Source organism: Lolium rigidum, chromosome 7 (assembly GCF_022539505.1).
Source record: "Lolium rigidum isolate FL_2022 chromosome 7, APGP_CSIRO_Lrig_0.1, whole genome shotgun sequence".
In the NCBI taxonomy this organism is placed as follows: domain Eukaryota; kingdom Viridiplantae; phylum Streptophyta; class Magnoliopsida; order Poales; family Poaceae; genus Lolium; species Lolium rigidum.
Window position 1 is genome coordinate 199205826 of NC_061514.1, and position 72089 is coordinate 199277914.

Here is a 72089-nt window from a genome sequence, read left to right on the forward strand (position 1 = left end):
GTGCTCATATAGATCATTTTTAAGCTCTTGCATGATGTACCTTGCACCCATTAATGAAGAACTACATAGAGCTTGTTAAAATTTTGTTTGCATGATTAGTTTCTCTAGAGTCTAGATATTTTCTGGTTAAGGTGTTTGAACAACAAGGGAGATGATGTAAAGTCTTATAATGTTTACAATATGTTCATATGTGAGTCTTGTTGCACCGTTTTATACTTGAGTTTGCTTCAAACAACCTTGCTAGCCTAGCCTTGTATTGAGAGGAATTCTTCTCGTGCATCCAAATCCTTGAGCCAAATACTATGCCATTTGTGTCCACCATACCTACCTACCACATGGTATTTCTCTGCCATTCCAAAGTAAATTACTTCATGTGCTACCTTAAACAATTCAAAACTTTATTACTCCTTATTTGTGTCAATGTTTTATAGCTCATGAGGAAGTATGTGGTGTTTTATCTTTCAATCTTGTTGGGCAGCTTTCACCAATGGACTAGTGGCTTCATCCGCTTATCCAATAATTTTGCAAAAAGAGTCGGCGCAGGGTTCCCAGCCCCCAATTAATCAACCTTCATTAATAATTCTCTTCACATGTTTTGCTCCGATTCATCGGTAAGCAACTTAATTTTGCAAATAGACACTCCTTCATGGTATGTGAATGTTGGAAGGCACCCGAGGATTCGGTTAGCCATGGCTTGTGTAAGCAAAAGGTTGGGAGGAGTGTCAACCATAAATAAAACTAAAATACATGTGTAAACAAAAGAGAAGAGGGATGATCTACCTTGCTGGTAGAGATAACGTCCTTTATGGGAGCCGCTCTTTGAAAGTCTGTTTGGCAAGGGGGTTAGAGTGCCCACTACCATTCGTTGACAACAACAAAAATCTCTCAAAACTTTACTTTTATGCTCTCTATATGATTTCAGAACTTAAAAATCTCTAGCACATGATTTAATCCCTGCTTCCCTCTGCGTAGGGCCATTCTTCTACTTTATTGTTGAGTCAGTTCACCTATTCTTTCTATCTTAGAGGCAAACACTTGTGTGAACTGTGTGCATTGATTCTTACATGTTTACCTATTGCACTTGTTATATTGCTTTATGTTGACAACTATCCATGAGATATACATGTTACAAGTTGAAAGCAATTGCTGAAACTTAATCATCCTTTGTGTTGCTTCAATGCCTTTACTTTGAATCTATTGCCTTATGAGTAACTCTTATGCAAGTCTTATTGATGCTTGTCTTGAAAGTATTATTCATGAAAAGTCTTTGCTATATGATTCATTTGTTTACTCATTGTCTTTACCATTGCTTTGAATCGCTGCATTCATCTCATATGCTTTACAATAGTATGATCAAGATTATGTAAGTAGCATGTCACTTAAGAAATTATTCTTGTTATCGTTTACCTACTCGAGGGCGAGTAGGAACTAAGCTTGGGGATGCTTGATACATCTCAAACGTATCTATAATTTCTTATGTTCCATGCTACTTTTATGATGATACTCACATGTTTTATACACATTATATGTCATTATTATGCGTTTTCCGGAACTAACCTATTAACGAGATGCCGAAGGGCCAGTTGTTGTTTTCTGCTGTTTTTGGTTTCAGAAATCCTAGTAAGGAAATATTCTCAGAATCGGACGAAATCAACGCCCAGCATCTTAGAAATCCACGAAGCTTCCAGAACACCCGGGAGGGACCAGAGGAGAGCCACAGGGGGCCCACACATGGGGCTGGAGCGGCCCAAGGGGGCGCGCCCCCCTATTGTGTGGCGGCTCCGTAGCCCCTCCGACTCCGCCTCTTCGCCTATTTAAAGCTCCCTGACCTAAAACATCAACACGGAAAAGCCACGGTACGAGAAACCTTCCAGAGCCGCCGCCATCGCGAAGCCAAGATCTGGGGGACAGACGTCTCTGTTCCGGCACGCCGCCGGGACGGGGAAGTGCCCCCGGAAGGCATCTCCATCGACACCACCGCCATCTCCATCGATGCTGCTGTCTCCCATGAGGAGGGAGTAGTTCTCCATCGAGGCTGAGGGCTCTGCTGTAGCTATGTGGTTCATCTCTCTCTTTGTGATCTAGTTGAATATCATCTATGTGCTACTCTAGTGATGTTATTAAAGTAGACTATTCCTCCTCCATGATGTAATGGTGACAGTGTGTGCATCATGTAGTACTTGGCCTAGTTTATGATTGTGATCTCTTGTAGATTATGAAGTTAACTATTACTATGATAGTATTGATGTGATCTATTCCCCCTTTCATAGTCTGTCGGTGACAGTGTGCATGCTATGTTAGTACTCGGTGTAATTGTGTTGGTCTATCATGCACTCTAAGGTTATTTAAATATGAATATCGAATATTGTGGGGCTTGTTAACTCCGGCATTGAGGTGCTCTTGTAGCCCTACACAATTAGTGGTGTTCATCATCCAACAAGAGAGTGTAGAGTGGTTTTATTATGTGATCAATGTTGAGAGTGTCCACTAGTGAAAGTAGGATCCCTAGGCCTTGTTTCCAAACATCGAATCTCCATTTGTTTACTGTTCCGTTGCATGTTTACTCGCTGCCATAATTTATTCAGATTGCTATTGCCACTCATATTCATCCATATCATTTGCATCTCACTATCTCTTCGCCGAACTAGTGCACCTATACATCTGACAAGTGTATTAGGTGTGTTGGGGACACAAGAGACTTCTTGTATCGTGATTGCGGGGTTGCTTGAGAGGGATATCTTTGACCTCTTCATCCCTGAGTTCGATAAACCTTGGGTGATCCACTTAAGGGAAACTTGCTGCTGTTCTACAAACCTCTGCTCTTGGAGGCCCAACACTGTCTACAAGAATAGAAGCACCCGTAGACATCAGTTTGCTGTAGTAACAATTTTATTATCATTATCCTCAGGTTTAGCAGCCATTTTATTAATTAAAGAAGATTGTGACTCAAACATGTATGAGATTCGGTTTTTAGCATTTGAAAGCTTAGTTTGCAAACCAGAAATTTCCATATTCAAATTTTCAAGTTGATTCCCTATATTTTTCAACAAGGCAGATTGTTCATTCATAGTTTTAGTAAACAATTAATTTTGCTCATATTGTGATTGCATAAAGCTCTTAGTAGCTCTTTCAATTTCTAGCATCTTTTCCTCATTAGGCAAAACAAATCTACCATAAGAATTACCATTATTAGAAGGATATGGCCTATAGTTGTTACCAAAATTATTCCTATAAGCATTGTTGTTGAAATTATTATTTTTAATAAAGTTCACATCAACATGCTCTTCTTGAGCAACCAATGAAGCTAAAGGAACATTATTAGGATCAACATTATATCTACCATTCACAAGCATAGACATAATAGCATCAATCTTATCACTCAAGGAGGAGGTTTCTTCAACACAATTTACCTTCTTACCTTGTGGAGCCCTTTCAGTGTGCCATTCAGAGTAATTTATCATCATATCATCAAGGAGCTTTGTTGCGGCGCCTAAGGTGATGGACATAAAAGTGCCTCCAGCAGCTGAATCCAATAGGTTCCGCGAAGAAAAATGCAATCCTGCATAAAAGATTTGGATGATCATCCAAGTAGTTAGTCCATGGGTAGGGCAATTCTTTACCAAAGATTTCATTCTTTCCCATGCTTGGGCAACATGCTCATTATCCAATTGCTTAAAATTCATTATGCTACTTCTCAAAGATATAATTTTAGCGGGAGGATAATATCTACCAATGAAAGCATCCTTACATTTAGTCCATGAATCAATACTATTCTTAGGCAAAGATAGCAACCAATCTTTAGCTCTTCCTCTTAAGGAGAAAGGAAACAATTTCAATTTTATAATGTCACCATCTACATCCTTATACTTTTGCGTTTCACAAAGTTCAACAAAATTATTAAGATGGGCAGCAGCATCATCAGAACTAACACCAGAAAATTGCTCTCTCATAACAAGATTTAGTAAAGCAGGTTTAATTTCATAAAATTCTGCGGTAGTAGCAGGTGGGGCAATGGGTGTGCATAAGAAATCATTATTATTTGTGCTAGTGAAGTCACACAACTTAGTATTCTCAGGAGTACCCATTTTAGCGGTAGTAAATAAAGCAAACTAAATAAAGTAAACGCAAGTAATTAATTTTTTTGTATTTTTGATATAGATAACAAACAAAGCAGTAAATAAAATAAAGTAAAGCAAGACAAAAACAAAGTAAAGATATTGGATGTGGGAGACTCCCCTTGCAGTGTGTCTTGATCTCCCCGGCAACAGCGCCAGAAATTTAGCTTGATGACGCGTAGAGCACACACCCGTTGGGAACCCCAAGTGGAAGGTGTGATGCGTACAGCAGCAAGTTTCCCTCAGTAAGAAACCAAGGTTTATCGAACCAGTAGGAGTCAAGGGCCACGTGAAGGTTGTTGGTGTGTAGTGCGGCGCAACACTAGGGATTCCGGCGCCAACGTGGAACCTGCACAACACAATCAAAATACTTTGCCCCAACGTAACAGTGAGGTTGTCAATCTCACCGGCTTTCTGTAAACAAAGGATTAAATGTATGGTGTGGAAAATGATGTTTGTTTGCGAAGAACAGTAGAGATCAATGATTGCAGTAGATTGTATTTCAGATGTAAAAGAATGGACCGGGGTCCACAGTTCACTAGTGGTGTCTCTCCAATAAGATAAATAGCATGTTGGGTGAACAAATTACAGTTGGGCAATTGACAAATAGAGAGGGCATAACAATACTATGAGATTTAATTAGGGCATTACGACAAAGTACATAGACCGCTATCCAGCATGCATCTATGCCTAAAAAGTCCACCTTCGGGTTAGCATCCGCACCCCTTTCAGTATTAAGTTGCAAACAACAAACAATTGCATTAAATATGGTGTGTAATGTAATCAACACAAATATCCTTAGACAAAGCATTGATGTTTTATCCCTAGTGGCAACAGCACATCCACAACCTTAGAACTTTCTGTCACTGTCCCAGATTCAACGGAGGCATGAACCCACTATCGAGCATAAATACTCCCTCTTGGAGTCACAAGTATCAACTTGGCCAGAGTCTTTGCTAGCAACGGAGAGCATGCAAGATCATAAACAACACATATATGATAGTTTGATAATCAACTTGACATAGTATTCCATATTCATCGGATCCCAACAAACACAACATGTAGCATTACAAATAGATGATCTTGATCATGATAGACAGCTCACAAGATCTAACATGATAGCACAATGAGGAGAAGACAACCATCTAGCTACCGCTATGGACCCATAGTCCAAGGATGAACTACTCACACATCAGTCCGGAGGCGATCATGGTGATGTAGAGTCCTCCGGGAGATGATTCCCCTCTCCGGCGGGGTGCCGGAGGCGATCTCCTGAATCCCCCGAGATGGGATTGGCGGCGGCGGCGTCTCTGGAACTTTTTCCGTATCGTGGCTCTCGGTAATAGGGTTTTCGCGGCGGAGAGTTTAAGTAGGCGGAAGGGCAGAGTCGGAGGGCTGACGAGGGGCCCACACCACAGGCCGGTGCGGGCCCCTCCTTGGCCGCGCCGCCCTGTGGTATGGCCGCCTCGTGGCCCCACTTCGTATGCTCTTCGGTCTTCTGGAAGCTCCGTGGAAAAATAAGACCCTGGGCGTTGATTTCGTCCAATTCCGAGAATATTTCCTTTGTAGGATTTCTGAAACCAAAAACAGCAGAAAACAGAAACTGGCGCTTCGGCATCTTGTCAATAGGTTAGTGCCGGAAAATGCATATAAATGATGTAAAGTGTGTATAAAACATGTGAGTATTGTCATAAAAGTAGCATGGAACATAATAAATTATAGATACGTTTGAGACGTATCATATGTACAAAACTATAGCCAAATTAACTGAGCCAATTCTTATTTTATGTCGAATATATAATTATGTGGAAGGGACGATGAAGACTCTGAACGTAGCGATCCCCGCACCTACGCATATCCATCCCGGGCACAAGGATTTAATCTCCTCCTTTCTACGAGAATTGAACGGATGCTTACTCTATCGGTATCCATGTGTGTGTTTCAACAATCTAACGGAGCTCCATCGTCCAGGGTATAGTCTTGTTGGTGAGAGTACTGCAGCCTTTTGACGTAAGCTCATGAAAAGACCCCGAATATAGGAGAGAGAGAATCATGTGGCCAATTGTGTGTCTCAGAGAGAAAGGGGTTGGGTTTATATAGAAGTCCTGGGAGAATACCATCTTGGGGAAGGCCTAGGGTATCCCCCCCCCCCCCTTTGGCCACCGCCTGGCCGCGCGCCGCCTAGGATGGATTGGCTGAGTGGCCTCCCCAAAACCCTAGTTGCCGCCCCCTCCCACCCATCCACCCCTTGTGGGTTACCTAGTTGTGGCCCTTTGGGGGGCTTAGGGATATGGCTTGGTTGGCAGATATGCACCCCTAAGGGCCCTTGCTACCAAACTTGAGGGTCTCTGGCCTTATCCCTATCTTCCTCGACTTTGTTTCAACGCCCCTCTCGATGCATGGAACTCTAAATTTCTCTTAAACAAATTTTAAGAACAATTCCGAAAAGTCACCAAAACTATTTCAATCCCTCCTAAACATTTATGTATACTCCAGAGCATTTCCGTGTGTTTTTCCCAGTCATAATAAATCTCACATCAATTCCAGTGTACTTCCGGAGCTGTTTTGATGACACCGGAATGACTTTTGATACTTCACCATAATTCTTTCGATATCTCCAAAACTATTCCAGACGATCACTCAACCACTTACCATAAACTACTTTCACCTTTACATTGATTTGCCTTAAGTGTGTGACTCGTAATACGTAGACATGGTTTCAAAACTCTTTCAGACAAATAACAAACAACGGGGCCTGGATCACTATTAGCCTCACGATACTGTATAATGACCCGAGGCGAGACTTTGGTATCCTCATGATGCAAAGCCTATGACTATTGTACCCATCATCCGTGGTGTGGTATCGTACTCTTTACTCGTTTATGTATCCCAGTATACATGTGATCCCTATCGTAAAGTGTCTTTGCAGATGATATGGTGATATCGTAATACCGAGAGGGTCCGGAGTGTTTGTCTCCATCGCCGAGAGGAGAAATACCACAATCTTGAAGTATCCAAGTATTCATACATACTTTAATATGTACTCGAACAAAGCTTTTATTGTCCCCATTTACGAGTTGCATATGACAATGATCAAGGCACACCCTTCAATATGAGGATGCTTGATATTCATGGTTGAAGGACTTATACAATATAATATAAGTGTTGAACGGTATTGTTGTTACATTAACAATACTCATGATCTGGAAAGCATGATCATCGATTAACTTGTAAGTTGTTCCTAGAGGCGGGACTTGAAATAACTTATTGTTTAGTTCTATACATGTGTTTGTGTGTTTTACTACCAAATCACGTATTCAATAATCACAACAATTATAGCATACAGAAATAAACATTAAATAACAACTTGGGAATAGATAATAACAATTATTATTGCGTCTAGGACATAATCCATTCAGCATGCAATACACCCAAAAGAAGTCATGTTTTGAAAATTTGATAAACGATTGTCAAAGATGCTTAGATGCACATAGAATGATTTGATTGGTTGTTGACATTTGTGTCAAGATGCACATACACGGAGTTGCTTGGCTGATGGCCTTTGTGCCACAGATGCACATGGAAAGAATTTTTTTGCTAGTTATAAACTTGATCTTCTTACTTAAAACATGTTGTATTGTATCTTCCATTTATATATGTTCTCCCAAATATCGAAGAAGAAACGGCTTTCAAAGCGTAGCACGGTTCAGTGCTACGTTGTATGCAATCTTCCTTTTAACAGCGAAAGGTCTCGAATGACCTAGTAACCACATTCATTCCAATAAGGCCTAGAAGGAAATCGAATTTGCTACTAGGATCTACATGTTTACATAAAGGACCATGAAACATGAAGAATAAAAGCAATCGGAACTTTTCTCCACTGCAATGATGAGCTCTGCTCGACTTGCTAGCCCAAATCATCGTCGCGGGGCGACGCACCACTTGGGAAGATGACTTCGTTGGACGCTAGGTGGAAGCAGCTAGATTCACTCCTCATTGGCATCGCCCATGTAGGTTGACAAACAACAAGCAACAAGCGGCTTAGGAGGCCCACCCTTCGACCATGAAGAGCGGGGGCACAACAGTTATGGCTGTCACGAGTCCCTAGCTGATGAACTCAAAGGAACTCCTGCAACACCTTCATCCATTGGCATAGATTAAAGACTATGCCAAATCCCCACCTCTCTGATGCCACCATCACTCACATCAAAGCCTGAATGACCCAATCTTGCAGATCTAGAAGGCACCCAAGCCTTATTGAAGAGGATGCATAGGTTTTGCCATCGTTTTTCTTTGGCTCCTTCCACTGAAGCACCACCACCAACCACCACACCACCACCCACTACTAGAAGTTGCTCGAACAATCCAGCAATGAACTCCCAGACAACATCTCACCCAACACCACATGGGGCAAACCTAGACATAAACCTGACCTACACCCTAGTGTTGTATAGATGAGCTCGGCCTCCTCTCCTCAGTCATCTCCGTCCAGCTAGGCCGTCAAAGAGGGGGGACAGGAGCCAGGGCGATGGTGGAGTTCTCTGAAACGGTGGCGGCAAGAGGAAGGAAGGGATAAGAATAAGATCCCCCATGTTTTATGTAGTCGATGGCATCATTTCTTTATTCGACACACTTCTTCATTAATTACTTTAGAATTGATTTCATTTGGCCTCTGAAAACAATTATGCATGGATTATTATGTTCAGGGATTTTCACACGTACCGATTTTTATGATCAACTATAGCATGTTCGGTGTAACTCATTCTCACTCGACTGAAAATTAAGTTAATTTATATTTTCGGTGATGATCGAATGTTAGTTGTAACCCACGTTGCAACTCGTGGCTAGCTCCATCGGTTAGTGTCATTTTGCTCAGCTGCAATTCACGACTAGCACGAATCACGAATCAATTCAACAGTTTAGGAGTATGTTTTTTAGTTGCAACTCCACATGTAACTAGAAAAATCTCAGTTGCAACACATGTCGTAACTCATGCTAGCACTAATCACAATGTAATCATGTTGTCTAGGAGTTGGACTGAATATTATTTCTTAGTCCATTAAGAATTATCAAAACTCTTGTTTTTCCTTGATTTTTTGGCTAGAGAAATAGGGGAAAACAAAGTGGTTTGTTCTGCCGTGGTCAAATATCACACAAACATCTTTCAAAAGATAAAATGACATAAACACATTGTCTTACATCCATAAAATAGAAAATCAGGTTAAAGAATATCTTACATTTCCTAGCTAGTAGGTAAAAGTTGTGTTATCCGGTCGACAACGAACTAGTTTTACACGTTAATGAAGGGCGCGCCCGTGATGATCTCGGTGGCGGCGAGCGCGACGAGGCCGAGCATGGCTAAGCGGCCGTTCCAGAGCTCTGCGTTGGCGTTCATGATGGCCCCGGCCCTGCCCTCAGCGCTCTCGCCCTGGAGCAGCGGCACCAGCGACGCCACGGACAGCACTGCCACGGTGTACGCGAACCACGCCTGGCCGGTGCCGCTGCCCAGCTGCGACAGGAGCCCGTCGCCGCGCCCCGCCTCGACGGCCAGCGCCGTCACGAAACCCACCATAGCAAGGCGCCCGTTGATGCGCTCCGGCGCAGGGCCGCTGAACGCCAGCGCGTCCCAGATCGAGGTGCTCGCCTTGGGCTTGTTGGGTGGTGGCGTCCTCGGCTCGTCGGCCTGGGCCCTGACAGCGACGGTGCGTCGGCGCAGCGCCATAGGCGGAGAGCGGGCGGCGAAGCGGCCACCTGCTCCCTGAAGCCCGACGGCGACACCGGCGAACGAGGTGATGGCCATCATGGTCGCCATTAATGAGCAGCTCGAAAGTGCAGGATGCTAACTAGGAATCCGTCGGCACAGTAAAGTTGCAGGGGTCTGATGATCACTTCTCTGTGTTGTCGGGATGATGTTGGTGCTGTGTTGCTTTAGTTCAGTGAGCGGGCGCAGTTTATATAGGCTGTTGCTTGGGTAGTTGTTGAGATCTCTGGGAGTGACCAGTGAGCTAGCCCGTGACCATGGGAGGGGTGCCGGTGATCCCCAGCCGCGAATCGAACTACCACTCGAGGTGGAGCAAGGCAGGTCCTGATACGGCCAGCAAACGTGGACGTGAGGGGTGCCGTGCGTGCAGAAGGCTCCGGCAAGGGCATGATACGTCCGGCGAACGCTCCGGTCCACGTGCCAGACACCACATGGAAGCAAAATGAGAGGGACCAGAGTGGGTGCTATACGTATGATCTGTGTTTTGGTTTATCTGACTTGGTTTCTAGCTTTGATTCGCCACTTGTTTCTAGCGTTAGCAAAGGAGAAGCGCCCGGAGGTACACGTAGGTAGAGGTACCGGGATTGAAGTGTGTATCAGGTGCATGCACGCACGCAAATTCAGCAGCTGGTGCTGTGCTGACAATGCCGTTGCAAGATCGAGAGAACCGGTAACTACCGGTCATCATCCCACCGGTAGTGGCCTCGGCGCCTCGCCGATTCGTGTTATTTTTCCTTCCATTTGTTGTCTATTTTACTACGATATGATATGTCTATGATAGATTGTTAGATAAAAATATTTTTTTGTTATTTCAACCACGTTATACATATATTTCGCGCATATTTGAATTGACATATTTATTTTTTTGGTTAAAGTATCACGAATCACGTTTTATATAAAGAAAATATGAAATTTTACCAAACTTTCTTTTCAATTTTGTAGATATATATCATATGAAGATGATACACACTAGATATAGAAAGAGAATCTAGCACGAATCACGAAGGGGTGACCGGTGGATTGTATCCGGTAGTTACCGGCTCCGTTAGAATGGACTTTCTGTTGCAGATCGAATTGTCATCTGTAAACAGTTCACGGAACAGGTTCTCTCGAGAAATCGATAATCTGCAATTGTACATATCTTTGTTTGATATTCTTTTTCGTGGAATTTTTCCAACCGGGCTCTTTTCATGGATGCTCGCAATTTATATGGGTGAAAGCATTCTAGAATGTCCTTTTAATGGGAGATGATAGATCTGAAAACTTAGTCTCTCCTCTGATCCTCTCTCGGATATATATGCGCATAGTACAAGGTGTGTTAATTTATATGGGTGAATGTCTTATCGTTTGTAATGTGTTTATCAAAACAAAACTGCTAGATAAGACAAATGGATGTAAGTTGTATTTCACTCTTCTCTTTGCACCTTCCATTCACCGGTGATTGTGCCATCCACGGATATACGTTGCATGGGATGCAGGATATCACCGCAAAGGTGCCGGACATTGCCCACCGGATGAGCAAGCCAGAGGAGATTCCGGATGTGCCCGACGGCAGATGGATCCGACCACATCCGGCAGGATTTGCTCTTCGATCTATACTTCTGGGCCAATTCCTACAAGGTGTGACCAGATCTGGCGTTGGAGTATAGGAGGACGAGCAGCCAATGTATCTAGACATGGCGGATGCGCTCTCTCTCGCAACGGACAATGAGCGAGAGACCACTAGGTCACCTAGAGCGCTGCCGTCCCGTATCGTTCAGATGCAGGGAGAGAGTGAGGATGGGGTTTCCGTTAGGATTAAGTGTTGAGGGAATGGATTTATCGAAAAGGAGGTCTTTGCAGCACCGTGTTCATTGGGACATATATTTCAAACGGAGTTCCAAAAGGAGGCTTGTTAGTGATATTTCGTACATATAAATTTCATTGTCACCTCCTACGTTGTCTCCGCGGGTCCGGCCCATCTCGTGTAGGCCTCCTTTGCCACGCGTAAAATTATTCAACCGTGGCTCGTATCGTTGTCGTTTCCTTAGAGGGATGTCCTTAGTGACAATTGCATAGTTATGTATTAGTTTCCCTTATTCTTTCGCTAGAGAAAAAAGGAGAATAAAGTGGTTCGTTTTTTACTTGGTCAAATATCACACAAACACATTGCCCTTGACATTGATATTCATAAAATAGAAAATTAAGTTAAACAATATATGCATAAATAGACGATATTCATGGGTATTAACTATTAAGCTACTAGGATAGTTGTGCAAGCACATGTTAGGAAATGTGCATTTTTAACTTGTACTAGCACACGTAAGAAGGCTAACAAGAAAGAAGACTTATGAATATAGTTTGTTCCGTTAAGATATGAATGTCCATCTTTAAAAAAATGTAAATATAATACTCACTCCGATTCATATTAATTGACTTCAATATGAATATATCTAGAACTAAAATGTGTCTAGATACATCTATATTAGAGTCAATTAATATGAACCTAGCATCGTAGAGAAATGAATGTGTCAAACATATGTAGAGATACGAGAAAGAAGACTTACGACTACAGCATAAACCGAGAAACCGTTGAAAAAGACATAAAGAAAATTCATACGACTATAGAAAGCGTCGAGTGAGAAACAAAGCCACATCAATCTCGAAAAAAGAAAAACAAAGCCACATCCGATAGTACGAACTGTTTTTGATTAGTGTATATGAGGATCAGTAGTAGCGACTGTTACATGTCCTAGCTAGATACAAGTTGTGTTATCCGGTCGACAACAAAATAGGTTTACACGTTAATGAAGGGCGCGCCCGTGACGATCTCGGTGGCGGCGAGCGCAACGAGGCCGAGCATGGCAAAACGGCCATTCCAAAGCTCGGCATTGGCATTCATGATGGCCCCGGCCCTGCCCTCGGCGCTCTCGCCCTGGAGCAGCGGCACCAGCGACGCCACGGACAGCACCGCCACAGTGTACGCGAACCACGCCTGGCCGGTGCCGCTGCCCAGCTGCGACAGGAGCCCGTCGCCGCGCCCCGCCTCGACGGCCAGCGCCGTCACGAAACCCACCATAGCAAGTCGCCCGTTGATGCGCTCCGGCGCAGGGCCGCTGAACGCCAGCGCGTCCCAGATCGAGGTGCTCGCCTTGGGCTTGTTGGGTGGTGGCGTGCTCGGCTCGTCGGCCTGGGCCCTGACAGCGACGGTGCGTCGGCGCAGCGCCATAGGCGGAGAGCCGGCAGCGAAGCGGCCACCTGCTCCCTGAAGCCCGACGGCGGCACCGGCGAACGAGGTGATGGCCATCATGGTCGCCATTAATCAGCAGCTCTGAAAATCAAGCTGGGAAGTGCAGCCGTGCAGGATGCTAACTAGGAATCCGGCAGCACAGTTAAGTTGCAGGGGAATGTCTGATGATCAGCTCTCTGTGTCGTCGGGATGATGTTTGTGGTGTGTTGCTTTTAGTTCAGTGAGCAGGTGCAGTTTATATAGGCTGGTGCTTGGGTAGTCGCTGAGATCGGGGAGTGAGTGACCAGTGAGCTAGCCCGTGACCATGGAGGTGCCGGCGATCCCCAGCCGCGAATCGAACCACCACTCGACGTGGAGCAAGGCGGGTCCTGATACGGCCAGCGAACGTGGACGTCATGGGCGCCGTGCGTGCAAAGGGCTCCGGCAAGGGGGAGCGGCATGATACGTACGTCCGGCAAACGCACCGGTCCACGTGCCAGACACCACATGGAAGCGCGATGAGAGGGACCAGAGAGTGGGTGCTAGTGCTATACGTACGATCTATGTTTTGGTTTATCTGACTTGGTTTCTAGCTTGATTCGCCACTTGTTCCTAGCGTTAGCAAAGGAGAAGCACCCGGAGGTACACGTAGGTAGGTACCGTGATTGAAGTGTGTATCAGGTGCATGCACGATTGCACGCACGCAAACTCAGCAGCTGGTGCTGACAATGCCGTTGCAAGATCGACATTGTCATCTGTAAACAGTTCACGGAACAGGTTCTCGATCACTCGAGAAATCGATAATCGGTAATAGTAGTATATATCTTCGTTTGATATTGTTTTTCGTGGAATTCTTCCAACACGGCGCTTTTCATGGATGCTCGCAATTTATATGGGTAAATGAATTCTAAAAATGTTTTTTCATGGGAGATGATAGATCCCCTGGCCTTGTATTTTCATTTGCATAGAGTCTGGAAAGTCGGAGAAAGGGCATACATTCGCCCCCGCGTCTGACCCCCGCGTCGCCCTCCCAGGGTGGCTCGGGCGGACGCCCAGATCCACCGCCACCGGCTCTCCTCCTCCAAGCCCTACTCTCCGCCGCCGAAGGAGGCCTTCGGGCGAAGCCTAGCTGGCGGACGGCGGACGGCGGCGGCGGGCCCCCCTTTTCTTCCTCGCAGTGATGCTATCGGTGGGGGAGGCCCGGCCTCCTGCTGTGATGTGGCTGCTCGGGGGCACTCCCCATGGCGGCTGGCGGCGTCCTCGCTCGGGTCCCGAGGCCCCAGCCTCAGGCAGTGACGGCTTGAGCCTCAACGGCGGGACTCCTCCTGCCGGCTGGCTGCGGCAGCGCCAGGAAGTGCAGGTCCGTCTTGCGACTTGGCTCTGACGAGATGGGCGCGGTGGCGTCCCCCTCAAAGCTCTGGCAACGGCAGCTGCTTCACGGGGTGCTCTGCAGTTCGCGTTCCAACGGGTGGTGCTCGTCGGATCTCGCTGGATCTGGCATGTCACGCTTGGCTGACCCGGTGGCGGCTAGTTGATGCTTGGGGATTGATACGTCTCCGACGTATCGATAATTTCTTATGTTCTATGCCATATTATTGATGATACCTACATGTTTTATGCACACTTTATGTCATATTCGTGCATTTTCTGGAACTAACCTATTAACAAGATGCCGAAGTGCCGATTCTTTGTTTTACTGCTGTTTTTGGTTTCGAAATCCTAGTAAAGAAATATTTTCGGAATCGGACGAAATCAAGACCGAGGGCCTTATAATTCTCGGAACCTTCCGAGCACCGAGAGAAGAGTCGGAGGGGTGCCGGGGGGCCCACACCACCGGCCGCGCGGCCCAAGGGGCGCGCCCCCTATGGTGGCACCACCCCGTGGCCCCTCCGACTCCGATTCTTCGCCTATTTAAGCCGTCGTGACCTAAAACTTCGAGAACTTTTGACGGAACTCCGAGAAAGACTCCGGGCGCCGCCACATCGCGAAACTCCAATTCGGGGGACGAAGTCTGCGTTCGGCACCCTGCGGGACGGGGAATTGCCCCGGAGCCGTCTCCACCGCCGTCTTCACCACCATCTTCACCGCCATCGCTGCCTCCATGATGAGGAGGGAGTAATCCACCCCGAGGCTGAGGGCTCCGCCGTAGCTATGTGGTTCATCTCTCTCCCATGTACCTCAATACAATAATCTCATGAGCTGCTTTACATGATTGAGATTCATATGAGTTTTGTATCACAATTCATCTATGTGCTACTCTAGCAAAGTTATTAAAGTAGTTCTATTCCTCCCGCACGTGTGTAAAGACGACGAGTGTGTGCACCGTGTTAGTACTTGGTTTATGCTATGATCATGATCTCTTGTAGATTGCGAAGTTAACTATTGCTATGATAATATTGATGCGATCTATTCCTCCTACATATGCATGAAGGTTACGAGTGCATGCTATGCTAGTACTTGGTTTAGTCTGTTGATCTATCTTACACTAAAGGTTACTAAAATATGAGCATTATTGTGGAGCTTGTTAACTCCGGCATTGAGGGTTCGTGTAATCCTACGCAATGTGTTCATCATCCAACAAAAGTGTAGAGTATGCATTTATCTATTCTGTTCTGTGATCAATGTTGGGAGTGTCCACTAGTGAAAGTGTAATCCCTAGGCCTTATTCCTAAATACTGCTATCGCTACTTGCTTACTGTTTTACTGCGTTACTACTACTGCGTTACTACTGCTTGTTTACTGTCCTGGGCAAAGCACTTTTCTGGTGCCGTTGCTACTACTTATTCATACCACCTGTATTTCACTATCTCTTCGCCGAACTAGTACACCTATTAGGTGTGTTGGGGACACAAGAGACTTCTTGCTTTGTGGTTGCGGGGTTGCATGAGAGGGATATCTTTGACCTCTTCCTCCTCGAGATCGATAAACCTTGGGTGATCCACTTAAGGGAAACTTGCTGCTGTTCTACAAACCTCTCGCTCTTGGAGGCCCAACACCTGTCTACAAGAATAGAAGCTCCCGTAGACATCAAGCACTTTTCAAGGCGCCGTTGCCGAGGAGGAAAGGTAAAAAGGCACTAATACTCCGGTTCCGGGTAACAGTACTTTTACGGCGCCATTGTGTTTGTGCTCGAAGCTATTTCCTTTAGATCCTGCAATTGCATCTTTTTGTTTCTTGTTTTTATTTTCACTAGTTAGGCATAATGGAAAACAACAAAAAAATTAGTGAGCTTTTTAATCTTTTTCCTGATTTAGAATTGTTTGGTGTGAACATTAAAAAAACCAATGGAACCTTATTTGCATGCTAGTAGCGATGTTATTAGTATGAATGCAATTACTGCTAATGCTATGGAGAAGTCTAAGCTTGGGGAAGCTGGTTTTCATGATCTTTTTAGCTTCCCATCTTCAGGTGAGAAAATTTGCTCTGATAATACTTTATCTCCCATATGCGATAACTCTAATGATGCTTGTGATATTTTAAATGCACCTACTGAAAGTACTCCATATAAAATACCTATGAAAATTATTGAACGTGTTATGGATAACCGCTATGAAGGGGATGGAACTGTGCATCCTGGAGATCATTTACTATTTTTGCATGAATTATGCGGGTTATTCAAGTGTGCGAGGCATCTCTATGGATGAAGTGAAGAAGAAATTATTCTCTATGTCGTTGTCACGGTAAAGCGGCGCATTGGCATAAACTGCTAAAGGATGAGCATTCTCTTGATTGGAAGGATATTGTGCCTCTATTTTATTCTAAATTCTATCCTCCAAGTGAAATTCACAAAGACCGAAACCGGATATATAATTTCTGGCCTCATGATGGAGAGAGTATTTCCCAAGCATGGGAGAGATTGAAGTCTTTAATGCTCAAATGCCCCAATCATGAGCTTCCAGGTAATATCATCATTGATAATTTCTATGCAAGACTTTCTTTTCAAGATAAGACCTTGTTGGATGCTACTTGTTACTGGATCATTCACGCGCAACAAAGAAGAGTTTAAAAGGGACCTTCTTGATCGGATTAAGGAGAACGCTGAAGATTGGGAGAACGACAAAGGTAAAGAGTCAGGTATAAATTATGATTATGAATGCATTGAAGCTTTTATGGATACCGATAAATTTCAAAATATGAGTGCTACTTATGGTCTTGACTCTCAAGTTGCTGCAAGTCTTTATAAAGCCTTTGCTTCTCATTTTGAATTGCCCAAAAAGAATTTTGATAAGTATCATGAACCTTTTAAAGAGGTTTGCATGAATAATGAAATTGTTGATAATTATTGCAATAAGCATGCTCAAACTCCTAAGAATGCTATTTCCTATAAGCATGTTAATTTTTGTGGAATACATAGACCTTGTGGAATTAATCAAATCAAAGATGAATATTGTATCCATCATGCTAATGAAAAAACTAGAAAGTGGTTTAGGGCTCTAGATGATCTTGGTAAAGAAGTTTGTTCCCTCTATCCTTTTATTTGTGAAGTTTGCCATGAAGTGGGTCATTTTAATTTTCAATGCTCCTCCAATGATAATTTGAATCCAATGAGTGCTGCAAATTTGTATTGTGATGATGAAATTACTCCTAATCGGCATGATGAACTTACTTTATTTTTGGGTGTGAAGAGCGTCGAGAAAAATCTCTTTGTTACATATGAGTGATCTTGATATTGATGATGTCCTTCATGGGTGTTTTTCTTATTGCATTGATAATAGCCATACAAATACTTACATACAAAATATTTTAGAAGATGACACCTTGCCAAAATATGATAGGACCATTGTGTGTTTTCAACTAATTAATGAAAAGGAGGGATCCTCCCAAGTTTCTTCTATTGTTTCTGAAAGTAAATCAGGTTATGCGGACAAGCCACCCTTCAAACCTCTTCCTCCTAAAGAAGGGAACGAGGAGAAGGAAGAGAAGAAGAAGAAGAAGAAGAAGAAGGGAACGAAGAAGAAGAAGAAGAAGAAGAAGAAGGAGAATAAAAAGAAAGAGGTAACGGCGTATCCCCGCGTGAATGAGATAACGCTAGGTAACCGTAAGTATGTTGCTCCTAATGATTATTGTGATAATGAATCTGAATACGATGATCTTCCTATGCCCTTTACATACATTAGCAATCATGATTTGAATGAGCACACTACTTTTGATATTACAAATCTCTGGGAAACTAATTCTGAAAATGATGATAATAACTGCCATAGTGTCAGTGCTATCCATGCTTCCTCCCATAATGATATAGAAAACTCTAAGCTTGGGGAAGAGGTGTTTGAAAATCCTTTAGCTACTGGTCATTATGTTCTTGATACATCTCCTTCTAATAAAAATGATGGTGTGGACACGGAGTAAACCAAGCTGTGGAAGATAACTATTCTATTTCCTATGATGACAACTGTGCTCCCGATCTCTGATGATTATTATAAAGAATGCTATGATATAAGTTCTAACTATCCTTATGAAACTTTTCATAGTCATGATTGGATTACTAAAAACAATTCCCTTAATATGCAATTTGTTTACCATGTTCAAATTCTTGATAATAATCTTACTCCAATTACTATTAATGAGAATAACTCTTCTTATGCCAAATTTAATGATACTTCTATGCATATGAACCATGATAAGAATGTTTTAAGTGATGGGTATATTGTGGATTTCATCAATGATGCTACTGAAAGTTATTATGAGAGAGGGAAATATGGTTATATGCATTTCAATAATATTAAGTTTCCCCTCTTTATGTTGAGAATCTTGAAGTTACTCGTGTTTTATCCTCTTATGCTTGTCACTTTGTTCTTCATGAATTCATTTGTGTACAAGACTCCTCTTCATAGGAAGCATGTTAGACTTAAATGTGTTTTGAATTTGCCTCTTAATGCTCTCTTTTGCTTCACATACTATTTCTTGCGAGTGCATCATTAAAGCTGCTTGAGTCCATCTTAATGGCTATAAAGAAAGAACTTCTTGGGAGATAACCCATGTGTTATTTTGCTACAGTATTTTGTTTTATATTTGTGTCTTGGAAGTTGTTTACTACTGTAGCAACCTCTCCTTATCTTAGTTTTATGTTTTGTTGTGCCAAGTAAAGTCTTTGATAGTAAAGTAAATACTAGATTTGGATTACTGCGCAGTTCCAGATTTCATTGCTGTCACGAATCTGGGTCTAATTCTCTGTAGGTAACTCAGAAAATTATGCCAATTTACGTGAGTGATCCTCAGATATGTACGCAACTTTCATTCAATTTGGGCATTTTCATTTGAGCAGGTATGGTGCCCTTTTAAAATTCGTCTTTACGGACTGTTTTGTTTTGACAGATTCTGCCTTTTATTTCGCATTGCTTCTTTCGCTGTGTTGGGTGGATTTCTTTGTTCCATTACCTTCCAGTAGCTTTGAGCAATGTCCAGAAGTGTTAAGAATGATTGTGTCACCTCTGAACATGTGAGTTTTTGATTATGCACTAACCCTCTAATGAGTTTGTTTCGAGTTTGGTGTGGAGGAAGTTTTCAAGGGTCAAGAGAGGAGGATGATATACTATGATCAAGGAGAGTGAAAGCTCTAAGCTTGGGGATGCCCCGGTGGTTCACCCCTGCATATTCTAAGAAGACTCAAGCGTCTAAGCTTGGAAATGCCCAAGGCATCCCCTTCTTCATCGACAAATTATCAGGTTCCTTCTCTTGAAACTATATTTTTATTCGGCCACATCTTATGTACTTTACTTGGAGCGTCTGTGTGCTTTTGTTTTTGTTTTTGTTTGAATAAATGCTTGTGTGGGAGAGAGACACGCTCCGCTGTTGCATATGGACAAATATGTCCTTAGGCTCTACTCATAGTATTCATGACGAAGTTTCTTCTTCGTTAAATTGTTATATGGTTGGAATTGGAAAATACTACGTGTAGTAAATTGGTAAAATATCTTGGATAATGTGATACTTGGCAATTGTTGTGCTCATGTTTAAGCTCTTGCATCATATACTTTGCACCCATTAATGAAGAAACACTTAGAGCTTGCTAATTTGGTTTGCATATTTGGTTTCTCTAGAGTCTAGATAATATCTAGTATTGAGTTTTGAACAACAAGGAAGACGGTGTAGAATCTTATAATGTTTACAATATGTCTTTTATGTGAGTTTTGCTGCACCGTTCATCCTTGTGTTTGTTTCAAATAACCTTGCTAGTCTAAACCTTGTATCGAGAGGGAATACTTCTCATGCATCCAAAATACTTGAGCCAACCACTATGCCATTTGTGTCCACCATATCTACCTACTACATGGTATTTCTCCGCCATTCCAAAGTAAATTGCTTGAGTGCTACCTTTAAAATTCCATCATTCACCTTTGCAATATATAGCTCATGGGACAAATAGCTTAAAAACTATTGTGGTATTGAATATGTACTTATGCACTTTATCTCTTATTAAGTTGCTTGTTGTGCGATAACCATGTTTTACGGGGACGCCATCAACTATTCTTTGTTGGATATCATGTGAGTTGCTATGCATGTCCGTCTTGTACGAAGCAAGAGAGATCTACCACCTTCATGGTTGGAGCATGCATATTGTTAGAGAAGAACTTTGGGCCGCTAACTAAAGCCATGATTCATGGTGGAAGTTTCAGTTTGGACATATATCCTCAATCTCATATGAGAATAATAATTGTTGCCACATGCTTATGCATTAAAGAGGAGTCCATTATCTGTTGTCCATGTTGTCCCGGTATGGATGTCTAAGTTGAGAATAATCAAAAGCGAGAAATCCAAAATGCGAGCTTTCTCCTTAGACCTTTGTACAGGCGGCATGGAGGTACCCCATTGTGACACTTGGTCAAAACATGTGCATTGCAAAGATCCGGTAGTCCAAGGTAATTAGGACAAGGTGCGGGCACTATTAGTATACTATGCATGAGACTTGCAACTTGTAAGATATAACTTTCATAACTCATATGCTTTATTACTACCGTTGACAAAATTGTTTCATGTTTTCAAAATAAAAGCTCTAGCACAAATATAGCAATCAATGCTTTCCTCTTTGAAGGACCATTCTCTTTACTTTTATGTTGAGTCGAGTTCACCTATTTCTCTCCACCTCAAGAAGCAAACACTTGTGTGAAGCTGTGCATTGATTCCTACATACTTGCATATTGTACTTGTTATATTACTCTATGTTGACAATTATCCATGAGATATACATGTTACAAGTTGAAAGCAACCGCTGAAACTTAATCTTCCTTTGTGTTGCTTCAATACCTTTACTTTGATTTATTGCTTTATGAGTTAACTCTTATGCAAGACTTATTAATACTTGTCTTGAAGTACTATTCATGAAAAGTCTTTGCTATATGATTCACTTGTTTACTCATATCATTACCATTGTTTTGATCGCTGCATCCACTACATATGTTTACAATATGATCAAGTTTATGATGGCATGTCACTTCAGAAATTATCTTTGTTATCGTTTTACCTGCTCGGGACAAGCAGAACTAAGCTTGGGGATGCTTGATACGTCTCCGGACGTATCGATAATTTCTTATGTTCTATGCCATATTATTGATGATACCTACATGTTTTATGCACACTTTATGTCATATTCGTGCATTTTACGGAACTAACCTATTAACAAGATGCCGAAGTGCCGATTCATTGTTTTACGCTGTTTTTGGTTTCAGAAATCCTAGTAAAGAAATATTTTCGGAATCGGACGAAATCAAGACCGAGGGCCTTATAATTCCCGGAACCTTCCGGAGCACCGAGAGAAGAGTCGGAGGGGTGCCGGGGGCCCACACCACCTGGCCGCGCGGCCCAAGGGGGGGCGCGCCCCCCTATGGTGGCACCACCCCGTGGCCCCTCCGACTCCGATTCTTCGCCTATTTAAGTCGTCGTGACCTAAAACTTCGAGAACTTTTGACGGAACTCCAGAAAGACTCCAGGGGCGCCGCCACATCGCGAAACTCCAATTCGGGGGACAGAAGTCTCTGTTCCGGCACCCTGCCGGGACGGGGAATTGCCCCGGAGCCGTCTCCACCGCCGTCTTCACCGCCATCTTCACCGCCATCGTTGCCTCCATGATGAGGAGGGAGTAATCCACCCCTGAGGCTGAGGGCTCCGCTGTAGCTATGTGGTTCATCTCTCTCCCATGTACCTCAATACAATAATCTCATGAGCTGCTTTACATGATTGAGATTCATATGAGTTTTGTATCACAATTCATCTATGTGCTACTCTAGCAAAGTTATTAAAGTAGTTCTATTCCTCCACGCACGTGTGTAAAGACGACAGTGTGTGCACCGTGTTAGTACTTGGTTTATGCTATGATCATGATCTCTTGTAGATTGCGAAGTTAACTATTGCTATGATAATATTGATGTGATCTATTCCTCCTACATATGCATGAAGGTTACGAGTGCATGCTATGCTAGTACTTGGTTTAGTCTCGTTGATCTATCTTACACTAAAGGTTACTAAAATATGAGCATTATTGTGGAGCTTGTTAACTCCGGCATTGAGGGTTCGTGTAATCCTACGCAATGTGTTCATCATCCAACAAAAGTGTAGAGTATGCATTTATCTATTACTGTTACTGTGATCAATGTTGAGAGTGTCCACTAGTGAAAGTGTAATCCCTAGGCCTTATTCCTAAATACGCTATCGCTACTTGCTTACTTGTTTCTTTGCGTTACTACTGTGCGTTACCTCTGCTGCGTTACTACTGCTTGTTTATCGTCCGGGCAAAGCACTTTTACGGTGCCGTTGCTACTACTTATTCATACCACCTGTATTTCACTATCTCTTCGCCGAACTAGTGCACCTATTAGGTGTGTTGGGGACACAAGAGACTTCTTGCTTTGTGGTTGCGGGGTTGCATGAGAGGGATATCTTTGACCTCTTCCTCCCTGAGATCGATAAACCTTGGGTGATCCACTTAAGGGAAACTTGCTGCTGTTCTACAAACCTCTGCTCTTGGAGGCCCAACACTGTCTACAAGAATAGAAGCTCCCGTAGACATCAGGGATGCGGCTGGCGGCGGGGGTGACCCTGACGGCCGTGGATCCGGCGTCTTCGGCGACATGGTCGTGCCTGGTGGTGGCCGGTGAATCCTCTGCGCCTCTCCTTCCCGGTGGCTCACGGTGGCGGCCTTCTTCGGGTTTGGGGAAGGCGACGGACGTTTCGTCGCCGGGTCTATGGTCGGTGGTGGCCTCCTCTTCTGCCGATGAGGTCAGCCGGCGGGCGGCGTCGAGGGGGCTGTCGTTCTACCTAATAAAGGTGGTTGTCCTAGGGTTTCTCTCGCGCCAAGTGAAGATCGATCGGAAGCTTTCTCCCACCGGGCTGGCTGGATTGTAGAGTTCCGGAAGGTCCTGCCGGCGAAATTCATTGTGCGGTCAATGCCTGAATATTGCTGGATTTGGTGTTTTCGGTCGTGCACACCCATGTTTTTATCTGACCGTTTGGTTTCAGAGGGAGCGCTTCGAAGCTCTGCTGGCTGTTAATATCATGGAGTTCGTTTTCTTTCCATGGTGCTGGCGGAGAAGGTCATGAAAGCCGAGATTGGTGGAAGAGCAATGGTGGTCAGATCTTGGTGGTGAGGTGGAACTGGCTTGGAGCTTCGTGACTTCAAACTGGGACTTGTATGTGAGGGTGACTGCACAGGAGAAGTTCAGAGTTCTATCTTTCAGGGTGAAAATCCAAGATCTGGCCTTAATTGGTTGTGCCTGGTAATGTTCTTGTTGAAGGCATTGTTTTGAGAGGGAGGATTTCTTCAGGGTGAAAACCTAAGATCTGTGATCGGGCAATGACAGTGTTTGTGCACTGTTTCCGTCTTGGAGGCGTCGCTCATGGAGAAGTTGATCTTCTGGTGTTGTCTTGGTGGTGTCAGTGTTGTTGTTTCAAGTTTTCGATCTCTGTAGCGGGATTTTTCTTTATTTTTTCTATATTTTTTTTGCTGTGTGCATCCTTTATGCCATTAGGGCATGATGTTGTTGCAGAGACTGGGTGTAATTGGTATCTCCACGATATTAATATATGCTTTTTATCAAAAAAAAGGGAGATGATAGATCTGATAACTTAGTCTCTCCTCTCTCGGATATGCTCATAGTGAACAATAATCCTACACCTAAGGAATGAATCATACGGGCTCCTGTTACGGACTGACGTGGAGCAATGCAGTTGGTGGTGAATTTTATCTTTCCTTGAATTGTGGAACTCACTCTTGTTTTTTCCAGTCTCATGTACAAAGTGGTTGCCCGTAGATGTAGCATTGCTCCATAGTGCATGGTGTGTGCATTTATATGGGTGAATGTCTCTTCGTTTGTAATGAGTTCAGCGAAATAAAAAATGTTAGATAAGACGAATAGATGTAAGTAGTATTTCACTCGTCCTTTTGCATCTTTCATTCACCATTGATTGCGTCAACCATGGATATACGCTGCATGGGATGCAGGATATCACCGCAAAGGTCGGACATTTCCCACCGGACGAGCAAGCCAGAGGAGATTATGGATGTGCCTGACGGCGGATGGATCCGACCACACCCGGCGGGATTTGCTCTTCGATCTATACTCCTGGGCAAATTCCTACAAGGTGTGACCAGATCTCGCGTCGGAGGATAGGAGGACGAGTAACCATCGTATCTAGACATGACGAATGCTCTCTCTCTCTCTCTCTCTCTCTCTCTCAACGGGACAACGAGTGAGAGACCACTAGGTCACCTTGAGCGCCGATGTCGCGTATCGTTTTGATGCAGGGAGAGAGTGGGGATGGGGTTCCCGTCAGGATTAAGTGTTGTATATAGAGGAAATGGATTTATCGAAAAGGAGGTCTTTGTAGCACCGTTTTCATTCGGACATATATTTCAAATGGAGTTCCAAAAAGAGGCTTGTTAATTAGTGATATTTCACTAACGTACATATAAATTTCACCGTCGCTGTGTCTCCCCAGCCGTGAATCGAACTACCACTCGACGTGGAGCAAGGCAGGTCCTTATACAGCCAGCAAACGTGGACGCGAGGGGCGTCGTGCGTGCAGACAGCTCCGGCAAGGGCATGATACGTCCGGCGAACGCTCCGGTCCACGTGCCAAACACCACATGGAAGCGAGATGAGAGGGACCAGAGTGGGTGCTATACGTATGCAGGCCCGGTCCTGAGATTTCGGGGGCCCGGGACGAAATTAGATTATGGGCCCCTTAGTGTGAACACCATATTAGGAATTGGTTTTGTATAAAAATTGAAAACAATATCAATATTATAAAATTTATAAACATTATATTAACGTTTCTAACACACATGTATGCAAACTCGTTGGTGATGGTGTACAAAGATTTTATTATGATCAACTGGAATCATGTCGTCACAATGGCGTGTGGAAGCAGTACGTGACATCTTTTCTAGGCGATCGGACCGCTGGCCTCTTGGCCTAGATGCATAGGACTAGCGACTCGTGAATGGTTGAGGCGTGTCATATGGCACGCAACGAATGAAGAATCAGACTTGTATATAATTACGACCTTGCAAATTTATTTTTCTCCAAACTACTATGTGGCGTGGTTTTTTTGGTGGGTTTAGAATAGACATTGTTGTAATTGTCACGCTATGTTTTCTCCGCCGTCTATAATTTTCCTTGCACACCGCCCTAGCCATCGCTATGTTTTGGTTACCGCAATAGTGTTGAGCGTGTTCCGGCAACAATTACAAAAAATGGCACAAGATGAAATTAGATTATCTATAATATCTATAAAGTTCATCCCCACTAAGATGCATTTAATGTTTGCAAGCTGAAATATGGTGATGCCACATCACCCCAATTATCCATATCCATCAGATTCTAAATCTATGGTCATTCTATCTCCTTTTCCTAAATAGAGTCACCCACCAGCGAATGTTCTTGCCAGAGACAAAGTTACTGGTTTTCTTCAGCTTTGGTGCTGCGTCCAATCATCTTCTCCGCAAAGGCCAAAGGGTATCTCTTTTCTCACTCTTTCCTCTTCATCTTCCTCACTAGATCATTATGCACAACAAACTGATGCATTTTCTTCTCCCTTCTCATCTTCTTTATCAATAAATGCAATAGAAACGATAGATTGGCACTCCCCTTTAAGTGGTGCATAAGTTCCATGGCTCCATTCCCGTAGTCTGAGCCAAAGCTTTGTGTCCACGCCTCTGCTCCAGATTCAGCAGTTTTTGTTGTTGGAAGTCAACATGATTTGAAGCCATGTCATCGACGAACATCGCCTGCCGGTATCATGCATGTTGGACGAGACAAATCTGGAATACTCGTCGTCGCCGCTGAATCATAGTAGCCCCCTGCTCGGCGAAACAGCATCACCTGACGGGTACAACTTCCTATCCTCTTAGCTACTCTCACTACCCTTGCTTGATGATGCTTTCATTAATCCTTGATATTATCATGGTTTCTTGCTCTGGCCGTTCTATTTTTAGATGTACCGGACTAGATTCAAGGTGTTTGGATTTAATAAGAGAAACCCATCCAAGGTTTCTCTGCACCTATTGAGCTATTTGCCTGCAACAACAAAGAATACTGATTTCTTTTGTAACAAGCTCCAGGATACGCTGCTGTTCATGTTCATGTTCATGCAAAACCTAAACTGGACGGTGGATGATGATCAGACGTTCTGGAATTGTGCCTAAGCCTGTCCTCTTAACTACATCTTGATCAAATCCATTTCTCAATCAAGTTTGATGTATATCCGTGGAATTATGTTGGTACCCATGTGTTATTTGCAGACAAGCCATCGCTACAGATCCAACAACTAAGATGCATTACCAAGTATGTCGCTTGGTGTAGCAATACTGATTTCCTTCTGTCTGATCATATGAATGGTATGACAGAGATTGAGTTGTTTGTAAACAGGCATCACTTACAAGTATGGCTAATTGAATGAACTTATCAGCTATGTTATCTACATTTGTCGATTGTGTCCTACAAAGGTGCTAGCCTGAGCCAGCTTATATGGCATCAATCATCGATGTCTTTTTATTTACAGTCTATTTGGCATATTTACATGCAATTTAATCACGATAATGGGTCTTTCTAGATTGATTTCAGTGATACCTTTGCAGGATGTGCTCTTTCAGTCCAACCAGATATATTAGACAAGAACTGGTATTTTTCGGGAGGCGAGGTTTTTGTTTATATTTAATATTTTGTTGTATTTTCTATTAGGTTTTAAATGAAAGCAATATTTAGCAGTTCTCTTTTGAAGAGCCATTGTACTTTCTCGGAAAAAAGAACCACTATATATACTTGGTAGATATATATATACTTGATAGATATGGATAGATGCAAACTGGCATCCATAAGATGTGATTCCTTTAATTAACCTTTGATATCCATAGGGGCTACATATGCTAGCACGTTCGACCAATTTCCAGCTGATATTTCGCTCATGGGTAATTTGTTGATCGATTCAGAACAAATCACCGCTTCCTTCCATTGGTATTTTGAAACTTATCAAACCGACAAAATAGCCGTTAATTAAATCAAAATTGCAGGTCTCATGTAGCCTCTAGAAGAAAAAGCAACTGGAATACATCATTCTTAGTTTCTACTGAGAGAATGATCCATGTACAGTGCAATGTTAGATAATAAAAAAAATTAGATGATCAAGATATACTCTTGGTAATCCAGCAGGCTTGACGATTGATATATTATCTGCCCATTGGTTAAAAACCTACTCTACTACCATTTCTTAAATTACTCTTAGGCATTTTCAAAGCATATTTTTTCCATTACATTATATTAAATTTTCTTAATGTCAGTTAAGAATCCCGCAGCAACGCGCGGGGTATCACCTAGTTTTTAGGATAAAACAAAACATGAAAGCCTTGTTCATGTCGTATTCTGCAGTCCTGGAGTCCATTGTGAATTCTGAAGGCCTCGCCCCGACTTTCCTTTCTAGAGCAGAACGGCCAGATCCATTTAATCACCACGTAAAAAAAAAGAGGAGAAAAAGGCATATGTTAGCTAAAGAAAAAAAAAAGCCCAAGAACAATCCCACCAAAAAGATGTACGCTTCGGCTGTTCCTCCTTCATGTCTATGAAACGGCCGCGAGAAAAAGCTTCAGAACTGCCTCTAATGGCACTCTTCTCTCCCAACGCCGCATATGCCATCCCTAGATAGGGCATTCTTTGTCTCGGGGGCCAGGGCGGCCGCCCCTCCCACCCCCCTCAGGGCCGGGCCTGTACGTATGATCTGTGTTTTGGTTTATCTGACTTGGTTTCTAGCTTTGATTCGCCACTTGTTTCTAGCGTTAGCAAAGAAGAAGCGCCCGGAGGTACACGTAGGTAGAGGTACCGGGATTGAAGTGTGTATCAGGTGCATGCACGCACGCAAATTCAGCAGCTGGTGCTGACAATGCCGTTGCAAGATCGAGAGAACCGGTAACTACCGGTCATCATCCCACCGGTAGTGGCCTCGGCGCCTCGCCGATTCGTTTTATATAAAGATAATATGAAATTTTACCAGGCGGCGGCGCGGTGGCCTGGACGCGTGCAGAGCAAGCACAGCCCTTGGAAATCATCATAGGCGCCGGCGACACGCCCACTATGCGCCGCCCTCGCTGCCACCTTCCTCCCGCCGCGGCGACCCCTGGCGCGCTTGCGGGTGACATGGGAGGGCTCCTCCCATGGCGCATCGTCGTCTTCCTCCTCGAGCGGATCATCGGCGTCGTCCAGCTCGTCAAAGGCCAAGCTTTCCTCTTCGCGGCAGACCATGGACCGCATCTCCCTCGCCCTGGACGACTCCGGCACCTCCGCGCGCGCGCGCTGCACGCTCGCCGGCGAGCGCATCCCAGTAGGACCTTGGGGTATCCTCCGAATCGGAGCCGCGCCCCCCGCGCCACCGGTCGCTGCGGCCACGCGGGCTGGCCTCCGGGGAAGGAGAAGGGGATAGGGGGTGGGTGGGGGTGGGGGAGACGGCGGTGATGCCATGGCCGTCGTGGAGGTTGGCGGGCTGGCCGGACGCCGACGCCGGCGCGGCGGCGGCGGGATTGGGTTTCTCACCTCGAGCTCTCCGCGGGGCTCCGTCCGCTCTCTCTCTCTCTCTCTCTCTCTCTCTCGCTCCGTCCGCGGGTGAGAGGCTGGCGCGGCGGGGCCTGCCGCATGCGCCTAGATGCCCGCTGTGCGACCAGGCTGTGGAGACCATGACACACCTGCTCACTGGGTGCTCGTTCTCCAGGGTGGTCTGGTACGAGGTCCTCTCGTGGATCCGATCGACCTCAGGACCTCCCACGGCAGAGGGCGACTTCGCGGAGTGGTGGTCGCTGGTGGTGCGGACTGCCCCTCGCCAGCTGCGCAAGGGCACTTCGTCGATAATCATGCTTACGGCGTGGTGGATATGGAAACACCGGAATGCTGCGGTCTTCGACAATGCACTTCCCTCGGTGACGTCCCTATTCAACGACATTAGGTCCGAGGCGCGTCAATGGGCGGACGCGGGAGCCCGGGGTGTTCGCCAGCTCCTCCCCTAGATTAGTTTCTTCTCTTGGGTTGAGTTGTAAGGCGTGGTGTGTGCCCTCTCGGGGGTTTGTACATATAACTTTGTTTCTATCAATGCATCGAAACGCAAGGCTTTTGCATTTTCGCGAAAAAAATTTACCACACTTTCTTTTCAATTTTGTAGATATATATCATATGAAGATGATACGCACTAGATATAGAAAGAGAATCTGGCACGAATCACGAAGGGGTGACCGGTGGATGTGTATCCGGTAGTTAGCGGCTCCGTTAGAATGGACTTTCTGTTGCAGATCGACATTGTCATCTGTAAACAGTTCACGGAACAGGTTCTCTCGAGAAATCGATAATCTGCAATTGTACATATCTTTGTTTGATATTCTTTTTCGTGGAATTTTTCCAACCGGGCTTTTTTCATGGATGCTCGCAATTTATATGGGTGAAAGCATTCTAGAATGTCCTTTTAATGGGAGATGATAGATCTCCTCTCTCGGATATATATGCGCATAGTACAAGGTGTGTGCATTTATATGGGTGAATGTCTTATCATTTGTAATGTGTTTATCAAAACAAAACTGCTAGATAAGACAAATGGATGTAAGTTGTACTTCACTCTTCCCTTTGCACCTTCCATTCACCAGTGATTGTGCCATCCACGGATATACATCCACGAATATACGTTGCATGGGATGCAGGATATCACCGCAAAGGTGCCGGACATTGCCCACCGGACGAGCAGGCCAGAGGAGATTCCGGATGTGCCCGACGGCGGATGGATCCGACCACATCCGGCAGGATTTACTCTTCGATCTATACTTCTGGGCCAATTCCTACAAGGTGTGACCAGATCTGGCGTTGGAGTATAGGAGGACGAGCAGCCAACGTATCTAGACATGGCGGATGCGCTCTCTCTCGCAACGGGACAATGAGCGAGAGACCACTAGGTCACCTAGAGCGTTGCCATCCCGTATCGTTCAGATGCAGGGAGAGAGTGAGGATGGGGTTTCCGTCAGGATTAAGTGTTGAGGGAATGAATTTATCGAAAAGGAGGTCTTTGCAGCACCGTGTTCATTGGGACATATATTTCAAACGGAGTTCCAAAAGGAGGCTTGTTAGTGATATTTCGTACATATAAATTTCATTGTCGCCTCCTATGTTGTCTCCGCGGGTCTGGCCCATCTCGCGTAGGCCTCCTTTGCCACGCGTAAAATTATTCAACCGTGGCACGTATCGTTGTCGTTTCCTTAGAGGGATGTCCTTAGTGACAATTGCATAGTTATGTATTAGTTTCCCTTATTCTTTCGCTAGAGAAAAAAGGAGAATAAAGTGGTTCGTTTTTACTTGGTCAAATATCACACAAACACATTGCCCTTGACATTGATATTCATAAAATAGAAAATTAAGTTAAACAATATATGCATAAATAGACGATATTCATGGGTATTAACTATTAAGCTACTAGGATAGTTGTGCAAGCACATGTTAGGAAATGTGTATTTTTAACTTGTACTAGCACACGTAAGAAGGCTTACAAGAAAGAAGACTTATGAATATAGTTTGTTCCGTAAGATATGAATGTCCATCTTTAAAAAAAATGTAAATATAATACTCACTCCGATTCATATTAATTGACTTCAATATGAATATATCTAGAACTAAAATGTGTCTAGATACATCTATATTAGAGTCAATTAATATGAACCTAGCATCGTAGAGAAATGAATGTGTCAAACATATGTAGAGATACGAGAAAGAAGACTTACGACTACAGCATAAACCGAGAAACCGTTGAAAAAGACATAAAGAAAATTCATACGACTATAGAAAGCGTCGAGTGAGAAACAAAGCCACATCAATCTCGAAAAAAGAAAAACAAAGCCACATCCGATAGTACGAACTGTTTTTGATTAGTGTATATGAGGATCAGTAGTAGCGACTGTTACATGTCCTAGCTAGATACAAGTTGTGTTATCCGGTCGACAACAAAATAGGTTTACACGTTAATGAAGGGCGCGCCCGTGACGATCTCGGTGGCGGCGAGCGCAACGAGGCCGAGCATGGCAAAACGGCCATTCCAAAGCTCGGCATTGGCATTCATGATGGCCCCGGCCCTGCCCTCGGCGCTCTCGCCCTGGAGCAGCGGCACCAGCGACGCCACGGACAGCACCGCCACAGTGTACGCGAACCACGCCTGGCCGGTGCCGCTGCCCAACTGCGACAGGAGCCCGTCGCCGCGCCCCGCCTCGACGGCCAGCGCCGTCACGAAGCCCACCATGGCGAGCCGCCCGTTGATGCGCTCTGGCGCGGGGCCACTGAACGCCAGCGCGTCCCAGATCGAGGTCCCCGCCTTGGGCTTGTTGGTTGGTGGAGCGCTCGGCTCGTCGGCCTGGGCCCTGACGACAGCGGCGCGTCGGCGCAGCGCAAGAACCGGGGAGCAGGCAGCGAAGCGGCCGCCTGCTCCCTGAAGCCCAACCGCGGCACCGGCGAACGAGGTCATGGCCATCGTCATGGTCGCCATTAATCAGCAGCTCTAAAAATCAAGCTCGAAAGTGCAGTTAAGTTGCAGGAGGGTGATGAGCAGCTCCCTGTGTTGTCGAGATGATGTTGCGCGCTGCTGTGTTGCTTTTAGTTCAAATGAGCGGGTGCAGTTTATATAGGCAGCTGCTGGGTAGTGGAGAACTGGAGATTGAGGAGTGAGCAGTGAGCTAGCCCGCGACCATGGAGGTGGCCGGTGATCCCCATCCGTGAATCGATCAAACCCGACGTGGAGCGAGGCAGGCCCTGTCGCCCTGATACGGCTAGCGAACGTGGACGTCAGGGGCACCGTGCGTGCAGATTGCAGAGGGCTCCGGCAAGGGCCGGGGAGCGGCATCATGATACGTCCGACGAACGGCTGGTACGTCTGGGCCCACGTGGCAGACACCACATGGAAGCGCGAGGAGAGTGGGCGCTAGACATACATATGATCTGCGTTTTGGTTTATCTGACTTGGTTTCTAGCTTGATTCGCTGATTCGTCACTTGTTTCTAGCGGCAGCAAAAGAGAAGCACCCGGGGTTACACGTAGATAGGGCTACCGTGATCGAATTGTGTATTAGGTGCATGCACGCACGCCAACTCAGCAGCTGGTGCTCACAATTCCGTTGTAAGATCGACATTGTTGACTGCTCTATAAATAGTTTACGGGAACAGGGTTCTCGATATGTCGAGAAAAAACTAGGTGCATCAACGTTGATAGTCTACATGTCTATATAAAATTATATATGCATATATTTCTTTCGGATATTTTGATAACGGTTTTGCTATGTCTCAGTCAACTGAGATTTTCTTAAATCTAAGTCACTTACAAAAATGTGCATTGAGTTGCATTTTTCTGTTAAAAAAGTGTAATTGCACTTTTCTGAGAGAAATGTGTAACTGAATCGAGTTGCACTTTTTTTTAAATTGTAGTTGCACTTTTCTGAGTTGACTGAGACTTAAAAAAATCTCAGTCAACTGAGATATAGGCACACCCTTTTGATAATGCAGAATGTAACTTGTATCTTCACGAAAATATGTATTCATGATGAATATAACGATGCTCATTTAGATCATTGATATGCTAGCTCCCTACAAATATTGTCAACAATAAAATAAAGTTTGACTTCTTATAAAACACAAAGATACTTTAAAACCCCGAGGAGATACGCATATGTACATAATCTTTCTTCTTTTTCTTCTATCACTACACTTCTACTTAATCTTTAATAGACTATGAGATTTTTATTTATACTAATACTAATATAATGTTTGTTTGAGTTTTAGGTTTATGTCCTAGATTTGACATGGATGCTTCCATTTTTTAGATTTATTTGAGACGTTCCTGACTTCCTGCAATGGTCTTTTAGACTATACATAGATCTGCTAACTCAATCTCTCGGATATGCCCACAAATGGTAAGGTGATACGATCATAAAGGTGAGTGTGCATACTTGTATGTGAATATCGGTATTTGTATTGTGTTTCTTGGAACAAAAATACATGGGAAAATGATTGGAAGCAAGTTATATTTCATTCTTCCTTTTTGTAGTTTTCATATATATATTTTTTTGCATAAAAGAATGAAGAAGAGGTGACTCTCAGGACATATCACGGGTGTTGTGGGCACCTCATCATTCGAAACGTTTAAGCATAGGTATTTTGGCCTTCTCTCTGAAAAAAGATAACTATTCCCTTTGATTTTAAATTAGTTGGCGTGACTTTAGTTAGATTTAGATTTATTATAGACATGTTTCAGTGTGTAGGTTTATTTGAGTGTGTAACTTCCAGCATCTATTCCAAGAACCTTAGATCCGCAGTTCAATGTAGAGGAAACAAAATTCATTCAGCCACTATTTCTAGATTCCGAAAAATCTTACAAACACATCCATGACCGTACCATAAAAAAAATAAGCTAAGCATACGAGTTTACAACTTGCCTCAGCATGACCATCAATATGTACATGCACGTACGGGGTTCGTAACACTACTCTAGCTTAATTAATCTAGACGTTGACAAAGGGCGTGCCGGTGATGAACTCGGTGACGGCGAGCGCGACGAGTCCGAGCATGGCGAAGCGGCCGTTCCAGAGCTCGGCGTCGGCGCTCCAGACGCCGCTGGACTTGCTCTCGACGCTCTGGCCCTGGAGGAGCGGCACCAGTGACGCCACGGAGAACACCGCCGCGGTTGTCAGGAACCAGCCCAGGCCGGCGCCGCTGCCGGCCTGGTCGAGGAGGCCGCCACCGCGCGCCGCCTCCACGGAGAGCGCCGCCACGAAGCCCACCATGGCGAGCCGGCCGTTGATGCGCTCGGGCGCCGGGCCGCTGAAGGCGAGCGCGTCCCAGACCGAGGGGTTAGCCTTGGCCTTGGGCTTGGGTGCCGCTGGGATTGGGGTCGGGGTCGGGGTGGAGCTCGGGGTGGAGGTCTCAGCGGTCGTCTCCTTGGTCGGATCCATGTCCGGCTGCAGGGCACCGTGAGTCAGCACAGTAACACGCATAATTAAGAGAACAAGTTCTGATGGCAGAGTCTGGTAACGAGAAGGCTTACCTCGGTCTGGGCCCTGACGACGAGGGCGCGCCGGCGCAGCACCACCGGAGAGCGGACGGCCGAGCGGCCGACGACTGAGGCACCGGCGAAGGAGCTCAAGGCCACCATGGTTGCCATTACTCGTAGCGGTGAAGAGTGCACGGGAAGAGAAAGAAAAGCTAACAGGAGGAAGTAAAGAAGCAGGTAGCAAGAATCGACTAGATCACACTTCGTTGTTGTATGCTGTGTTGCTGGGAGTGGTGAGTGAGCGGTTTTATAGGACAAGGGGAGGAGCGATCCCGTCCGTGAGGAGGTGGCCGGTGGCCGCGGCGGTGGCCACGTCGGCGGGCACTCCCCAGCCGTGAACGGGTCGAACTTGTACTGCAGTGAGAGCCAGGTTAGGACGTGGATGTCGAGACCACCATGCAGAGAGGCTCCGGAGCTCGCCAAAAAGTGCGAGGAAAAGTGGCACAAGTCTACTCCACGGACGGCGGAAGAATCCAGAAAGCACAAGACTGGGGATGCGTGGAGGACGTCCAGATACTTGTGCCATGGCCGACGTGTCAGCACCCGCGTACAGCCGTGGTCGAGTTGTATATCAGCGTAGGTGCGTATACAATACCTACATGGAGAAGCTGGACGTGAAGATATTACCTACTAGAATGTACTGCAGCAACAACCTCGGCAAGGCGCTTTTGCCAGCTCGGAGGCTCTCTAGTTTCGGTGGAGTTAGCTTCCACCTCTGCGTTCCAAGTGGTTTCGTTCCCGGTGGCGCAGAGGTTGACTCCGGTGAGATTCGTCGCGGTGAAGGTGAAGGAGGAGCTGGACCTGATCGCATTTGCGTTTTATTTCGAGGTCCTTGATGTAATTTGTAAGGGTTAGTTTGTAATTTCTCAGTTCTTTCAGGCTGTAAAATGTACCTCGCTGCTGATAATATGAAGCCCTAGGTCCTTCGGGACCTTTCCTTGTTCAAAAAAAAAACTAGAATGTACTTCCTCCATCCCACGAAAATATTCTAAAATTTGTCTAAATTTAGATATACCCATACAATAACCAGCATCTAGATACGTTTAGATTTTGATAAACCTCATATAACTTTCATGGAACAGAGTGAGTATTTTGTTTGTTAGAAATTGCTTCGGATTTGCACCTGACTTAAGTTGTAAATTAGATTGTACTACCTCCATACCGGTTTACAGGGGTATTACACATTTCGAGAAATAATTTTGACTACAAACTTAGTCAACAAAATATGAAAAATATACCACAAAAATTATACCATTAGATGATATTCAAACGAAGTTTCTAATACTATATTTTTATGATATATATCTTATATTTTACTGACCAAATTAGTAGTCAAAGTTTTATCTCGAAATACATAATGCCCCTGTAAATCGGTATGGAGGGAGTAACTAGGATTTATTAACTGCAAGTAAGGTTGCACCTGAAATTTTTCAAGTGAGGCTACAACTACAAAAATTGCCTTCTACGCGTTAGATTTGCATCGTGACCCATGCTTTTTTTTTTGAAATATAACCATCTATTAATAAGAGCCAGCAAGCCGCCTCATTAAAAACCTTCCAGTCCCCTTCGGTACCCTGGTAAGGAAAAGAGTGCGTCTGAAACTTGCTGCTCTGAGTTCAAATAGCAGTTACATCATTTATCATGCTCGGAAGTAAAAAACTAGGGGGCTCATCGTCCCAAATACAATCAAGACGATTCTCAAAACAGAACCTAGCTATCTCATGAGCCGCCTCATTAGCCTCCCTTCTGCAATGTTCGAAGCTGATATTAATATATCATGCCGCCAGGATTCTACAATCATCGAAAATGGCTGCCGAGGACGTGGCAGAGAAACCTCCATCATTCATAGTATCAATCACCTGAGAATTGTCCGACTGGATAATGTATTGATTTCCTCCCAAGAATTGTGCTGCACTTAGACCATCTCTTAACGCATACGCTTCAGCCATAAAGGGATCAGCTACAAACAATAATTCTTTACAAGTTGCATAAATAAATTTTCCGGTGTAGTCCCTTACCACTGTTCCAATACTCCCTCGACCTTGATCCTCATCATAAGTCTGCATCAACATTTATTTTCAAAACCCCTTCCATAGGTCTAGCCCAGGATTCCTTCTTATTTATGATAGTATGCTTCTTTGCTTTCCAGAAATTTGTGGCTAACACACCAATCGACATTGCACTTCGATGTATAATTTGAAGTGCTTCTCCATGAGTAAAGTGTCTTCTTTCCTACCATAAGTACCATGCTCCTGTCAAAATCAACTCTGGTAGACCAATGTTGTTTAGAGAAGAACATAAACCAAGATTTAAGATCATGTGTTGAATAACCATTGAGCCAGATCGTTCAGTTAATGAACTAGTTATAGTATCCGCAATACCCAGCTGTTGCCATACTTTCTGTGCACGCTAGCAAGTAAAAATCATATGAAGAATGTCTTCACAGTGAGTTTTGCATATTGGGCACTAGCTACTCGTCCCTATGTGCCGGTTTGCCAGGACTCCGTAACACGGTATCAAACCATGCAGTAATCTCCACCCGAAAATTTTAATCTTTGCAGGGAGTTGAAGGCGCCACAGTTTCTTCCAAACATCATCTCCTCTAGATCCCCCAATATCCATCACATTCGGATTATGTCTACCAAATTGGTATTCCCATTCCGCATGATACGCAGATCTCACTGTAAACAGCCCAGATTTTGTCCAATGCCACGCAACAAAATCCTCGATCCCTGTCGGAGACAGTGGTATTTCAAGGATTCGTGTTACATCTACTGTCCAAAAAATTTGGCGAAGTAAATCCTCATCCCACGTTCCGGTGATAGGGTTTATCAAATCAGCCACCGTTTGAAGCATGATATTACCTCTCGGAGTATACACCTTCCGCGTTGGGCTCGTAGGTACCCAGGCATCTTCCCAAATATTAATTTGGTCTCCTTCTCCAACTCTCCAAATACATCCACGCCTCAAAGTTTGAATGCCATAGAAAATACTCTGCCATGTATAAGAGCTTCCACTCTTGAGCTTTGCATTCAGCAATTTACCATCTGGGTAGTATTTTGAGCGAAGAACTCTTGCACACAAACAATCGGATCTTGCATCAGTCTCCAACATTGTTTTGCTAGCATCGCTGTATTAAAAGTATGCAAGTCTCTAAAACCCATCCCCCCTTTCTCCTTCGGTATACAAAGCTTCCACCACGCCAACCAATGCATCTTCTTATGGTCATCGTCGTCACCCCACCAAAATTGCGAAATAGCATCAATGATTCCCTTACAGATGTTTTTTGGGATATTGAATACTGTCATCGCAAAAACTGGTATGGCTTGGGAAATAGCCTTAATCAGAGTCTCCTTTCCACCCATAGAGAGTATCTTTTCTTTCCATCCACTAATAATTGCTTGGACTCTCTCCACCAAATATTTAAAACAGTCACTCCTGCTTAGTCCCACCATTGATGGCAAACCAAGGTATCTATCATTCAAAGATTCTGTCCATATATCTAGAATTTCACAGACTTCGACCCTCCTTTCAACTACTGTATTTGGGCTAAAATAAATGCTGCATTTGTTAGGACTAACTAGTTGTCCCGAACTTGAACAGTACTGGTCTAAAATCTTTTTCAGACCTCTTGCATTGTCACCATTCGACTCCATTAAAATTAAAGAATCATCCGCGAACAGAAGATGGGAAACAGTAGGTGCTTCCCTACAGACTTTCACCCCGATCAGGTCACCTGAATTTTCTGCATGAGCAATTAAATTCGATAAGCCCTCCGCGCAAATAAGAAATAAGTATGGTGATAATGGATCCCCTTGACGGATTCCTCTAGTTGGGGTGATCACATCCGTTTCATTTGAATTGAACCGAATCCTATATCGGACTGAGGAGATACAAGCCATGATCAGATTAACCCATCTTGGATCAAAACCCAACCTCAACATCATTTCCTTCAGAAAGCACCACTCAACTCTATCATATGCTTTGTGCATATCCAGTTTAACCGCACACAGACCTTTCTTTCCTTGCTTCTTCTTTATCATATGGACACACTCATAAGCAACTAGGATGTTGTCAGTAATGAGTCGCCCAGGTATAAAGGCACTTTGGTGTTGACTGATCACTTCTGGCAATATTAATTTCAGTCTGTTAGCTAACATCTTCGATATTATCTTGTACACAACGTTACATAAGCTGATAGGCCGGTACTGTGTAATCTTCTCTGCATTTTCCACCTTTGGAATCAGAACTACAACAGTCTCGTTCCATCCATCAGGAATTACACCAGAATTTACTGCCTGGAGCACTTCCTTTGTTAACTCATCCCCAATCAGGTGCCAGTATCTTTTATAGAAAACAGCGTGTAGACCATCAGGTCCGGGTGCTTTCAAATCGCCAATCTGAAAAAGGGCCTTTTTAACTTCCTCTTCACTGAACGCCCTCGTCAGACTTCTATTCATCTCAGTAGTTACCTTTTTTGGGATCTTGCTTAGGACCTCCTCACTGGGCTCTGAAACTTCAGACGTAAACAAAGTATCAAAATTGAATTTTCTCAAATTACTCATACCTTGGGGGTCATCCCATTTATTACCCTCTTCATCAATTATATATTTGATAGTATTCTTTTCTTCCTTGTACTCGCAAAATTATGGAAGAATGATGTGTTCCTCATGACGAAGCCAGTTTGCCCTCCCCCGCTGAACCCAATGGATTTCCTCTTGATCAAGCAATAATTCAATTTTCAACAGAATTTCTTTTTGCTCCGCCGTTGAGTCATCAGTAATAGGGCCTCTCCTCAAACTTTCCAATTCACCTTTCAACTGATCGATCCGGCGCCTCGGGACTTTTAATTCCCTCCAATCCCATTCATGTAACTCCCTATGAACCTCGGCAGTTTTGTGCATGAAATCATGATTTAAACCCCTCGCCTTCGCTCTGTCCCATGCATTCTGCACTATAAGATCCACAGTCTCTTCCTGTAACCATCTAGCTTCAAACCTTTTAATTCCCGGATTAATAGCATGGGTATTTGCTAGGTACTCAGTGTTGACAGTAACAGGACGGTGGTCACTTTTTGTCATCTCTCCATTCTCCACTCGGCAAAGAGGAAACCGATTATTCCACTCACCATTTGCTACTGCTCTGTCCAGTCTCTCCCTTAGACTACCCCTCCTCCACGTAAAGATATCTCTCATGTATCCCAGATCCTCCAAGCCACAGTCTGACAAACAATCCTGGAACCTTTTCATACACCGAAGAGAACGTGGTGCCCCTCCTTCTTTCTCCCAAGAAAATAAGATTTCATTAAAATCACCAAGGAGTAACCAGGGCATATTACTATTTGCATGAAGCTCACGGATGTACTCCCATGACTTATCTTTGTTGTTCCAATTAGGCTCCCCATAAAAAACTGTAAGACGCCAATCTTGGCTATCCTTCACAATTACATCAATGAAATTCTTCTCAATTCTTTTGCACACAATCTTTATTTCATTTTTCCACATTAAGATCAAACCACCACTCCTATCATTACTTTCATGAAATAAAATCTTATCAAACTTTGCCTTCCTCATTAGCTTTTCTGCCTTAGCTTTATCCAGATGAGATTCAGACAGAAAAATCACATCTGGTTTTACTTGCCTCAGTAGCTCCTGAAGCGCAAGAACTGCCCGGGATGTTTTCACCCCCTGGCAGTTCCAGCCTGTAACGATCATTGTTCCCGGCGGTCCTCCTCGAAGGAGGCCGCCGATCCTACAAAAGTGTTGCTTTCTTCAGGTCCTTCCCCACCAACTCTCAATTTCTTCTTATTTGCATTCTTTTGCGGAGTGTTGTTCAGATCCTTATCAGCATTTTCTCCTTCAAACCTTCCCACCATTGTAGCTACTGGCGCAGCCAAGCCATCTGTTAAAGCCAGGGTTCCCGCCCCTCCCAAAGGGGGCGTCATCTGAGAAGAATTAGCAGCTGAACGCTTACGTAGAAAAGGGTTATTTAAACCTATATCCTCATAATCCATCTCAGAATGCTGATTTGTATTTTCAAACCTTTCTGGTCTTCTCTCCCCCTGGACTATAGTTGATCCTCTTCCCCTACCTCGCCCACTGAAACCAAAATCTCTTCCTCCATCACCTCCACCTCTACCCCTGCCTAGACCCCTGCCACGGCCTCTTCCTCTTCCTCCATCTGCAAGAATAAAGTCCCCCCATTAAAAATTTTCTGGATCATGCTCCCCAGTTCCACACTCCTCAAACCAGTGTCCAAGAATGCCACAAACTGCACAAAAATCTGGCACTTTCTCATATTTTACCTGAAAGAATTCCTTCTTCTTATCCCTTGTCATTGCTACGAACCTACTGATCTTCTTATTCACATCAAGACGTACCTTAAGTCGGACATAACTACCGATATACCCTGCAGGTAGCTTTATCTGGACCTCCTTAATCTCCCCCACGTTTCTTGACATGCCTCTAATCACCGGCTCTTTCAGATAATTATCCGGTAATTTGTGAATTTGCGCCCATACAGTGACTCGATCCAATTTGATAGATAATGGGTTAGTAAACCCATCATACTCCTCCATTAGCAGAGCTTGATCTCTAAACAACCATGGGCCATCATACATCGCTTTATTCCAATCTGCCAAACAATTAAACTGGATTGTGAATAGGTTTTCTTCAATTCTTCTCCAAACCACCTCCTTTGCCGGATTCCAAGCCGACCTCATGTCGGCAAACAGAGCGCTCTGGCTAAACCCTAACTTGTTCGTATGAACCTTTGCTATGGCCAACCACTTTGCCTTAATCTCTGATTCAACGACCTCATCCTCCCAGACAAAGTCCTGAACTTCATCGTCACCCAGATGCAATCTACCGATCAGATCGTCGACCGATTCCACGACCTTCTTCCCGCTCCCGCTGGGTTCCGCTTTCTCCATGGTGAGGCAGCAGCCTTACCCTCACGCAGCACACCCTCGCAAGGACGTCCCCGCCGTGTTGGACCTGGTCCAGATCGGCGGCCGGCCACAGCAACTCTCGACGGGAACTCACGTAGCCGCCAGAGGAAAACTAACCCTAAACTTTTCGCCAGGGGAAAACAAACTAGTAACGGTGAGTTGCAACTACAATTTGATGATGTTATTCTACTGAGAATTAATCATACCTCCTTATTAATTACACCTAGATCCTAGACTACGGTCTCTACATATTTCAATCTGAGTTCATGAATGAACATAGACATGGGCTTGACCGCTTGAGCTGTACTGTAGGTTCATTGAGGCAAAACTACGGCATTAGAGGCGTGAGATGGCCCATGCCAAGGCTGGGCATTGCTCGTCTAAGCCTAAGCCTGGTCCATATATACAACGACGGCGGGCCTAAGAGCATCTCCACTCGTCCCCCCGAACAGGCCCCCGGCGAGCGTTTTTTCCATCCGGACGGCGTAATTCGGCCCAGTCGCGCACCCGGTTCCTCGTTTTCGTCCGGATTTGGGCCTAAATCCATCCGGCGATCCCACGCCATCCCCGGCCCCCCGGGGAGCGCTCGGGGACTCCGGACGAAACGAAAGCGCGCGAAACGGCGAGGCAACTTCCCGCGCATCTGGTGGCCCCAACTTGTCGGCGAGAGAAACCGATCGTCGTCCTCATCGCATCGTCTTCCGCGCGCTGTAAAGCGCCTGCCGCCGTGCTGCATTCGCCGGCCACGCGGCGAGTTAATGTCGTCGTCTTCCGCGCACGCATCGTCTTCCGCGCGCACTAAAGGCTGCCGCCGGTCGGCTCGCCGCGGACGCGTCGCATTCCACGCGGCATTTAATCCCCGCGCCAGCCACGCCTATATACGCCGGTCCGATCACCGCGAGGCGTACCCCGTGCTCCACTCTCCCTCCACTCTCCCTCTACTCCCAAGATGGCGTTCTACGACGACGACGGCGCAGCCAACAACGGCTTCCCCCGCCGGTCGCTCCACGCGTGGGAGGGGCACCTCCTCCACCAGGCGGGGTACCCCTGCCCGCCGGACACGAGGCCTCCCGGAGGCGGCTGGCGGCGTTCCAATCCCGCCGCCGCCGCGGGGCCATGCCCTCGACGTCGCCATCGAGGAGGCGAGGATGACGATGACCGACGAGGAGCGCGCCGACCCGCGCCACCACCCCGACAACTACACGCGGTGGAACTCCTACTTCCTCCGGCGGTGGGAGCGGGAGGCGGCGGCCTACGACGGCCCGCCGCCTCCGCCTGCGCGCAACAACGCCGCGGGCCGCCGGCGGTGGTGGAGCGCGCCGGAAAGGACGTTGGCGAACGTCCTCGCGCACATCGAGGGCGGCAACTTCCCGGTGCTCACGATGCCCCTCTATCGGCATCGAGGGCACCGGCGAGCCGCCGTCGGGGAAGCGTCCGGCAGCCACGGCGCATGGCTGCCAGCTCGTCGTCTTCGGATCGGCGTCAAGGTCATCCTTGGCGCCGGTGAAGAGGGAGGAGGCGACGTCGCCTTCGACGCCGGTGCGCGTCAAGAAGGAGCCGGCGTCTCCGCCGGCGACCGAAGGGCGCAGCAGCGGCGCCCTCGTCATCCGAGAACAGCCTTCCGCGCCGCGAGCGGCCGGAAGAAGACGAAGAAAGAGGCCGCCGCAAGCCAGCTCGCCGAGGAGGAGGCGAAGCGCGCGGAGGGACGCCCGCGATGGCGGAGGCGATCGCCGGTCGCTGCACGACATGGAGGAGGAGAAGCGCGCGGACGACGCCGCGCCTGGACCGGGCGAGCGCGCGACCGGGAGCGCCGAGGAGGAGGAGCGGCGGCGGCGGCTCGCTGGACCCGGCCGCCGCACGCCAACTCGCCGCCCGCGCCGCTCCAACCGCCAACGACGATCTCGCGCGGTACCGCCGTCTGCGACACCTCCATCCGGCGTCGCTGTCCCCGTCGTCGACCTCGAGTCCTCCGACGGCACGGCGGTACAAGCCGTCCCGGGGTGGGGAGACGCCGGCCGGGGCAGCGGCAGCCGGGCCGCGCGGCCGAAGGCCAACGACGACGGCTCCGGCGACGACGGCGGCGACTACACGGTGTTCTACCGCCATTTCGGCATGTAGAGCGCCGTGTTTTAAAATTAGCGTTTGCATTCCCCTAGCCGAATTCGAAATATAGTCGGATTCGGCCTCTATGTATGAACTCCTCCCGTAATGTAATAAATATCATTAAATTTAGTCTATATTCACCCGTTTTTAGCCGTAGTTTGTCAAGTTTCCGTTTTTAAATTCGCATCGTCGACTTCGCCTGGGCACGCGGCTGGGAAACTACTACTCCCCACGCCAAATCTTCCTCCAATCCGGACGAAAATTTCGCCAGATTTGGGCGTGGGGAGCGCCAACGAGTGGGGATGCTCTAACAAGGCCAAGCCATTTAGGCTGGGAAATTTAGACGAAGCACTTCAGGTCTTCAGGGCAGCCCTCCGACGAGAGGCCACCCTATCCCGCATTTTTATTACCTGACACAATTCAGTAACAATAAACCCTTTACCACCGCAGGAGAAAGATATTTCAAGGGGATGCCACAAATTCTGTCTATATAACAGGTACACACCACAGGCAAGATACATGGCATATACTGAGAACTCCTCCTGCCTCTGTTCTGAAGGGTATGACATACTCAGGTATTAGGAAAAAAAAGCTACGACGCTACAAACCATCATCATCCCTTTATGGTTAAACGGAAAGAAAAGGAACAAATAAACCATGAACATTTGACCATCAGGATTCTAGGCTACACTTGGGAGGTTGGACCTTACGCTAAATGTCACAGGCAATGCACAGGACTAAGCCATCTAATTAGTTAGAATCGATCAATACACAGAACATACAACATCGCTGAAGAGCCTTGAAGCACAAAGGAACTAGACTGGAACAAAGACCAGGGTAGGCAAACTTCTTGGCACATGCAACCATCACATAATCCCACCAACATGGCAACCTACGGGAGAGGAAGTTAGTCAAGGTTCAGGTAGTAGGAAATAAGTATTCAATATGCAAATGATAATGACAAACACAGGTCCACTCCAACTTATTAGTCCAGCAGTTTCCTTTCTGGTTTAATCATTTATGAATTATGAGATATGACCCATGAAACCGTCATAAGCTGCTGAAGCGTGAGAGACCATCCAAACGTGTGGTCATGGTTCAAAAAAGCGTTCCTGAGCGTACGCTTAAGCGTAGATTAGAGCTAAGCGGAGCCCTTCCGCTCAGCTTTTGGCCTGAGCGAGAGGAAAAGCGAGGAGGAGCTGTGGAGGCGGGCTCTCACGCGGTGTCAAGGCGGAAGCAAGAGGGTTAGGGTTAGGAATTCCGTAATCATCCCAATTCCACTCCCGTGTCGAGGCAGAAGCAAGAGGCGACACCACTGGAGCTCCTCCATGCCGCTGGTCAAGCTCCTCTTTCGTGCCGCCCTCTAGATCTTCCTCAAGGCCGCCTAGACAGGGTCCCCTTTCTCCAGCAGCTCGTTCCCCTCGTCCCTTCCAGTCCATATAGAGGGGATCAAAGTGAGAGAGGCGGGCGTGCGTGAGTGGCGGCTACGACCTGGGATCTGGGAGGCTGGGAAGCACGAGGGGTTCGATTTATTTGCAGTGCGTGAGGTTATTGGGCCTTTTGGATGGGGTCATGTGTTTGGCTACGACCTGAGAAGCAAGAGGCATCGTGTTGGGCCTTTTGTTGGACCAGAAATAACACAGAACTACGTGAGGTTATTTAATATTTCCTATTTTAGGCTTACATATGTCTATTTTGCCATGCACGCTTAAGCAGTAGTTCCTCTAGGCAGAGCCTCACCGCTTGCTTAGCGCTTAGCGCTTTTTTGAACCTTGCGTGTGGTTCCATTTTTTACTAACATCCTCTAAAATGCATCTTAAGATATCCATTTTATGTTCAGATGATAGCATTCCCAAATAAAATAAGCAGAATTTGATGTGTCTTTGGAAAAAGGCATACATGGATTTTCTACTTCATCAAGTAGAGCTTCATGATTTTGACTGCTCAAACGGTGCACGAACAAATAGCTGCCCATGGAGAGTGACAACTGCCGAGGTTTGGTGAGGATCAATGCGGGAGGGCAAACTAATGACCTGTAGAGTGTATACCATTTTCAGTATCAAAATAGCTGGCGTAAACTAAAATCATCATTCATCAGAATAAAAAGTAAAAAACTTGACAAACCTTCTTGAATGGAGTAACACCCCAAGGATTATCTAGTTGCTCAGGCTCTCCAGTAACTATCAAACGACCAGCAGGATCTGACTGAACATGTACCTGCAAAACATGTATTAGGGTATATTTATAAGCAATATCATCATTCCAACGTCTGTAGCATGGACGGAAAACTACAAAGGTATGCTTAAAAGCTAAAACGCTAATGCATAACTACAGTGCACGCTCTATAACTGGAAGATAAATTTTTTTACTTACCTCTTCACGAAGAAGCCCAGGAACCAATGCATAGACTTCATAACAATCTTTCTGCAAGGAAACCGAAGTTTTCTTTCATAAAACACATAATATCCACATGATCTAACTGAGATTTACACATTTCAGATAGAATAAGCAATTTGCTGGCACAACTTAAGAATTTTTAAAATTTTACTGAGAACTATTGGGGCTGAGATTTGTGGGAACATGGTACAAATATACTAAAACAACAGAGATTTGATTAACTGATACAAATGTGATACTTACAGTTCTACGAACATTTATCTTCACCCAGTCAGCAGGGGGGCCCATGTCAACTACTGTCGAGTCATTTCTGCCAAATAGCAATCATATTCATCCAATCAAACTCAAGAAAGGAGATTAGAGGGAATGATCTATTCTACTGGCATGTCAAGCCTAGTTGGCTGGAGTGTACAGGGCTTGTAACTTGTAAGGCTGTAATTCTAGTATGCCATGCAAAAGAACAGAATGAAAACTATGGGCTGGTAATATTGCAGAGTTCATAATGATTGTCCACAGCAGTAGAATGAAAAATTCTGGAAGATTTTGTTGATGGTTATAAAGAGCTCAAAAGAAGAGGTTTACTGTAGCTTCTCAGATTTGATTGGCCTTTCATCTTCCAAGGTTGGTGTCTTTTTCCTCTTGGCCGAACCTATATGAATGCAGTGGTCAATAAACTATTTACAAAAATAGATGACTAACAAATGATGTCCCGAAAAGTTACCACTGCTTTTCAAATTTTTATCCTTCTTCAGGGCAGGCATAACCGCTTTGTCCTGAAAGAGAAACTAGAGTTATCTATACAGCACAATGTGGATCACTAATGACCTTTGACTTAAAGGTTAAAGCAACAGATACCTTAATTACTGGATCAGCGATTTCACCATTGCCAAGCATGCGCTGAGAATGCCAGCCTTGCATGGCACGAGTTGCAGATTCTCTTCTAGCTCTTCCAGATCCTAATTGGCTTCCACCCACCTGTAGAAAATTAGAACCTCAGTGCTCAAGCTCAAAACTTGCCCATCTACAAAAATACTTTCCCACTCACTACTTTCTACATAGGATGATCAAAGGTTTGGACACAAAAATGAACTTTTACTGCTTCTTAAACATATTTTCTTAAATTAGTTAGTTACACGTGGGTCCTCTCTATTTGATTGAAGATGATACAATAGCTACCCTCATAAATAAACCATAACATGTACCTGACTATCAGAAGCAATTCGATCTGTTAAAGTAGATGCAGCCACATGGAACTCGCCTGTTTCAATTTTGTGTTTCTCGTATTCAAGGAGTGCCTGCAGGGAAACAAATGATGAAGTCTGTACGAAACAAGGGTTCAGAAATATCTTGTAGTCTCATTTTCTCCCCTGCTGAGAACACAAACTACATTTGCATTCTGGCACTAAAGGGAAAACCTAATCCCCATAACATCTAGCCTTAAGTTTCAACATAATTGCCAGTTAGAGATTGGACCTAGGGCATGATTCTATGTCAAGTTGGGAAAACTTCCAAAGAATTACATTAAATTGACCTGGTAAACGTGTTTTACAAGAACCATACAGAACCTGCGTAAGCGCAAAAGGTCTTGTTCAAGCAATTACCATCGTAGTTGTAGTGTGTGACAGGATTCAACCACAAGGACGCTGAAAGTAAGGAACTATAAACGATGACAATCATCTCCAAGAATCTATAGAGGTACCTTTTCATAGAAGTTACGGAAGGTCCATGAAACAGTTGTGCATGTCCTGCATAAAACATGTAGGTCACATGACAGGAGAGGGTACAGAAAGAACAGCTTATGTCAACTAAGTTCAATCCCCTCATTGCATAATTTAAATAGATATTCATCAAATGTGAAAGCCATGATAGAATTCTTCCAGAAGAGAATTGATCAAAATCATACTTTGGAGGTTTGAATGACTCTCCCACTTGACGCCACAGTTTGCATGATGTCACCTGTTGATGCAATGCAACTCGTAAGGAAGATTGAAACCCCATACTGGCCAAAGCTTATACAACAAACTTACGCACAAACAGTAAGACAGAAAGTTAGAGGTACATACATGCATACTTCTATAGTCAAACCAGGAAATATCAAATAGCCTAAATATACCTTACACATACTCGAGAGGAAAAAAAAAAGCTACATTGGGTCATGCACAACACATGATTTTCCCCTTTAGCAGCCAGTTTGGCTAGTAGTGTATGGCTATACTCGTGGTGAATTTCATCATTAAAAACTATAGTTGGTGTCATTGCTTACTCTGCAAATGGTAAATCTATTATTCAGATTGGTGTTCTGTCTTGCCAAAAATATAAATTTTGGTTTGTTTGAACTCCTTATTAATTATTATTTATTTGCTCAATAAGCTATTATCGATTTGCTCGATAAGGTTAACTTTTTCGCCTCTGGAGTGATTCTTACAATTGCTTTTGTTAAATCTATCATTCGCAGCCCACTTGCTGAATACACAAAATATGATACCCCCTCTGTCCTGAAAAGAATATCGCAGATTTGTCTAAGTTTAGTGTATAGATACATCCAAATTTAGACAAAATCTGTGACATCCTTTTCGGGGCAGAGGGAGTAATAAATAGTACCAGGCAGGATCACGGAGGAGGAATGCCTCACTGGCTGCATTAGACACGTAAGAGGGATATCTCTGGTAGCATTTCTGTTACCAACAGAACTGAATGAAATCTCACCCTATTTTTATACTGGTGGTAGATCTGGACCACTAGTCATTGTTGACAGACAAAAAAAAATACATAATGAATTAAATGGTTGACAAGGATTCTAAACACGACAACATATCTTGTGAATCCAACAAATTCATGTGTCCCTGCATCCGTTCATTTCTGGCCGAGCGATCTAAATCATGTGCCTTGCGTTGAGTCAACGGAACATTTGCAATTACCTGCCCACTTCCACACTTAACCAACGTCTCCCTTTTGCGAAAATTCTCCTAATCCTCTAATCCCCATGCTCCCCTGACACCAAATCGCTCATGGCCTTGAATTCCCCTGCCGTTAACTGGGCGACAAGACTACGGACGCAACCGTCCCCCTCAATTTCCTCCGCCCGGCGCGCTTAAAGGCTGGTGCCGCCTTCGACATGATCGGCAAGACCCTGCACTGGTACAGAGTCGAAGAGATTCGGTGCCGCCACCAGCGAGCTACTGCGGGAGGAGGCGATGAGGGGTGCCACGGACATGGAAAGAGGCTAGGCGAGGTGTATCTGATGGAGGGTGTGCACCATGAATCTGCACGTCGCCGAGCTCGACTTCAGTCTTCAAGCCCGGCGGCATCCCATCGCTGCTGCAGGCAACGACCTCAAAGACGGCGTCCCATCGCTGCTGCAGGCAACGACCTCAAAGGTGCCCCCGGTCCCGCGAATGAGGCCTCCGCATTGCCATGAAGCAAGTAATTGACCTCTTTCACAAGACTAGGACAGCCGCATGAACATTAGTACTAATCTGCTTTCATTCCAACTCTGCCCAAAGTGATTCTGCGACTGAATTTCTGCCGGCAGGATCGCATCAATCATGGGCACGATCTAGCGCAGGGTCCAGGGGGTTTTCTACAAAATACAGATTTCTGCTACAGGGTGGAGCGGTGCTGAGCAAGCATGTTTATGAAAAATAGATGCTGACTAAGCTAGCTCCCTAGATTTTGGTCGTGACTCGTGAAGTTGAAAACGAAGGGATACACAAATACACGATGCTGACCGGATGCACAGGATATATCACCTTCTAAACACCATATAAGAGAAGAGAATAAAAGGGAAATATCATATTAAAATAGCGGTTCATATTTTGTCTATAGTGTCTCCAGTTAAGAGAATCTGATGTTCAGAAGAGGCATATGGTACAAACAAATTGGGCAGAATAATAGACGCACGAATTATATATATGAGTATGGTGATAGCATAACAAAGGTAACAGAGGCAGAAGGTGTTAAATTAATGCTATATGCCTATGTGCAGGGGGTAAGCATATTCAAAATAAAATTCAATAGTAAAGAAACCAGAAATGTGAATGGCGAGTGTAATCTTATCATCTTCATTCATGTTTCTGGATCAGATAGTTCTACAGAATGCACCAGGATAAATGTAAAAGAAACTACACTACAAGATGCCCTGACATAATTTCCCAAAGGCATGAAAATGAGTACCTGATCATAGCCACCCAATCCAGTTACTTGTCTCCACAACCTGAAAAAGCAAAATCAAGGAGATAATGTCAAACCATTCAGCAGCCATGAGAACTCGCCTATCATCCAAACATAAAGAGAAGGCGTTGTAGTACTAACTTGAGGCAGTTCAACCCTTCCCCATAAAATTTTGGGGCCTTGAATTCCATTAACTTGGTCGTGTAGAAGCGTTCAAGCTCCTTGATGAACTCAGCCTGCTCCTCTTCCGTCCCAGAGTCATCGCCCCCACTAGTGTAATCAAACATGAAGGAGCTGTTTGAGACCTTGTCAGACAAGTTCTGGTCCCCAACTTCTCCGGGTGGCGCCAACATTGGCTGATCCTCGCCGTTGGCATCCTGCTTATTATCTCCACCAACGTCACTTTCCTCTTTCAGCGAGCTGCCGTTGTCGCCATCCACCTTGGCCTCGGTGTGCCCATCTCCATTTCCTGCTTTATCGACCTCCATCTCAGCAGTTTCATTTCCCTGGGTGTCATCCTTCGTCTCAGGCTCTTCATTTTCCCGGGTGTCATCCTTCATCTCAGCCTCTTCATCCTTCATCTCAGCCTCTTCATTTTGCTGGGCCTCATCCTTCACCTCTGTCCCCTCATTTTCCTGAACTTCACTCTTGACCTGATCAGCCACAGAAACATCCACCAGGGCATCACCTTGGTGCTCCTCCACCTCTTCCTCCACGCCGTTGCCTTCGGCCTTGGCCGAAACATCCGCGGACTCAACGGCGCTGGGAGGTGCATCCACTAGGTCGTCGGCCTTGTGCTCCTCCCCATCTTCCTCAACACACTCTTCTTCGGGCACCGCCAAAACCTTGGGAGAACCAACGGCGTGGTCTTCTTCTTCACCGTCCACCATGGGTTCGTCATCCACCTTTTCCTCAGCCTCCACCTCCGGCTCCGGCTCCGCCTCCGCCTCCGCGGCTTCGGGATTTACCGAATCGTTCACGGAATCGGCGGTGTCGGCGGCCTCGGTCTGGCCACCCTCACCGGGGGCGGGCTCGAAGCTGGGCATGGCACGCAACCGTATGCCACTGAGTCCGCACCTAGACGGCCGGCACGGCGGAGCGGTGGCGGCGACGCGCGTTAGGCGAGCTAGGGTTTGGGGTGAGGAAGGGGACGGGACGGGACGGGGACAGGGGAGAAGGAGGGCTTGAAGTGACACAACACAAGAGGCCGATTGGCTTTGGTTGTGGGTGGCTTGGTAAAACTTGAAGCCAAAGACTCCAAAACCGATCTGCGCCATCCTGTCCCCACGTGAAACGGTGCGCAGATCTTGACGCAAAACCAACTCAAAAGCACCTCCAACAGCATACCCAATACTTAAAAACTGTAATTTTGGATATTTTAGCTCAAAACCTAGCCCCAACAACCTATCCATTTGTGGTAATCAAATTATGGCTGCCGAGCCAGAAGTCTGTCTTCCTTATGCTTCTCCCTTGTGACGTCCCGCTCTTTCTTGAGCGGTGCAACATCGTGATATATGCCTCCATGAGCTCATTCCTATTACGCACTTCGAGATGATGAGCCGCGCCTGCGCGGTTATTCTTGTGTGATATTTTTCTGAAACATTGTTGTAGGACAAAGGGGTGATTATTTTCCGGTCCAATTAGGCTTGTGGCTTCTATTACATGTGAATCTTGCATAACCGTGTCATCAAAAATATAAGATTTTGTTGTTAACCTTTTAGAAAATATGACGAGGTGGTGAATTTGTTCGATCTTGTTGTGATGCACTATTACTAGCCGACAAATTGATGATAGCCCAAGATTATTCTTGTGTTTTCTTTCAAATTAGTACAAGGCTTCAAGTTTCGTGTGCCGGCTTGCCTGAGCTGTCGTAGTGCGCAAACGTGGCCTTCGTTTGCGAGCTCGTTTGAACCACTTTCGTGCATGATTTTCTTGCGCCGGTTAGTGTCTCCGCCATTGTGCGTACGAGCTCTCTCAATTTCCTGCGCAAATATCTCGGTGACAGACTAGACTCACATGTGATTTTTAGCACCAAGAAATATGAGTATCCAATTTTAAGTATGCTTCAAAGTTGGAAAAAATGGATACCAAAACCTTCTTTCTCATCTACTCATATATGGTTTGGTTTGGGTAGCCAAATTCTAGGTACGTCGCTAGAGATGCGCTAAGTTACCTAATGTCCTATTTGGTCCTCTATTTTGGCACGGGGATTCCATGGGCCTTCCCATCTGCTGCAACTACGCTCGAATATTATCAACACATGCCACATGATCTAAGGGAGGGACAACCCCTCTTACAAGAACCTTAATAACAGAAAAAAAAATACATAAAAAACTCAATCTAACAAGTATCATCTATCGTTTAAGTGCATAACACAAGTTGAACATTACAATTCCCATTCTCAGCAACTATGGAGTTTCATGAAGAGTATATGGCACATACCATTAGATAAGGAACTACATGTTAGCTCTACTTGTTGGCAATGTTGAGGAAATCACTTATCGGTGTCAACTCAGTTGGCTGGCTATTAGTGATTAATAGGCAAATCGGGCGATAAATGAGTTTATCGGCTAATCGGTGGCCATTGAGTAGCAATTAATCGGCCGATTAATTGTTGAATCGGACGATTTTTTGAACAGTACCTATTGGTTACGAGTTGTACCAGCAACTGCACCAAAACACATGGTTAACTATATCCACATGACTGCTTGGTGAGCATGGTATGCCCGCAAAGAGGTCACTCATGCTAAGCCCCTCCTTACGATCAAGCGATCCAAGATGTACCTCTATGGTTATGTGAAAAAAATCGAGGAACTTTAACTCATCAACCAATGAAATTATTAAAGGAAAGCAACCAACTTTGATGGTACGACACTAGGCTAGTTAATTAATGCTCTTGTAAGGTGGCTAAAACTGAACGGCGATGGTTCTGTTAGATTGGAGGATGGCTCGACGGGTGTTGGAATGGTGCTTAGGGAATAGAGTGGAGATATCATCTTTTTTGCATGTAGGCAATAACCTTAGTAAGAGAAAAATTACATCAAAACTCAATGAGACAAGTATAATCTATCATTTAAGCGCATAACACGAGTTGAAAATGAAAAGTCCCATTCTCGGCAACTATGAGTTCCATGAGGAGTATATGGCACCTACCATCAGATAAGAAACTACATGTTAGTTCTACCTGTTGGTTACCACTTGTACTAGAAACTGCACAGAAACAAGTGGTTAACTGATACCTTCGATCTGGATTATGGATTGTGGTATGGTAAGCTTTTTTCCTAGAAGACGTAGGTTTAATCGAACCTTGGGAAGCACTACTAAATGGCTTATGAAGAAAAACGTCTACAAGATTTGCTAGTGTATTTTATATTCAGTTTACCGGACATATCTAGTTTACATTTAGGGGGGTGTGTTCAATCATGGAAATAGACCAGGTTTAAGGTTTCACCTGCAGTTATGCATACATATAAAATAAAGCTCATATGTGTAACAAATAAAACAGAGATAAGAGATTTGTGAGTAGCACATCCGTAAATACCCTTGTCCCTAAAGCCAGAGGTGACAAGAGACTAATGGTTCAACAATTGTCCTCACAGCCGCAAGCAACAATAGTTTTTAAGTAATACAGACCAAAGCCTTAAGCTAGATGATTGTGCTATGATCCTGAACGAATCACTAAACATGTATCGGTAGTTTCCCATTTCTGTCACTGAGGTTTCGCGGTAGCACGCCGTTCTCCACTCATCTCACCTCTTCCCTTGATCTTCTCGAATGATATGGGTACCTACAGATCATCAAAGATGAGACAAAGAGATAATGATACAAGATCGCAAAACTTCTATTCAATCCTTACACATAACATAAGATTAGATGCACATGAACGCTGTGAGGATTCACCCCAACCCGCAATCCGTGAGGACTACTCACACATAATATCAAGATCAAATACAAAGATAGAAATCATTGTGCAAAATACTTAGATTGAAATCACAATATTTTTACAATGGTCGCCAATTCTCAAGGAGATCTCTATTACAATGGTGATGGCTATGGCTATGGAGGAGATGAAGGATGGAATGGGTGAACTATGGTGATGGATCTCCTTCGGTGTGTTGCTGATGGATCTGGTGGATAGCGGCTCTGTTTGGCGACGAATGGCTCTCCTTTTAGCGTCCGTCCCTTCACGACTTTTATAGTGTTTGGCCTTGGGAACGCAGTCGTGGGTGGTACGGGAGGACGGTACGGGCGGGACTTGCCCGTACCGATGCCCGCTAAAGCCCCTAGAACTGCCTTTTCGAGCGTAGTCAACTTTGCCATGCTCCTGGCGCGATTTTCTTCAGTAATTGCAGGTCCATTTCCATTATGACGTGATATCCTGCACAACATCCAAAAATAGAAGAGATTTCACATCTTTGCATTGATTAGGCATTAGTGGCAGGTTGAGAGGTAAACTTAGTCAACTTTCTTGACTTAGCTAGGGGTTTAAACACGAGAAAATAAGACGTATTTCACAGCCATCATTAACTATATCCACATGACTGCTTAGGAAGCAAGGTGTGCCCGCCACAAGTTCACTCGTACTAAACCCCTCCATACGATCAAGGGCTCCATGAGGTACCTCCCTCCTGGCTATGTAAAAATTATGAGGAACTCATCGGCCAAGGAAATGAGCAAGGGTAAGTAACCAACTTGGATCGGTATGACACTTGATCCGCGTGAGTTGGATTAAAGCTCATCACAGGTGTGTAAAATGGAACCTTGATGGATCTGCTAAATTCGAGGATGTCTCAACATGTGTTGGAATGGTTCTTAGGGACAAGAGTGGAGATATCATCTTTTCGGCATGCTGGCAATTGTTGAATTGTTCATATCCTTTTAAAGATGAAGCAATGATGTTCGGGGAAGGCTTGAGATTCATGGGGCAGGAGTGATAAATATATTGAACTCGAGCTAGACTGCGAACTCTTAATTGATGCTATCTAGGAGAAGAGTCCGGACCAATCACATTTCTCCCATCTGATTTCATTCACTAGAGGTTTTTGATGGAGTTGTAGAATCATTTATATTGTAAAAGTAGATTGTTTGTAAAATAGAGTGAGTCACTGTCTCGCAAACTTTGCAAGTATGGGGGAAGAACTCCTTTTACCCACAAAAAGGTCAGAAGACAAGTTGACTAACTACTCAAGGGTTGTAAATGACTTAGGAATGCCTCACACATGGGTTTGACTTGTCTATAACAAGCCATGCCCTCAGCTACCACCAACAATTGTTAAACTCTCTTGCCACTCAATAACAACCCTGCATGAACAGTGATCTCAGCGAAAAAGCATGCCACAACCCAAGACGCTCTTGAACAAGGATGTGTTGTCTTAGACTTCCTAGCAATCCATTGGTGGGACTGAAGCCTCACATAGCCGATAGAGCAAAAAAAACCTCACGTGAGTAGTTGATGGCGAATAGTAGCGAAATCATAGACCGTTCCCATATATGAACAAACAAAAAGAGTGTGGGACGTTAAAGGACTTTGAAGTCCCTCCGGTATTTGCCTCTCGATGGCCCTTGCCACCACCTGTTCTATTTACTACGATTAGCGCTATGATGTATGGTAGTGCACACAACTCAAATTCGGTTGATTACACCCGTACTTGTTTCAGACATAAAGGACCATTGAGGTCCTACCTTATCATCGTGTTGGTAGTCAGAATTGAGAGCATTCGCCTTAATGCTTGGACTTTTGTTTCAAAATGGTTGAGCTTAAGGTAGTTTCAAATATGTACCACCACATTCGGTTACTCACAAGTGTATGTGATATAAATTTAATGATATCTACTTTAGGACTTACCTACCCTTTCAATGCCAAATCAACCAAGGACCTCAAACTACTTAACCTGCCACATGGATGTGATGAGTTGGAGAACAAATGGTTGTATAGAAATCCCACCGGGTGTGGTTTTACACCGGAACAATGTTTTTCCTCTTGTCCCACGCAATCCAACTGATGAGGGAAGCATATGTGTTACTCCTTCTATTTCACCACCTCCACATATTATGAAGTTTTGACTTCTATGCATTGAAGTGCCTCCTAAAGATGAGGTGAAACCCAACTTTAAGACACCGCCAATGATGCTTGATGGCGCATGAAGCACACGTCCGTTGGGAACCCCAAGAGGAAGGTGTGATGCGTACAGCAGCAAGTTTCCCTCAGTAAGAAACCAAGGTTATCGAACCAGTAGGAGATGAAGGCCACGTGAAGGTTGTTGGTGAAGGAGTGTAGTGCGGCGCAACACCAGGGATTCCGGCGCCAACGTGGAACCTGCACGACACAATCACAATACTTTGCTCCAACTTAACAGTGAGGTTGTCAATCTTACCGGCTTGTTGTAAACAAAGGATTAAACGTATGGTGTGGAGAATGATGTTTGTTTGCGATGAACAACAAAGAACAGAGATTGCAGTATATTATATTTCAGATGTAAAAGAATGGACCGGGGTCCACAGTTCACTAGTGGTGTCTCTCCAATAAGATAAATAGCATGTTGGGTGAACAAATTACAGTTGGGCAATTGACAAATAGAGATGCACATACATATATCATGATGACTACTATGACATTTAATTAGGGCATTGTAACACCCCAAAATTTTGAAACAATTAGGAATCATAATTTCAATTATCCAATTTTTAGGGTTAACAAAAACTTGTCTATTTCCAAAATCTGTTCTATTATGTGAATGAATGGAATGTTTGCTAATACCATGAATGTGTGTTTGAAGAATTTGAAATAGATCCTAAGCCACAACCATGCATTTAGGATCAAATGGAAACAAATTAAAAAGAAAATAAAATAGAAGTAGAGGCACATATGAGCCTATGGCCATATCTGTAAATTTAGGCCTATGACATGATCTACCTTGTTTAGATGGTTTGAAATCCTTAACAAACCTAACATAGTACTCACCAAGCCAAATCAAAAGTGAAAAAAATAAAATAAAATTACACATAGAGGTATATGTGAGTGTATGGCCAATTTGCAAATTTGAGCAAAGGCCATACTTTCTTGGTTTGAATTCTTAAAACACAACCCTATACCATTTCAACACAAGAAAACACCATTTGGGTCAAAGAAAATCAAAGAAAAAGGGAAGAAAGTGAAAAAACATAAGTGACATATGATAATGGTCAAATCTGCCAAAAATAACATGATGCCTACTTTGAGCCCCTTTGGTTAACTATTTCTAAACTAAACTTGCTAATATTTTTGCCCAGATCAATAGTACTCATAAAAGTGAACAACTTGGTCAAAGTCAACCTTGCTGATTCAAAGTCAAACTCTTAATATAAGCATGCAAAGTGGCAACTTTGAAACAGATTCTAGATTGCCCCAAATTTTGGAATCTTCACAAACCAACTCCAAATTGCAAACCAAGACCACAAATTGATGCCAAGCATTATTTATATCATAGCCATAAAGTATTTTGGCCAACTTCAAAGTCAAATGATGACCTTGCCATGCTCACCATGATGAGCACATAGTTGAATAAAAAGTACAACCACTATTCCTACCACTATTCACCTTTTCACTCCACCCACTTGTGCTCATCTATAGTGCACATTGTACCCTAAAGCTTCCCAATGAGATGACCTTGCCTAGCCATGCTCACCATGACACAAGCTCTCTCTCTATGTCATGGCATATGTCACTCATGTTGGACATGATCTTTTGTGCATGCTCTAGCTTTCTCTAGCCTTGCCAACCATGTCACATACCTTGGTCTCACCTCACCTAAGCTTGCATTAGCCTCATAGACCAAGAAAAATGCATAGAGTATCCATGCCATGGCCATGCCATCCCCTTGGTCACCACCACCATGCTCACCATGCCATCATCCCCTCCTCAACCCTATAAAAGGAGGCTCCCCACACTCCAATTCTTCACACCACTACACTCCTCTCCTCCCACTGATCCTCCTCAAGCAATCCCTCAACCCAATTTCTTCCACAAAGCCCCAATCGATCGCTGGAGCGCCGCCAATACTGCTGCAAGATCGCCGGAGCTAGGAGCCGCCCCAGGAGACGCCGCCGGTACAAGGAGCCTCGCCATCCTCGACAACATCGCCCTGCTTCCTCGCCGACGATCGTCGGCCACCGGTGAGCCCTCCGACCCCCTAGCCTCGCCGCCAGAAGGTTCGTGTCTCGCCGGAGACGACGACGCCCCTCATCCGTCTGATCCTACTCTAATCCTACGGCACCCTTCGCACATACCGATTCGGTGATTTAAGTGAAGCTGACAGATGGGGTCCGCTGTCAGGCGGCCTGCTGCGCACTGGAGCACAGTTGGGCCGGCCCATTTGTTTTCCCGTGCGCCCATTTATTTCAAATCTCGTTTAATTCGAGTTAATTCAAATTTAACAATGGTCCTGTGTTCAAAATTGAATAACTTCAAATATACAAACCCAAATTGAGTGATTCAAATTGTTCTGGAAAGCTTATGAAATCATCTAGCAAACCCACTGGTCTCAAACCCTAGTTCATTATAGATCACTGGCAAGAAAAATAACAAGTCAGAACCTTTTCCAAATTCAAACAATTATTAAAAATCAACCATAATGAATTTTGAGGTGATTCAAATTCTCATAATTCACATTTCAAAAACTCTAATTGTTTATACAAAAATATGATATAGTTGTTTCAGAGGATCATGGGCTAGATTCAAATAATGCCTACGTAGTCATTTCTAGCTCATTTAAAGTATTTTGAAAATAGTATTTAAATCCGATGAGAGGTATCCTCTCATTTAAATCATTGTCTCAAGTAATTCTATGTGAGGTAATAACTTTAGTATATAGAACCTCATATTAAATTACTTGGTGATATTAAATTGTTTCAAGTAGTATTTAAATTGCATGACGTATAATACCTCATTTAAATCATTATCCCCAAATGATAAATATGAAGTGTTGACCTTCGTCAACATGTACTCATACTTTATTATTGGAGGAGATTAAATCTTAACAAGACTCAATGAGAGGAAATTATTTCTCCAAGGAAATAAATAGAAACCCTAATAAATATTCAGTGAGAGGAAATTACTTTTCAAAGTAAATAAAAGTAAAACCCTCGTGTGGATGCTTGTGATGATAATAGGTCATCTTGTGTGAACCATTATGGTTACTAGTTTACTTAAGTATTTGTTTGGTGATTGTGTACCTCGTATTCATTTATAGACGCTAGTCCCGAGTGCTACGAGGAAGAAGACTTCTACGAAGAAGAAGAAGAGAACTTTGATCACTACACCAACCAAGGCAAGCTATACTCTTGCAAGCTACCCCAATTGCAAAGCTCTACTAGAGAAAGGCACCATTACACTTCTATTTTATGTTTAAGATCCAATCCCAAGTTTTATTCTTACAAGCTTTACTTTGGTTTATCAAAGATATTTTGTTCATTGTTCACTTTGGTCTAGATATGAGGTATGGCAAGAGCAACAAGGTTAGCCTAGAGAACTACAATGTAGATAGCCCCCTCATGATTAGTTGCTAGTGCTAAACTAAAATTGACTACTCTAGATGGGAAACATGTGAATCAAATGACTTTGAAAACCTTGGAATGATGAGTCATTCTATTGAAAGATTTTGAAGGTGAATGTGACTTATGAATGACATGGTGAACTTTACAAAAACTGATGGTTGGGTTCGGATGCGATACCATTCCAATTCTACAAGTACCCCCACAATACCTGATTATGGGTAGGGCTTAACTGAAAGTTTATGTGTCTTAGTATGGATTCCCTCTAAACAAGCGGCATAGGGGTTATGCTGAGGCTGCCTCCGTTGAAAGTGAAATGATGTGAAATGACGTGAAATGACGTGAAATGAGGTGAATGTCCGGCCCAAGCCCTGTGCAGTTCCCAGGCTGATGGTTTGTCTTCACTGGGAGGACAAGATCATGGGGAGAGGTGCCTATACTAGGATATGTAAGTGAAAGGTTATAGTTGATGATCCGCATACTGAGTATGATTATTCAGGGTTATTCCTGACGGATGTAATCAAATGTTGTGGCACAAGTGTGCAACCTCTGCAGAGTGTAAAACTATTCGAATAGCCATGTCCACGGTTATGGACGGTTGGAAAGGCCATACTGTTCCGTCATCAGACCATTTTCAAAAATGTGACATATGACTTGTGACTTGAACTTGAAAGGTGAATGATGACTTTGACTTGAAACACAATAGATTTGTGGGAATGACACTAATGTTCCCACTTGAGTAAGTTAGGCAAATTAAGAGTCTTTTATTACTAAAGTGCTTATGAAATAAAACTGGCTTTATGCAAATGAACCTAGAGCCTAGCACCCCCTTACCATAGTTGATAGTACTTACATTAGTATTATTTTGCGAGTACTTTAAAGTACTCATGGCTTTGTCCCTGGATATTCAAATGGCCAGACTATGAAGAGGAGAACCAGTACCAAGAGGATGGATAGCAAGACGTCTACGATAACTAGGAATACTCCTGACGTCAAAAGTTGCCTGTGGAACAGATGGACCACGACAGCTACTTCGCTTCCGCTATGTGTTTTGTATTTGGATCTCTAGATCCACTATGTTGTAAGACTGGATCATGTGATCCTCTATTTGTAAGACGATTATGAGTTGTAATGAATGATGTTCTGTGATATAAATCTATTATGTCTCGCAAAAACAATATTCCTGGGATTGCGATGTATGGCATAATAGACATCTGGACGTAAAAATCAGGGTGTTGACAAGTTGGTATCAGAGCCATTGTTGACCTTAGGAGACCCTAGTTAGAATGGACGTCTGAAAAACTTAGTTTCAAAAACCAATGAAGTGAATATTTATAAAAACTTATTCTCGCTCTTACCCTTGAGATCTTTTTCAAAGTAAGAAAATCCATGCTCTATTTTCTTTACAATACTACATAAAAGTTTGCACACTTGATCACTTCATTAACTTACTTACCCTAATTGCTCACAGATGGAGTACCAATGTGAGTCCTATCAACTGGGTCACGGAGGAAACCTGATGTTCGAGAAGGATTTGAAGCAACTAATGGAATATCTAGGACGCCCGTATCCCGAGTTTTTTTTTGAGTGCCACTCAACAATTAGTTGGGAAGACAACCTCAATGGGAAGTTACTGCAGATCTGAGAGGAAAGCTAGGAGCCCCAATTTGGGAAACCATATGGTTTTCTGTAAGGGGAAACACTTGGAAGGAAGGAATAGCCAAAGCCATGCAAGAAGCAATTGCCCGTCTGTGTGGACAAAATGTGAACAAGATCAAGAACACTCGGTTCTTCTACTACCCAAGACATGATCCCATGGGAAGACCAATAACCATGCCACCATACCCGGAGATGAACCACTATGTTGCATATCTGGACTACATGCTATACAAGAACCGTAAGGAGTTGGACAACGCCTGCGCCTTTCGCCAAGCACATTACCCGTGAAGACGAAGAACCTACCCTTCTGGATGAAGAGTAGTATCACTAGAGCACTCGCGTAGGTGTGAGTTGTATCTGTCCCCTTGTATCGTAGAACGGATGAATGGTTCTTAAAACCAACGGTGTGTTAGTTTTGTAATGTGTGATATTTGGTATGAATGAAAAAAAAGTGTTGTTGGTTTTTACCCCCTCAACACTACTCAAGTTTTCAAGTTTTGAACTTTTCAAATTCTTATCCAAACAAACCCTAGAAAAATTCCCTCTCATCTTGTGACTTGCTATGAGTGTCCCAAGAAGATGATGAAGACTGCCCCCAACACTGCTGCACCTGCCCAGCAACAGCGCCGTGTCTCCACTGGAAGGAACCCGAACAACCGCAACGGTCGTTACTATCGCATGAATGCCACTGAAGCCTGATACGTCCAAAACGTATCTACTTTCCCGAACACTTTTGCTATTGTTTTGCCTCTAATTTGTGTATTTTGGATGCAACTAACACGGACTAACGCTGTTTTCAGCAGAATTGCTCTGGTGTCTCGTTTTTGTGCAGAAATCCAACTTTCAGGAAAATCCTCGGAATTTATGCGAAAGATCCTATTTTCCCAGCATATTGACGGAGCTAGAAGGGCAAGCCAGGTGGGGGCCCGAGGGCCCCACACACTAGGCCGGCGCGGCTCAGGAGGGGGACGCGCCGCCCTGTTGTGTGGCCGCCTCGGCTGGCCCCCGACGCCCTCCTTCGGACTACTTAATGCCTTCGACCTAAAAACGCAAGGGGGGTAAGAAGAAATCGCCAGAAGACATCCAGTACGCCGCCACCGTCGCGAAACTCCGTCTCGGGACCAAAAACTCCGTTCTGGCACTCCGCCGGGACGGGGAATTGGAGGAGACCATCGCCATCATCATCACCGACGCCTCTCCATCGACCATCCATGTTTCCCCCATCAATGTGTGAGTAATTCCCCCGCTGTAGGCTGAAGGGGGTGGTAGGGATTGGATGAGATTGGTCATGTAATAGCATAAGATTGTTAGGGCATAGTGCCTAGTGTCCGTAATTGGTACTTTTATGATATTGTTGCAACTTGTTATGCTTAATGCTTGTCACTAGGGCCCGAGTGCCATGATCTCGAGATCCGAACATGTTATCAATTCATTATGATATTCATTGCTTTATGATCTTACCTGCAAGTTGTATACACGTATTGTTGTCCGGAACCCGAGGCCCCAAAGTGACAGAAATTGGGACAACCGAAGGGGATGGTGGTGATATGAGGATCACATGTGTTCACAGTGTTAATGCTTTGCTCCGGTGCTCTATTAAAAGGAGTGCCTTAATTTCCAGTAGATTCCCTAGAGGCCCGGCTGCCACCGGCTGGTAGGACAAAAGATGTTGTGCAAGTTTCTCATTGCGAGCACGTACGACTATATATGGAACACATGCCTATTGATTGATTAGTACTTGGACACCGTTTTATTATTATCTGCAAATGCCCTGCTATGATTGTTACATGAGTTTCTCTCATCCATGCAACGCCTGTTCATCCATCCCTGTGCCTACAGTATTTTAATCCTGTTGTTTACTATAATCACTATTGCTGTCTTTGTTACTCTGCTGCTGTTATTTCACTACCGCTACCGCTATAAAGCTGTTACTATCGATAAACTCTTGCGAGCAAGTCTGTTTCTAGGTGCAGCTGAATTGACAACTCCGCTGTTAAGGCTTTAAAGTATTCTTTGTCTCCCCTTGTGTCGAATCAATAAATTGGGTTTTACTTCCCGCGAAGACTGTTGCGATCCCCTATACTTGTGGGTCGTCAAAGCCCAGGAAGCACCCCAGGCCATGCAGAGTATGTTTTTCTGTTAACCCATTTGCCCAATCTCTCTTAGGTTCCTAACTTTTCTTAAATCCCGGGACGAGATTTTGTTTAAGGGGGGAAGGTTTGTAACACCCCAAAATTTTGAAACAATTAAGAATCATAATTTCAATTATCCAATTTTTAGGGTTAACAAAAACTTACCTATTTCCAAAATCTTTTCTATTATGTGAATGAATGGAATGTTTGCTAATACCATGAATGTGTGTTTGAAGAATTTGAAATAGATCCTAAGCCACAACCATGCATTTAGGATCAAATGGAAACAAATTAAAAAGAATATAAAATAGAAGTAGAGGCACATATGAGCCTATGGCCACATCTGTAAATTTAGGCCTATGACATGATCTACCTTGTTTATATGGTTTGAAATCCTTAACAAACCTAACCTAGTACTCACCAAGCCAAATCAAAAGTGAAACAAAAAGAAAATAAAATTACACATAGAGGTATATGTGAGTGTATGGCCAATTTGCAAATTTGAGCAAAGGCCATACTTTCTTGGTTTGAATTCTTAAAACACAACCCTATACCATTTCAACACAAGAAAACACCATTTGGGTCAAAGAAAATCAAAGAAAAAGGGAAGAAAGTGAAAAAACCTAAGTGACATATGCTAATGGTCAAATCTGCCAAAAATAACATGATGCCTACTTTGAGCCCCTTTGGTTAACTATTTCTAAACTAAACTTGCTAATATTTTTGCCCAGATCAATAATACTCATAAAAGTGAACAAACTTGGTCAAAGTCAACCTTGCTGATTCAAAGTCAAACTCTTAATATAAGCATGCAAAGTGGCAACTTTGAAACAGATTCTAGATTGCCCCAAATTTTGGAATCTTCAAAAGCCAACTCCAAATTGCAAACCAAGACCACCAATTGATGCCAAACATTATTTATATCACAGCCATAAAGTATTTTGGCCGAATTCAAAGTCAAATGATGACCTTGCCATGCTCACCATGATGAGCACATAGTTGAATAAAAAGTACAACCACTATTCCTACCACTATTCACCTTTTCACTCCACCCACTTGTGCTCATCTATAGTGCACATTGTACCCTAAAGCTTCCCAATGAGATGACCTTGCCTAGCCATGCTCACCATGACACAAGCTCTCTCCCTATGTCATGGCATATGTCACTCATGTTGGACATGATCTTTTGTGCATGCTCTAGCTTTCTCTAGCCTTGCCAACCATGTCACATACCTTGGTCTCACCTCACTTAAGCTTGCATTGCCCTCATAGACCAACAAAAATGCATAGAGGATCCATGCCATGGCCATGCCATCCCCTTGGTCACCACCACCATGCTCACCATGCCATCATCCCGTCCTCAACCCTATAAAAGGAGGCTCCCCACACTCCAATTCTTCACACCACTACACTCCTCCCACTGATCCTCCTCAAGCAATCCCTCGTCCCAATTTCTTCCACAAAGCCCCAATCGATCGCCGGAGCGCCGCCAGTACTGCTGCAAGATCGCCGGAGCTAGGAGCCGTCCCAGGAGACGCCGCCGGTACAAGGAGCCTCGCCATCCTCGACAACATCACCCTGCTTCCTCGCCGATGATCGCCGGCCACCGGTGAGCCCTCCGACCCCCTAGCCTCGCCGCTAGAAGGTTCGTGTCTCGCTGGAGACGACGACGCCCCTCATCCGTCCGATCCTACTCTAATCCTACGGCCCCCTTCGCACATACCGATTCGGTGATTTAAGTGAAGCTGACATATGGGGTCCGCTGTCAGGCGGCCTGCTGCGCACTGGAGCACAGTTGGGCCGGCCCATTTGTTTTCCCGCGCGCCCATTTATTTCAAATCTCGTTTAATTCGAGTTAATTCAAATTCAACACTGGTGTTGTGTTCAAAATTGAATAACTTCAAATATACAAACCCAAATTGAGTGATTCAAATTGTTCTAGAAAGCTTATGAAATCATCTAGCAAACCCCACTGGTCTCAAACCCTAGTTCATTATAGATCACTGGCAAGAAAAATAACAAGTCAGAACCTTTTTCCAAATTCAAACAATTATTAAAAATCAACCATAATGATTTTTGAGGTGATTCAAATTCTCATAATTCACATTTCAAAAACTCTAATTGTTTATATGATATAGTTGTTTCAGAGGATCATGGGCTAGATTCAAATAATGCCTATGTAGTCATTTCTAGCTCATTTAAAGTATTTCAAAAATAGTATTTAAATCCGATGAGAGGTATCCTCTCATTTAAATCATTGTCTCAAGTAATTCTATGTGAGGTAATAACTTTAGTATATAGAACCTCATATTAAATTACTTGGTGATATTAAATTGTTTCAAGTAGTATTTAAATTGCATGATGTATAATATCTCATTTAAATCATTTTCCCCAAATGATAAATATGAAGTGTTGACCTTGGTCAACATGTACTCATACTTTATTATTGGAGGAGATTAAATCTTAACAAGACTCAATGAGAGGAAATTATTTCTCCAAGGAAATAAATAGAAACCCTAATAAATATTCAATGAGAGGAAATTACTTTTCAAAGTAAATAAAAGTAAAACCCTAGTGTGGATGCTTGTGATGATAATAGGTCATCTTGTGTGAACCATTATGGTTACTAGTTTACTTAAGGATTTGTTTGGTGATTGTGTACCTCGTATTCATTTATAGACGCTAGTCCCGAGTGCTACGAGGAAGAAGACTTCTACGAAGAAGAAGAAGAAGAGAACTTTGATCACTACACCAACCAAGTCAAGCTATACTCTTGCAAGCTACCCCAATTTCAAAGCTCTACTAGAGCAAGGCACCATTACACTTCTATTTTATGTTTAAGATCCAATCCTAAGTTTTATTCTTACAAGCTTTACTTTGGTTTATCAAAGATATTTTGTTCATTGTTCACTTTGGTCTAGATATGAGGTATGGCAAGAGCAACAAGGTTATCCTAGAGAACTACAATGTAGATAGCCCCCTCATGATTAGTTGCTAGTGCTAAACTAAAATTGACTGCTCTAGATGGGAAACATGTGAATCAAATGACTTTGAAAACCTTGGAATGATGAGTCATTCTATTGAAAGATTTTGAAGGTGAACGTGACTTATGAATGACATGGTGAACTTTACAAAAACTGATGGTTGGGTTCGGATGCGATACCATTCCAATTCTACAAGTACCCCCACAATACCTGATTATGGGTAGGGCTTAACTGGAAGTTTATGTGTCTTAGTATGGGTTCCCTCTAAACAAGCGGCATAGGGGTTATGCTGAGGCTGCCTCCGTTGAAAGTGAAATGATGTGAAATGATGTGAAATGACGTGAAATGAGGTGAATGTCCGGCCCAACCCCTGTGCAGTTCCTAGGCTGATGGTTTGTCTTCACTGGGAGGCCAAGCTCATGGGGAGAGGTGCCTATACTAGGATATGTAAGTGAAAGGTTATGGTTCATGATCCGCATACTGAGTATGATTATTCAGGGTTATCCCTGACGGATGTAATCAAATGTTGTGGCACAAGTGTACAACCTCTCGCGAGTGTAAAACTATTCGAATAGCCATGTCCACGGTTATGGACGGTTGGAAAGGCCATATTGTTCCGTCATCAGACCATTTTCAAAAATGTGACATATGACTTGTGACTTGAACTTGAAAGGTGAATGATGACTTTGACATAAAACACAACAGATTTGTGGGAATGACACTAATGTTCCCACTTGAGTAAGTTAGGCAAATTAAGAGTCTTTTATTACTAAAGTGCTTATGAAATAAAACTGGCTTTATGCAAATGAACCTAGAGCCTAGCACCCCCTTACCATAGTTGATAGTACTTACATTAGTATTAGTTTGCGAGTACTTTAAAGTACTCATGAATTTGTCCCTGGCTATTCAAATGGCCAGACTATGAAGAGGAGAACCAGTACCAAGAGGATGGACAGCAAGACGTCTACGATAACTAGGAATACTCCTGACGTCAAAAGTTGCATGTGGAACAGATGGACCACGACCGCTACTTCGCTTCCGCTATGTGTTTTGTATTTGGATCTCTAGATCCACTATGTTGTAAGACTGGATCATGTGATCCTCTATTTGTAAGACGATTATGAGTTGTAATGAATGATGTTCTGTGATATCAATCTATTATGTCTCGCAAAAACAATATTCCTGGGATTGCGATGTATGGCATAGTAGGCATCTGGACGTAAAAATCCGGGTGTTGACAGGCATTACGACAAATAACATAGACCGCTATCCAGCATGCATCTATGCCTAAAAAGTCTACCTTCGGGTTAGCATCCGCACCCCTTCCAGTATTAAGTTGCAAACAACAGACAATTGCATTAAGTACTGCGCGTAATGTAATCAACACAAATATCCTTAGACAAAGCATCGATGTTTTATCCCTAGTGGCAACAAGACATCCACAACCTTAGAACTTTCCGTCACTCGTCCCGCATTCAATGGAGGCATGAACCCACTATCGAGCATAAATACTCCCTCTTGGAGTCACAAGTATCAACTTGGCAGAGCCTCTACTAGCAACTGGAGAGTATGCAAGAACATAAACAACACATATATGATAGATTGATAATCAACTTGACATAGTATTCAATATTCATCGGATCCCAACAAACGCAACATGTAGCATTACAAATAGACGATCTTGATCATGATAGGCAGCTCACAAGATCTATACATGATAGAACAAGAGGAGAAGACAACCATCTAAGCTACTGATATGGACCCATAGTCCAAGGATGAACTACTCACGCATCAGTCCGGAGGCGGGCATGGTGATGTAGAGCCCTCCGGTGATGATTCCCCTCTCCGCAGAGGTGCCGGAGGCGATCTCCTGAATCCCCCGAGATGGGATTGGCGGCGGCGGCGGCGTCTCTGGAACTTTTCTCGTATCGTGGCTCTCGGTGATAGGGTTTTCGCGACGGAGAGAATATATAGGCGAAGGGGCAGAGTCGGGAGGCGCCCGAGGGGCTCACCCCATAGGGCGGCGCGCCCAAGGGAGGGGCCGCGCCCCCCTAGGGTGTGGCCGCCTCATCGCCCCTCTTCGTCTCCTCTTCGGACTTCTGGAAGGCTCCGTGCAAATAAGCCCGTGGGCTTTTGTTTCGTCCAATTCCGAGAATATTTCCTGTGTAGGATTTCTGAACCAAAAACAGTAGAAAACAGGAACTGGCGCTTCGGCATCTTGTTAATAGGTTAGTGCCGGAAAATGCATCAAAATGATATAAATTGTATATAAAACATGTGAGTATTGTCATAAAACTAGCATGGAACATAAGAAATTATAGATACGTTTGAGACATATCAAGCATCCCCAAGCTTAGTTCCTACTCGCCCTCGAGTAGGTAAACGATAACAAGGATAATTTCCGAAGTGACATGCTACTATCATAATCTTGATCAATACTATTGTAAAGCATATGAAGTGAATGAAGTGATTCGAAGCAATAGTAAAGATAATGACTAAACAACTGAATCATATAGCAAAGACTTTTCATAAATAGTACTTTCAAGACAAGTACCAATAAGTCTTGCATAAGAGTTAACTCGTCAAGCAATAGATTCTTAATAGAAGGTTTTGAAGCAACACAAAGGATGATTAAGTTTCAGCAATTGCTTTCAACTTGTAACATGTATATCTCATGGATAGTTGTCAACATAAAGCAATATAACAAGTGCAATAAGTAAACATGTAAGAATCAATGCACACACTTGACACAAGTGTTTGCTTCTAAGATAGAAAGAAGTAGGTAAACTGACTCAACATAAAGTAAAAGAAAGGGCCCTTCGCAGAGGGAAGCATGGATTACTCATGTGCTAGAGCTTTTTATTTTGAAAACATGGAAACAATTTTGTCAACGGTAGTAATAATTCATATGTGTTATGCATAAGACCTCCTATAAGTTGCAAGCCTCATGCATCGAATACCAATAGTGCTCACACCTTGTCCTAATTAGCCCGGATTTCCATGGATTATCATTGCATTACATATGTTTCAACCAAGTGTCACAAAGGGGTACCTCTATGCCACCTCGTACAAAGGTCCAAGGAGATAGATCGCATTTGATTTCTCGGCTTTGATAGATCTCAACTTGAGGACATCCATACCGGACAACATAGAAAACGTGATAATGGACTCCTCTTTAATGCTTAAGCATTCAACAACAGATAATATTCTCATAAGAGATTGAGGATTAATGTCCAATCGAAACTTCCACCATGATACATGGCTTTGGTTGGCGGCCCAATGTTCTTCTCTAACAATATGCATACTCAAACCATTTAATCATGATAAATCACCCTTACTTCGGACAAGACGAACATGCATAGCAACTCACATGATATTCAACAAAGGTGTAAAAAGTTGATGGCGTCCCCGTAAATATGGTTACCGCTCAACAAGCAACTTATAAGAAATAAGATACATAAACAACATATTCAATACCACAATAGTTTTTAAGCTATTTTCCCATGAGCTATGTATTGCAAAGACAAGGAATGAAATTTTAAAGGTAGCACACAAGCAATTTACTTTGGAATGGCAGAGAAATACCACATAGTAGGTAGTTATGGTGGACACAAATGGCATGAGTTTTGGCTCAAGGTTTTTGGATGCACGAGAAGCATTTCCTCTCGCACAAGGCTTTGGCTAGCAAGGTTGTTTGAAGCAAACACAAGTATGAACCTAAGACAAAGAAAACTTACATAAGAACACATTGCAAGCATTATAAGACTCTACACTGTCTCCTTGTTGCTCAAACACTTTTACCAAAAAATATCTAGACCATAGAGAGATCAATCATGCAATCCAAATTTAACCAAGCTCTACAGTAGTTCTCCACTAATAGGTTTAAACTACATGATGTAAGAGCTTAAACATGATCTATGAGAGCTCAAAACAATTGGCAAGTATCAAATTATTCAAGACCATATACCATTTACCACATGAAGCATTTTCTGTTTCCAACCAAATAGCAATCAACGAAGCGGTTTTCAACTCCGCCATGAACATTAAAAATAGAGCTAAGAACACCAGTGTTCATATGAAAAAGCGGAGCGTGTCTTTCTCCAATACAAGGAATGCTAGGATCCGATTTTATTCAAACAAAAACAAGAACAAAAACAAACAGACGCTCCAAGTAAAGCACATAAGATGTGACGGAATAAAAATATAGTTTCACTAGAGGTGACCTGATAAGTTGTCGATGAAGAAGGGGATGCCTTGGGCATCCCCAAGCTTAGATGCTTGAGTCTTCTTGAAATATGCAGGGATGAACCACGGGGCATCCCCAAGCTCGTACTTTTCACTCTTCTTGATCATATTATATCATCCTCCTCTCTTGACCCTTGAAAAATTCCTCCACACCAAACTCAAAACAAACTCATTAGAGGGTTAGTGCATAATCAAAAATTCACATGTTCAGAGAGGACACAATCATTCTTAACACTTCGGACATTACCCAAAGCTACCGAAAGTTAATGGAACAAAGAAATCAACTCAACACAAGAAAAGAGGCAATGTGAAATAAAAGGCGAATCTGTCAAAACAGAATGGTCCGTAAAGACGAATTTTTAGAGGCACTTAACAGTGCTCGTATGAAAAAGCTCAAAATTAATGAAAGTTGCGTACATATCTGAGGATCACGCATGAATTTTCGCAGATTTTTTTGATTCTTCTACAGAGAGATCTACTCAAATTCGTGACAGGTAAAAATCTGTTTCTACGCAGAAATCCAAATCTAGTATCAACTTTACTATCAGAGACTTTACTTGGCACAACAATATGATAAGGAGAGGTTGCTACAGTAGTAACAACTTCCAAGACACAACAAAACAGTAATAAAAACATACATGGGTTATCTCCCAAGAAGTGCTTTTCTTTAACGCCTTTCGGCTAGGCGCAGAAAGTGCAAATCAAGTATTATTAAGAGAAGAAGCATCAACATCATAATTTTCCTTACAAACACAACTTGTCGCAGAGGGTACCTTAGATGCTCCATTATCTAAATTTCCCATAGTGGTACTAAGGGTTTTATCAATTTTAGGCTTATAATAATTCTTTGGCTTAGGCACCTTAGAGACATACATGAATTTTTGCTCCTTACCCAAATAAGCTTTCTCCTTCAATTTAAGAAAAGAAAAAGTTGAACCCAAGGTTCCCATGGCTTCTTCAAGTTCACCAATCCTATGGATTTGATTATCATGGATAGCACAAGTTTCTAAAATAGCAATTCTTTCATTAATTCATCCTAGGAATTTATCAAGTTTATCAGTATTATCAAGTAATATTCCCAATTTAGTCTCAACCGTTGGAAGATTTTTCTCTATGGCTTCCAATTTTTTCATGACATCCTCAAGAGAGATTTCAATTTTAGCTTCATTAACAGGTGGTATTCCAACTAGACTCTCAATGATGCAACTAGCTTCTAAAGCAGGAGTACCTACGAAATTACCCCCTGAAAGAGTATCAAGAATATACCTATTCCAGCTAGATATACCAACATAAAAGTTCCTA

The 72089-nt window shown here is 44.0% G+C and overlaps 4 protein-coding genes, 1 non-coding gene and 1 pseudogene across 5 annotated transcripts; all 6 read right to left on the reverse strand.

The window, feature by feature from the left end:
* Positions 1-9264: 9264 nt before the first annotated feature.
* Positions 9265-10046, reverse strand: LOC124675477 (low molecular mass early light-inducible protein HV60, chloroplastic-like). The gene has a single exon (XM_047211554.1). The coding sequence runs from the start codon at positions 9925-9927 to the stop codon at positions 9406-9408; it is 522 nt and encodes a 173-aa protein (XP_047067510.1). The 5' UTR covers positions 9928-10046; the 3' UTR covers positions 9265-9405.
* A 2501-nt stretch (positions 10047-12547) lies between these two features.
* On the reverse strand, positions 12548-13301 carry LOC124675052 (low molecular mass early light-inducible protein HV90, chloroplastic-like). The gene has a single exon (XM_047211115.1). The coding sequence runs from the start codon at positions 13172-13174 to the stop codon at positions 12653-12655; it is 522 nt and encodes a 173-aa protein (XP_047067071.1). The 5' UTR covers positions 13175-13301; the 3' UTR covers positions 12548-12652.
* Positions 13302-16873: 3572 nt separating this feature from the next.
* Positions 16874-16979, reverse strand: LOC124679901. Its single transcript, XR_006995323.1, has one exon. It is a non-coding gene; the product is annotated as a small nucleolar RNA R71 (small nucleolar RNA).
* A 14459-nt stretch (positions 16980-31438) lies between these two features.
* On the reverse strand, positions 31439-32099 carry LOC124675988 (low molecular mass early light-inducible protein HV90, chloroplastic-like). The gene has a single exon (XM_047212076.1). The coding sequence runs from the start codon at positions 32066-32068 to the stop codon at positions 31544-31546; it is 525 nt and encodes a 174-aa protein (XP_047068032.1). The 5' UTR covers positions 32069-32099; the 3' UTR covers positions 31439-31543.
* A 1794-nt stretch (positions 32100-33893) lies between these two features.
* On the reverse strand, positions 33894-34824 carry LOC124674442 (annotated as a pseudogene).
* Positions 34825-44181: 9357 nt separating this feature from the next.
* LOC124670544 (AT-rich interactive domain-containing protein 5-like) lies at positions 44182-51402 on the reverse strand. The gene is made up of 13 exons (XM_047207027.1): positions 50381-51402; positions 50243-50282; positions 47973-48025; positions 47769-47814; positions 47272-47364; positions 46925-47044; positions 46791-46842; positions 46652-46718; positions 46313-46379; positions 46046-46096; positions 45797-45889; positions 45572-45705; positions 44182-44564 (listed from the first exon to the last, which is right to left on the reverse strand). The coding sequence occupies exons 1-12, from the start codon at positions 51283-51285 to the stop codon at positions 45601-45603; spliced, it is 1692 nt and encodes a 563-aa protein (XP_047062983.1). The 5' UTR covers positions 51286-51402; the 3' UTR covers positions 44182-44564; positions 45572-45600.
* Positions 51403-72089: the final 20687 nt, after the last annotated feature.

Excerpts from the sequence above, each read along its gene's own strand:
- LOC124675052 (XM_047211115.1), bottom strand. The coding sequence starts at position 13,174 with ATGGCGACCATGATGGCCATCACCTCGTTCGCCGGTGCCGCCGTCGGG.
- LOC124675477 (XM_047211554.1), bottom strand. The coding sequence starts at position 9,927 with ATGGCGACCATGATGGCCATCACCTCGTTCGCCGGTGTCGCCGTCGGG.
- LOC124670544 (XM_047207027.1), bottom strand. The coding sequence starts at position 51,285 with ATGCCCAGCTTCGAGCCCGCCCCCGGTGAGGGTGGCCAGACCGAGGCC. Across the intron at positions 46,843-46,924 it reads TCGCTGATCCAGTAATTAAG|GACAAAGCGGTTATGCCTGC; the intron begins GTATCTGTTGCT and ends TTTCTCTTTCAG. Across the intron at positions 46,380-46,651 it reads ATCAAATCTGAGAAGCTACA|AAATGACTCGACAGTAGTTG; the intron begins GTAAACCTCTTC and ends GCTATTTGGCAG.
- LOC124675988 (XM_047212076.1), bottom strand. The coding sequence starts at position 32,068 with ATGGCGACCATGACGATGGCCATGACCTCGTTCGCCGGTGCCGCGGTT.